The 71,796-nt window shown below is 39.0% G+C and overlaps 4 protein-coding genes across 11 annotated transcripts in view; 2 read left to right on the forward strand and 2 right to left on the reverse strand.

The window, feature by feature from the left end:
• Positions 1–1,095: 1,095 nt before the first annotated feature.
• LOC127180455 (EH domain-containing protein 2) lies at positions 1,096–28,640 on the reverse strand. 7 transcript variants are annotated; one of them, XM_051134491.1, is made up of 16 exons: positions 28,545–28,640; positions 26,980–27,025; positions 26,827–26,872; positions 26,232–26,297; positions 23,998–26,010; positions 23,656–23,841; positions 20,190–20,822; positions 19,808–20,012; positions 19,637–19,728; positions 19,414–19,539; positions 18,166–18,215; positions 17,780–17,928; positions 17,395–17,489; positions 17,196–17,301; positions 13,565–17,114; positions 12,331–12,604 (listed from the first exon to the last, which is right to left on the reverse strand). In XM_051134491.1, exons 2-15 carry the CDS (start codon positions 27,018–27,020, stop codon positions 15,406–15,408), a joined length of 5,517 nt encoding a protein of 1,838 aa, XP_050990448.1. In that variant the 5' UTR covers positions 27,021–27,025; positions 28,545–28,640; the 3' UTR covers positions 12,331–12,604; positions 13,565–15,405. The 7 variants fall into 7 exon arrangements, with proteins under 7 accessions (XP_050990454.1, XP_050990448.1, XP_050990450.1 ...); XM_051134493.1 differs by having other exon boundaries at positions 17,196–17,298; positions 28,545–28,632; XM_051134492.1 differs by lacking the exon at positions 28,545–28,640 and adding an exon at positions 28,429–28,529.
• Positions 28,641–32,048: 3,408 nt separating this feature from the next.
• On the forward strand, positions 32,049–36,423 carry psmd8 (proteasome 26S subunit, non-ATPase 8). Its single transcript, XM_051134498.1, has 7 exons — positions 32,049–32,207; positions 32,723–32,795; positions 32,896–32,998; positions 33,320–33,485; positions 33,572–33,672; positions 33,765–33,876; positions 35,973–36,423. Exons 1-7 carry the CDS (start codon positions 32,097–32,099, stop codon positions 36,108–36,110), a joined length of 804 nt encoding a protein of 267 aa, XP_050990455.1. The 5' UTR covers positions 32,049–32,096; the 3' UTR covers positions 36,111–36,423.
• A 7,154-nt stretch (positions 36,424–43,577) lies between these two features.
• On the forward strand, positions 43,578–57,424 carry spred3 (sprouty related EVH1 domain containing 3). Of its 2 annotated transcripts, XM_051135321.1 has the most exons (6): positions 43,578–43,875; positions 48,448–48,613; positions 48,767–48,935; positions 49,111–49,172; positions 49,598–49,759; positions 54,320–57,424. In XM_051135321.1, the coding sequence occupies exons 1-6, from the start codon at positions 43,865–43,867 to the stop codon at positions 55,289–55,291; spliced, it is 1,542 nt and encodes a 513-aa protein (XP_050991278.1). In that variant the 5' UTR covers positions 43,578–43,864; the 3' UTR covers positions 55,292–57,424. The 2 variants fall into 2 exon arrangements, with proteins under 2 accessions (XP_050991278.1, XP_050991279.1); XM_051135322.1 differs by lacking the exons at positions 43,578–43,875; positions 48,448–48,613 and having other exon boundaries at positions 48,797–48,935; positions 49,588–49,759.
• Positions 57,425–58,247: 823 nt separating this feature from the next.
• dhx34 (DEAH (Asp-Glu-Ala-His) box polypeptide 34) overlaps positions 58,248–71,796 on the reverse strand; it is an 18,848-nt gene continuing 5,299 nt past the window's right edge. The window contains exons 6-16 of the mRNA XM_051135320.1: positions 71,630–71,796; positions 71,345–71,538; positions 70,969–71,070; positions 70,619–70,885; positions 68,822–68,995; positions 68,609–68,714; positions 68,414–68,520; positions 62,282–62,563; positions 60,567–60,752; positions 60,326–60,467; positions 58,248–58,488 (exon numbers count right to left, since the gene is read on the reverse strand). The exon at positions 71,630–71,796 is cut by the window's right edge and continues 8 nt beyond it. Of these exons, the coding sequence (XP_050991277.1) occupies positions 58,358–58,488; positions 60,326–60,467; positions 60,567–60,752; positions 62,282–62,563; positions 68,414–68,520; positions 68,609–68,714; positions 68,822–68,995; positions 70,619–70,885; positions 70,969–71,070; positions 71,345–71,538; positions 71,630–71,796 (1,858 nt within the window). The 3' untranslated portion in view covers positions 58,248–58,357. The remainder of the gene's footprint in view (positions 58,489–60,325; positions 60,468–60,566; positions 60,753–62,281; positions 62,564–68,413; positions 68,521–68,608; positions 68,715–68,821; positions 68,996–70,618; positions 70,886–70,968; positions 71,071–71,344; positions 71,539–71,629) is intronic.

Raw genomic sequence — 71,796 nt, forward strand, 5'->3', positions numbered from 1 at the left:
TTATAGCTCAACCAAGTGGCCAAGCTCTGTGATTTTTTTTTACATGACCTCAGATTCAGCTCTTACATAGGCATTGTGAGTTTGGCAAAGGTATCTCATTCTGTTTAAAAGGTATAGCCAATTTGGTAAAGGTGCCCCACCCCTTTTGTACGTTTTGAAGAGTCAAAAGTTTTTTTTCAATAATTATTGCTATTTACTCTCAACAGAAACTTTCTGCAATGGTTTGGTTCTGATCAGGCTAGTTCACAAAAGTAGTTTTTTTTTTTTTTATTCTCAATCATTCAATCAATTGGCTTGATTGACAGCAGTGGTTCTAGAGGCAAAGTTGTTCAGAATGAGATCTATTTTATGACTTGAATGTCATGCGTATGTGTGAAAAAACATGCAATATACAATCATTTACACCCTTGAAAAATGTGGTGGCCAATTTCTTTCAAATTTCTCACAGACCTTTAGGGTCATGAGTCAAACAGGTCGACTGAGTTTCATTCCGATTCACAACCTCTGCTAAGCTTGTCTAATGGGTGCTCAAAGTTCATCGGCCTATAGCGTCACCAAGTGACCAAGCTCCACGACTTTTTCATGTGACCTCAAATTCAGTTCTTATATATGCATTGTGAGTTTGCCGACAATATCTGATTCCGTTCAAAAGTTATAGCTGTTTTAGGACAGGTGGCCCTGCCCCTTGCGAACGTTTTGGTGGCCCAAAAAATTATTGATATTTATTTGAGAATCTTCATGCACTAATTTGGTTCCAATCATGCAAAAAAAAAAGTAGGTTTTTCAAAAAATGCGAAATACCCAAAAATGTCATAAGACACTTCAGCCTGCAATGACCGGTTTAGGGGTTATTTGTACTTTTGAGCGCTGTAGCACCCCCGTCAATCCGATTGGGGCGGGCCTTGGTGACACTGTAGGCGGAGTGAGTACTACCATCCTTCCAATTTTCAAGTCTCTACGACTTATGGTTTGGTCTGCACAATCAGTTTTACATAGATATCTCTGATCCTTGGCCATTCTAACATTTACAACAGGGTTTCAGCGCTACACGCTTGAACCCCTAATAACGAAAAGGAAATAAAAACAAACTCAGTATGGGCTAGCTAGTTTGGTGTAAAATGTTGGTTTATAGTTTGTACAATTTGCTTGTTTTCTTCTTCAAAATGTTACATATCAGTGTTATGCTTTTACAGTGCAGTTCTTTTAGACACCAAAAAGGTACAAGTCAAAGGGTCTTTATTCAGCTCAATATATTTACTGTGAAAACATTGGTTAACTGAAGCGGTCAGTGGAACGGTTTACAGTAGTCAAGAAGAAATCTCCACTTTTTTTGCTTTAACCTGTATGACATAGACTTTATATATACTTTGTGAAAATCATTCATAGTATGCATAGAGCTCATTCAATAAAAAAGAAAACTGATCACATATAAAGCATTTTTGATTTTAAAAGCAAAGACAGCAACATACTAGTAAACCGATTTACATGTTCTCAGAAAGGTTTTCACTTGCCTTCTCAGGTCTGCTGTCAAAGGACTTTGAGAGTTTTAAGTGCTTGTCTTGACTTCACATTCTGATTTAGTTGACTACAATAAAAGCCACATGGAAAAGTGTGTAAAGCCAAGTCTATAGATTTCTACACTAAATAATGTAAATAAATGACTGTTATCTACAAGAGTTTGTTTTCTATTCCTTAGTTCAGGAGCCATTATAAGTCGTGTGTGTAGAATTTCTGGATGTGATGTCATATAATGTTACCATCAGGAAAAGAATGGCGACAGATGCAACATTCCTTTCAAATGACTAAAACCAGTCTTTGGTTTATCACAGTGCTCTTTGGCTTCCAGCTGGGAATCTTGTTGCATTTGAACCAAGAATACAAAGTTAGACATTAATTGTGTGTTACAAAATGGCACCAAAATACAGTGAATGAAGATGCACTGCAGCTGCTGTGGAGCTGGACAACATGCAGGAAGTGCGGACAAAAATCAGTGGAAGCCACATTGGCGTATTGTCTAAGCATCAGAGCCTTTTTGGCGGCGCTTGGATGGTGGAATGAGACGGGCAGGCAGTTCGGGGGGCAGCCCGTGACCATCTAGTTTCACTTCAATCAGGTGGCTGGCCAAGGCAAACTCCTCATCATCCAGCATGCCGTCGCGATCCACATCCGAGAGCTTCCAGATGCGTCCCAGCACGGAGTTGGGCAGCCGTGTGCTTACCATCCAATCTTTGGCTTTGGTGCCACTTAATTTGCCTTCGTTTGGTGCTAGGTTGTAGAAGATCTCATCATACTTGGGCTTGTCCTTTGTCACCACCCATTCCTCGTCTTCCTCACCCACCTCGCCATTTTCATCCATGGTTTCTCCAAAGGGGTCACCTTCCACGAAGGGTCCGGCACGGGTTCCCAAAAAGGCCCCACCTTGAACCCCAGGTTGGACCCCAGCCTCTATTTCTTCCTGCCTAAGCAGGGGCATGAGTTTGGCAATGTCGCCAGACAACAACTCATCCAGCATAGCCATCAGGTTAGGCTTCAGGGCTTTGAACTTGGTGAAGTCATGTGCCATTAGTTGCTCCTAAGGAAAATCAAGAAACTCTTTCAAGCAACAGCAATGGTATTTTAACTTCAAAACAAGGACCAGATGGTTCACTAACCTGCATCTTGGCACAATCAGGAAAGTCTCCAGGAGAGATATGATGCTGTAGCTGAATCTTGGAGAAAATGACTGGGAGCTGGTAGATCAGGTTTTTCTTTTTATTATCCTTCCTGAAGACAGACGGCATCTCTTGCTTCAAGTAACTTATGATATGGGCATGTACCTATGAGTGAAGCACACACAGATCCTATTGACATTCATTGTACTGACACAAAATACTAAAATATTATTCAAAATATCTTTTTTGTGTTCCACAGAAGAAAGAAAGCCACATAAGTTTGGAACGCCATGAAGGTACACTCTTAAAGGGGTCATCGGATGCCCGTTTTTCACAAGTTGATATAATTCTTTAGGGTCTTAATGAAAAGTCTATAATATACTTTGGTTAAAAATTCTCAATGGTAGTGTAAAACAACACCCTTTTTACCTTGCCAAAATCAGCTCTGCAAAAATCATCCTGTTCTGGTCGAGGTTGCTTTAAATGTTAATGAGATCTGCTCGCCCCGCCCCTCTCTTCTCTCTGTGGAGTGACGAGCCTGTTTACTTTAGCCGCTAAACTTGCTAACTAGCGTATTATTAGGAAAGGCGATTGAAAAGATTCATAAAAAAACCCTTATGCTCCAGCAACACAACACCTCAACCGCTCAATCTGAGATATTCTTGCCTAACTTACATCCCTGCTCCAGCATCGAAACAATGGAGGTCAGCCTGTTACAACTGATTTAAGGCGCGTCTAAGGTAAGACGCTCATGTCAATCAACTATTGTGGGAGCGGCCTCTGTGAATGGCTCGATTTGAAAAAGAGGATATTATTTTTACAGATTAATTAAAAACCACTGCATGGATTTTTATCATTATAGGGTAGATTTGTACATACACTGCCAACACACATTAATGTTCAAACAACATGTAAAAGTGAAGTTTGCATCCAATGATCCCTTTAAAAATAAAGGTGTTTTAAAAGGTGTTTCTTGCAGCGATGCTATAGAAGAACCATTTTTGGTTCCACAAAGAACCATTCAGTCAAAGGTTCTTTAAAGAACCATCTCTTTCTTACCTTTTTATAATCTGAAGAACCTTCTTTCTCCACAAAGAACCTTCTGAGGAAAGGTTCTTCAGATATTAATGGTTCTTTATGAAACCATTTAGACAGAAAAAGGTCTATCGTGAAGCACCTTAATTTTTAAGAGTGTAAGTAACAGTCATTACTAATATATTAACGTACCCTCACAAGACGAGCCCTTTTGACCAAGTCATTAAGTTTGCGTAGGGCTGCGTTGCGTGGCAGATTCTGGATGTCGGCAAACAGGTCTTCCTCCTCCAACTCAAAGAGCTTGCGGTTGTCGGTCACCATAAGAGGTTCAGACCAGAAGGACCCGATGTACACTCTCAGAACCTCTGGAGTTCCGAACACTTTCCCCAGAGACCACATTAAAGCTCCATACACTCGCATGAGCTGCTGGGTCTCGACCATATCAGCCTTGTTCAGCACAACACGGAGTTTGTCTTCATTGCCTTTGAGGGCCCCGATGGCCTCTGAGAATTCATCTGAGATCTCTAACTTGTGGGCATCAAAGAGAAGGATGATCCGGTCCACACGCTCAGCAAACCAGCGGAGAACTGCTGGGAAGTCATATCCTACAAAATGAAAGAATAGGTAGAACACAATCAATAACCTGAGCAAAATAGAAGACTAAACGCTCTGATTTAACCATCTCTGATTCGATTTGAAGCAAGGAAGTGTTTGAAAATCTGACTAAAAGGTAAACCTACATTCTACTTTAATTTTTTTAATCAGGGAATGAACTACAAGAAGCATTGCAAATAATAAAATCAAATTAAAACAGTACAATATACAATTATTTGCTACAATTTGAAGTTTCAAATACAAATATCTTAGTAGTTTGAGAATATGGGAAAACAGTTATGTCTTTCAGATTGTTTGGGAGTGGGCAGTAACTGTTCTTGTTTCCATTTTATCATTGACTTCTCTGATTGGTGGGGATCTTTTCAGTTTAAACTCACACTGGGATGTAGATTTTTGAGAAGCATACACTACTGCTGTAAACGAGGTTGTCTATCTTTGTTCCTGGAGAGCTGCTGTCCCACAGACAGGGCTGGGTAGTAACTGATTTCACATAATCTGGATTACATAATATGATTCCAAAAAAATGAAGTACTTGTAATAAGATTCAATTACATTTTTAAATACTCATAATCAGTGTTGGGGTTAACACATTACAAGTAACGCAAGTTATGTAATCAGATTACTTTTTTCAAGTAACTAGCTAAGTAACGCATTACTTTTTTATTTACAAGAAAATATCTGAGTTACTTTTTCAAAAATGTAACGCCAGTTACTTTTTGTTTCCTTTATGTATTTAATCCCATTTTATTAACCAGTGTCTTTGCTGCTGACCTTTGTTGATCCAATTCAACCATACTAATGAGCAAAACTTACTTTAGATTAACTAATATTTGTGCTTCATTTTGCTTATTGCTGAAGAGTGTTGAACTTCCGTCTCCTACAGTTTTACTGTACAGATGTGAATTTACTTTTCCTTTTTTTGAAAGAAAGGCCTTTTACATTTGCTAAAAATTTAAGTTTGTATATTAAAAACAAACAAGCAAGCCCTGCCCAGATTTAAAAAATAATGTAAAAGTAACGCAAAAGTAATGTAATGCATTACTTTCCATAAAAAGTAACTAGGTAACGTAATGATATGGGCATTACTTTGTTTTTAGGGAGTAACGCAATATTGTAATGCATTACTTTTACAAGTAACTTTCCCCAACACTGCTCATAATCAGACTACAGTTACTTTTCTATAGATTACAAGATTACATATTATTTACACAATAGCAGTAAATTCCAGTTTTGTGGTCATTCGTTCAAAGATCAGTCATTAGTCAGGCGGCGACACGTAAGTGTTTCAACATTGCATCAACTGATGAACACATTCATTTTTATTTGAATTATCACTATGTAGGTTAACCATGTATTTTTATGTTTTTACACAATAAAATATACAAATTCACAAACTTTTTTGTCATATTTTACACTATATATATTTACTTGAAAAGTGTCACATTTGCATGTTCATGGTTCTCTGACGTTGGTTAAGGTCACATGACATACGCGTAAACAAATAAAATATTTTCTTAGTAACTTTTTTTATTTTGATTGATGTTACAATCATTTATTTTAATTTAACATTTTTTTATGGTTTAATTAATTATTAGCTTTTCATTAACTCATAAACATAAACAGATCCTTCACAAACACCAGTTTGGTAAACCTTGATGTAATATAATTTTTAATACACTTCATGATGTTATTAACAACAAATTGAATATATTTTCTAACTCTTTATGTCAATATGGTACAAGATTATCCTATTTAAAATCAATGTGATAAACGAGTTAGGTCAAAATTAATCTAAAAGTGATCTGATTATACTACCAAAATGTGTAATGCAATGGATTACGTTACTAACTACAATTTTTGTCATGTAATTTGGAATCAGTAACGGATTACAATTTGTAAACAATCTATTTAGCTCTGCCCACAGAAAAGAGATGTCCGATTCTTGAACGAATCGTTCTATTGAGTCGGTTCTAAGGAAGTACCCGGTCGAGCCGGTTCAAAAAAAAATCGAACACTAGTTCCGGATGATGACGCAAGACGCACAGCCAATGTAGCACGTCCGACTCGAAAAGAACCAAATGAGTGGGTTCAGCCAACCATCGAAGTTTGCCGAAGATTACAGAGGACTCTAACGAGTGAGTTGTTGACATTAATGCAGACGCCTGTGTAACACTGAGGACTTAAACAAGACTCGTGCGCAATGTAAGTTTCTTTAATAATAAACAAAACGCACTGGAAATTTGCTTATGACTATTTGTATTAAATGGGCTTACATTTGTATTGAAATATGAACGAAAAAAAAAAAAAAATTACTATAGTTTATTGTGCATGCAGATTATATTTTAAGTTGTTAAGCCAAATCAATGATTTTAAGACTAGTTCTTTCTATAGGTCTTTACTTTAGACATGTAGAACATGATCTGTGTTTTTGCGCAGGCTACTCAATACTGGTCAGATTCGTATTTACATGAAGGATCAGTGAATAAAACTGACCACAAACATAATTTACTTAAATAACTTTATTTGAGCATTTCATTGATATAAAACGTCCCTGAGTTGTCAGAAAAGAAATGTATACAGATTTCACTGCGACATGAATTAAAGGAGAAGTTCACTTCCAGAACAAAAATTTACAGATAATTTACTCACCCCCTTGTCATCCAAGATATTCATGTCTTTCAGTCATAAAGAAATTATGTTTTTTAAGCTAACATTTAAAGGGGTCATCGGATGCCCATTTTCTACAAGTTGATATGATTCTTTAGGGTCTTAATAAAAACTCTATAATATACTTTGGTTAAAAATTCCCAATGGTTGTGTAAAACAACACCCTTTTTACCTTGCCAAAATCAGCTCTTCAAAAATCATCTCATTTTGGTTGAGGCTGCTTTAAATGCAAATGAGCTCTGCTCGCCCCGCCCCTCTCTTCTCTCTGTGGAGAGACGAGCCTGTTTACTTTAGCCGTATTTAGACGCGTTTAGCTGCTAAACTTGCTAACTAGCACATTATTAGGAAAGACTGGCTCGATTTGAAAAAGGGGATATTATTTTTACAGATTAATTAAAAACCACTGCATGGATTTTTATCATTATAGGGTAGATGTGTACATACACTGCCAACACACATTAACATGTAAAAGTGAACTTAGCATCCGATAACCCCTTTAAGGTTTTTTATCCATATAGTGGACTTAAATGGTGCCCGCGAGTTTGAACGTCCAAAATGTAGTTTAAATGCAGCTTCAAATAGCTCTAAACGATCCCAGCCGAGGAAAAAGGGTCTAGCGAAATGATTTGTTATTTTCTAAATAATTATTGTCTAAATAATGTGACTGTAGAAAGAAAGACATGAACATCTTGGATGACAAGGGGGTGAGAAAATTATCTGTAAATTTTTGTTCTGAAAGTGAACTGAATCAGACTTTGCATCACTACAACAGATTTCACGTCCAACTCCAGTCAAACACAACTGAACCTGCTAATCAAAGTGTTCAAGTTCACTTAATAATGTCAGGCAAGTGTATTGGGATAGGGCTGAAACTGAAGTTTGCAGGATGGTAGCTCTTCAGCCCATGGTAGTTCTGTCTTTTGCGTCAAGATAGCCAGCCCTACTCTTGGAAGGCTACCTTCCTGCACACGTCCATTCCAACCCTGCTCCAACACACCTGCCTGTAATTTTTAAGCAATCCTGAACACCTTAATTAGCTGCTTCAAGTATTTTGATTAGGATTGGAGCTAAACTCCCTCGAGCAATAGAGTTGGCTACTCCTATTCTCTGGACTATAATTCTGGAACCCAGCTGTTGTGCCCTACTGAAACTGTTTTCAAATTCTGAGGTCTTATTAGCTCTTTAAAAATCTTCTGCACGATTGTGTGAACAATATATGCTAAAATAGTTCTGACAATAGCTGAATCCTCCAGACTCTCCTACATCCCCTTAATACTTGTCATGCCTTTACATTCCTTCCCCTTCCTCTCCCAGTCACACCTTAATGGCTCGCTTTCCCATTTTGTGCGTCACTTCAATTGCTGGAAAATATGTAAGGAAAAGCAGACATCAGCCAGAGAGGTGTATCACTGATAAACTAAGATTACCTAATGCCATTATCTGTGGGAGAGCCTAGAGATTGATCATCTGGTTTTTACTGTGAAACATGACTCAGATCAGTGTTATCCTTTTTATTTACGTCAGTTAATATTAATTCAGCATTCAACACTTAATTAAAGAGACACTGCAGACCAGTTTAAATACATTTTAAGTGGGAAATGGATTGAAATTTGGCGTAAAATACTTTCAAACCCCTCTCTGTGCTTTTCCAGTCAACTTACCTCGACTCACTCTCTGTTTAGCACCGGAGAGGATGCCCGGGGTGTCAATGATGCTGATGCTCTCCAGCACCTGGTTGGGCATCTGAGCACACTGGAATCTGTCAAAGACAGAGAGTTTAAACAGATTTTGTATTTCCGTAAGTTTATTAAAATAAGTCAAGATTTTGTTAAGTACAGCATTGCATGGTTTATCAATGATTTTCCAGTATTATAGCAATAAAATGCTATAATACTGTAACTGTTTTTAATAATAATATGATGAATTTACAACATTGTAAGTGCCCAAAATTGTCTGAATACTCTTCAGAGCCTCTACTTTTATGCTGCAACATAATTCCTTAAAAGGACACAGCACTGTTATCAAACATTCAGGAGCTCTTTAGTAAAAAATCAGTTTCCCTTGAGAAAAGCTGAAAATTACTCCTATCACAGCTGCTGTGTGTGATCTAAGAAGCAGACTTTTAGCGTCACTCCTCCCAGGCCGATCCATTGTGTGGAAGAGGTGCTTGAAACACACAGGGCTTCCTGAGGGAAAATGACCAGCACTGCCAAAATCAAACAATACTTGCCTCTAATGATCTGCAGCATAGAAAAACATTGTCTCTTCCTGCTTTAAATGAGTTTAACGAGTGGACTGCTTCCCTGGGCAGGAAGTAGGAGAAAAGGAGTTCTCAAAACATGTTTGCGAAAATACACCCAGAGACTGGGGGAAAGCTCCATCTGATAAAGACTCCCCGGCTGCCCCCTCTGGTGTTGACAGATAACTACAAGCTAATTATGTTGAAACTCTCTTGGCAAGGTTAATGAGAAGACTGAGGTATTCAGATGACCTGGACTTGAACTAGAGTTTACTTTCCTCCTACTGTTCGGCTACTGCCTGGTATTTTAATTCCAGGCGTTGATCTATCTACCACTTCATTGATCAAATTAATACTGTTCATTCAGAGGATTAGAAGTTTGTTCTGAATATAAACGTCAAGATAAAACATATTCAGAAATATAATAAAAATGCAATTCGTACATGCAAAGACTTAAACCTCTTAGATGATTTGTCAAGAAAATGTCAGTGTGATATAAAAAAGAAAAAATATTTATTTTAATTCCTTAAAATATTTAGGGATTCAAGCGTGTAGCACTGAAACCCTATTGTAATTGTTAGAATGCCCAAGGATCAGCAAAATCCACATAAAACATAAATCCACAAAAAACACCAAGGCTCGCCCCAATTGGCCTGACAGGGGCGCTACAGCGAACAAAAGTATGAAATTACTCATAACTCCTAAACCGTCAGTCGCAGTGCATGCCGATTTGTCCGTCACCCTTCATTTTTCGGGTATTTTGCATTTTTTTGAAAAAAAAAAAAAAAAAATAGTTTTGTGTACTAGTCCTAGGTTTTTCACCAGATTCTCTGAAGAGTGAATATCCATAATTATAAAAAAAAGTTGAACTTTCGACTCTCCGGGACGCCAAAACGCTCTAAAGAGGCGGGTCAGTCTTTACTAAAATGGCTACAACTTTTGAACGGAATGAGATATCTTTGCCAACACATACATTCGATATTCGTATCATACGATGGACGTCCTCGTTTTGAACAACTTTGCCTCTAAAACCACTGCTGTCAATCAAACTGTTAGTAAAATCCTTGATAAGATGTGAAAAACCTACTTTTGCGGACGAGTCCTAGGTTTTTCGCTGGAAAAAAAAAAAAAACACTGCAGTGCAATTCTCTGGACTCTCTAGTCAATAATTATATTATATAGGTCAAAAAAACGTTGAAATTTAACTTTTGGGATGGAGTCGTTTAGAAAAGGGGCCTGTCCAAATATACCCAGAAGCCTATAAAGCCTAAATGAAAACTCTAAACTTCACAAAACCTTATTTTAAACAAGCATGCAGAGTTTTAGGGAGATCGGACCACAGCTGCCGCTATAACAGTCAAAAATGTAAAAAAAAAAAAAACATCGTACTTCTATGGTGAATGACTAGGATTTGCCAAAAATGCTTTTTAAAATTGGTAATTTAGGTGGTTAAAGGCTTGCTCAATAATATGTAATGTCTTTTTTCATATGTGCTTTTTTTATAAAACAGTTAAACCCCGGTAATCGCTGCTTGCAGCTAAATTTAATGTTTATTTTTGTATAAACTTTTTAATAAAACTGTTTCACTGCTTTTAAGTATTTGAAAAATGTTTGTCCACCAAATCAAAGCCATGTGTTGTGAGCAACATGCAGAAAATAAAACATATATCAGGAAATTATATCACAGAGACTCCCAACAGTCTCTCATTACTGTATAAAATATCAAATAATTTGACTTTTTTTAAGACAAGGTAGGAAATGTACTCAAGGTGTAAGGAAAATACTTTTTGTTTAGTTGTTACACCACATGACATTAAATTGAGATTTGTTAACTTTGGTGCACATCATTTGTGCAACATGAACGCTTCCTTAAATCATGACGTTTTTCTTCTGTATTAAAATTAGGAAGCAATAACACAAAACACCTTAGCAAAACCATAGGAATGCCTTGGGAACCACCCATTACACTCCAGCATAGTGTGAAGGCCCATTCACATTATCTTAAGAATATGCAAAAATCCGTCCGTATCCTTCATAAAATGTAAAACTCATAACTATTTGATTATGTAAAGACAAACGTAAGCTCTGGTGGACTCATCACACATGCAGTTCTGCTTCAGGCACATTAGCGCTCATTGCCCTCGCTTGTGATATCTCCCCCTTCCACTAGTTTTCCACAAATAAGGAAAGTCCCTCCTACCTTAGAAATTTGGCACGGACGCTTGAAATTCCATAGAGCGAAAACTAACACACTGTTTCTCTGTTATCTTCCCTGCGTGCCCAGAGTAAGCAGACGGATCAGTCGACACATTCTTTCACACAACCCAGCCTCATTTCTAAGTCGTGTCGTACATAGCGGCTCAGTGTAACATCTGCCCGCATGACTCTGTTTACCTGTTGAGGAAGGTGTTTCCGAAGGGGTTGAGCTTGCGGAAGGGTTTGTTGGGATCCACTATGAGGGCGTTTCCAGGAATGATCCCCTCCACGTCTCCATGCATGATAGCGGTGAAGCAGTCGGTGGTGGGCTCGGGCCCTATGCGACTCCCCGGGACGTCCTGTTCCAGCAGATACCTGTGTTGACAGAACAAAGCCATGGTTACCGTGTTGACATGATAGCCTTTTAATAACCTTGTGGTTTTCATTCTACGTCGTCTAGAACAAACAAAAGACCGTGGAACAGTTCGGTGTAAGTTCAGCGAAATGTATTTCCAGTCAGTAAGTGACCTAAAACCAGTCCTTGAGTTCAATCCAATGTTATATATACAGAAAATAAACAGACATAACACACAGTGAGCTAAACCTCGAGCGGGCTAATACTTCTATGCAGGGCCGTGACCACACAGACACCATAGTTTTAGCTTCTGTCAAACATATTGTCACTTCAAACCCCTAGATTTAGAAAAGCCCTAGTGAACTGGGTCTTACTTGATGAAGGTTGTCTTTCCTGTGGAGTACTGCCCAACCACTAGCACCATGGGTTTGTTGTCAAAGTCGGCATCCTCCAGACTCGGCGAGTGGAAGTCGTGGAAGCCGTAGTACTGCTCCAAGGGCAGGAGTTTCTTTCGATAGAGTGATTTGAGGCCCTCAGTCACTGTCCTGATCACCTCAGGGGCCTTCTTGACATTCTTGCGTCCCCAGCGTGACATCTTCGACTTGCGGGAGAATTCAGAGTTTCCTTTGCAGCTGATTTATGGCAGTGTTTTGCACTGTTTACGTGTCCTCTGGGATGCCTGTGAAGACTCTTCTCTCACTTACAGTTGCTTACAGTATGTACCCAAATATTCTGTCTTGAAGGTTTACCGTGATTAAGGGATATTTGCTGGAGTTCTAAAACAAACTATAGTATATTATGTTACGTAACGTTTAACCCCCGGGTTTCTTCTGTTGAATTGTTTTCCTGAAAAACAAAAAAAAAAAAAGGGTAGGATGGTTGCAGATTATACACTGTAGGTGTTTGAGCAGCACATTTAGGCTTTGCTTCTATTAAAATGCCTAGCTTTTCCATTTACCTTCACATAAAGAATTTAAAGAGACGTTTTCAGCCTACAGGGAAAGTAGAGGGCATTGTCCATGCATGTCCCTGGAAAAAGTTGGTGCTCATTTTGGAAACACTTAAAACACACACCCAAACTCTCGGTCCACAAACGCACATTCATAACTTATTTCCGTATATTGAAAGGAGTGAGGCATGTTTTCCAGCAGCGGCTGACAGTGGAAAGTTAAATGAGTGAAGGATTACGGTGTGTAAAGGGATGAATACACCAGTGATGCGTCAAACAAGCGTATTCAGTAGGTTTTGTTAAACCCTGACAGGCTTTCGCAGTAATTCCTTTAATGAGCATTTGGCTCACAGTAGATTCAAAACACTCCCTACTAATGCATCATACTTGTAAGGAGGACTTATTCTGAAACAAAATGGAGTTCATGCATTGAATGTATTTCAGGAAGGCATCAAGCTTTTATTAACAACTGAACAGTAACTGGTTATGTTGTAATAAAAGTTCAACTTTTGCACAGCTGCCTTGGCAAAAGGATTTGACTTTATGTAATAAGACTCACATGTTGCACAGAACATGGAAAACGCCTTGTGGCATCCTTCACCACAATTGCAACACAGACAGTTGACTTCTTTTGGAGAAGCCTTGAGCTTCAGTTAATTTCCAGAGGTATTACAGAACCAGAACAGTGTGCCAATAAACGGAGGAAAGGCCAGAGGCATTTGCTCCCTTGTTCTGTCCTTTTTTTCTGGTTCATCGATGCATGCATCAACCGCTCTGAACTTTGTTCAGAAGCAGGATTTAATCATAGATTTTAAAGTGCAACACAAAAAGCAAAGGTCCAAGATTTGTCCTCTTACCTGGAGAATGCTGGATCTCAGATTGAAGCGCTTCAAGAGATGATGAACCTTAACCACCAGCCCTGGAGGTGTTTAACACGTGAGGATGTACCTTAGAAGAACGATCTTCGTCCAAGGCACCCAAGTAGCACCAAGTCAAACGTTTTAAGTGATTTTGTATTTCAGCTGAGAGATCTTGATCTGATCTGCCTGTGCTTCTGACTCCTCCAGCAAAATCAGCTCTAAGGCATGCACACAAGTACTGCCTCTTTCCCTGCCTACGTTTCTCTTTTCTTCAAACACTGCCTGACGCAGAAGCAGGGAGAGAGCCCTGGACGGCTGGTGGGTTTTAGGCAAGTGATGACAGTGGGTTTAAACCAGGGTGGGGACGGGGACTGAGGGGGCGCATCAACATTAAGGGTGGAGCCAAGCGTTTTATAGAGAGGGAGGCATTCATTTACATAAAGTACTGGCTGCAAACGTGAGGGTGTGGCAGTGCTTGTCTTTCAGTGGACGGGGCACCATGGGGTAGCATATTCTATTATGATTTCTCTGGCTTTTGTTTGATCTAAGAGATCTGTTTGCAGAGCAAATGTTCACGTGACTCCATGCTGCATGACAGACCACCTTTGAGAGACTTGGCAGATCATTTATATTGTGCGCCGCTGGCCCTCTCTAACTCAGACCTGATTAAGCAACGCCCCCTACTGGCCAGTAAGATCATTACATAAACACAGATAAATCTTAATCTTAAAAACAACCAAGGCAAATGGCAAACAAGTGTGATTGTTTCATAAAAGAAGCAAGGTTTAATTTACAGTTTTACTAAATGTACAGTTTTTTTAAAAAGTGTCATTATACACAATAAATACAATACAAAATTAATCTGTAGTTCTATACTTCAAATTCTTACAGTTCTATTTTCTTTTTTCTTTACATTATTATTGTTCTTTTTTCCATGTCATTGCTTTTGCTGTGTTTGCTTCTAAACGGTTCGAAGATCTTTCAGTGATTCTATCTTGAATGTGTAAGTGTCTGAACATACATACGCCTACAAAAAAAAAAAAAAAAAAAAACGAATGGAGGGAGGCTTTGTGTCTGGGAACTGTTTGTCAGACTTTCAATATTCTTCCCAGAAAAAAAAAAAAAAATACATTTCTTTTATTAAAAGGATAACCACATTTGCTGTGCTGTTTAATGTTTACTTGTAAATGTGCTCTTGATGCTGGAATGCTTTAAAGGTCAAGAGATTTTCTTCAGTTCTGATGACGTTTGTTTGTGAATGCTTCATTGTTAATTTCTGTAGCCGGATAACCAAAACCAGATTTCATGTCTTCAAGACAGAAGACGTAGCACTAAACTATTATGCAGTAATGAGCCTCTACACAGTGACCACCAGTTCCCAAAAATATAATTACATGGTGGACCATTCTAACAAAGGGAGAGGTGAGCCATTAGTCTCTCCAAAATAAATTCTCCAAATTAACTACTATTTGATATGACAATTTCATGATATCACTTAAAAAGTTCCTGCAATCTGCATACGTCACAATAATTACAAACATTATTTATTAAACGAATGGTCATATTTGGGAAACTGATGTAGGAACCGTCCCGGATTCGAATCCAGGAAAAAACAGAGGGACAAAATTTTGAAAATCATATCAAAGTGCACTTTTTATACTTTAGAAAGTACACTTAAAGGGCCATATGTAAACCAAAAGAGAACACATTTCATCAGCACAAACCACAGACAAACAAAGCAAACACAGCTGAACATGGGAAAAGTGTCTCCGCTTGTTTCTCCGATCCATTGACATCCCGCTTTTCAGTCTTTCAGTCAACATCGGCTAAAGGGGCTGTTATCTACTGTGCGTCTGTGAAACCAAATTGCCATTTTGTCCTCGTCCCCCTACCTGTGGATGCTGGGACATGGGGGCGGACGAGGGTGGCGTGGTGAGAGGAGGCATGGACTGTCTGTAGGAAGGATGGGTTTGGTGCTGATTAGGCAGGTTTTCCCCATGAACCCTCCCTAAAGCCCCTTTCCCTGAGCCTCCGTGCCCAGGTGGGCCCTGCTGGAGGTTCAGTATACTGTCTATGGCACACTGCAGGTGCTCATTCAACGAGTCGTCGGGCGGCGGGCTGCCGCTGGAGAAACTTGCATTGTCCATATCCGGAGAGTCCGACTTACAGCGTTTGGCAGGAAGTGTGGAGTCTCTTGTGCAGGAAGACTCTCCAGGAGAAGGAGGGCCAGGGGCATGTTGATCCATCCTAAAGGTACCCCTTCCTCCCTCTCGGTTTTTGCTCCCTATGCCCTTCAACCGCCCCAAACCACCAGCTTCCTCTGCTTCGTCCTCATCCTCTTTGTCTGAGAACTCTCGGTGGTGTTGGTACGCATTTTTAATGCCACGATAGAGGACATCCTCCACTGCGGCAAGGCTCTGTGACTCCGCATGGGGGTGAGACCTCCCATGTCCGCCCTGCCTCTCTAACTTCACGCTGGCTATCACAGTCCGTTCAGGTTGAGGGGAGGAACCTTGAGGCTGGGGGGAAGAAGCAACAGGGGGTCCTGCAGGTACAATGGGCAACATATCTCCACCTCCTCCTGGAACTCCCGGCCTGTGACGTGGACTGATGTTCTCACGGTACGTCTTTCGAAGCGGGAGCCGGCAAGTGGTTAGCGGAGGAGTCGCTGTGGACGCTGGGTTCCGTTTAATCCCGCCTACCTCGTGGTGTTCCAGAGTCCCGTTCATCTGTGCCGTAGACGTGGAAGGGGACGATGAAGACCAGGAGGAAAATGAGGGCGGGGCTGCACTAGAGGACGTTGCGCTACTGGAGGCGGAGCCTGTGTGTGTGGTTACCGTAGTGACAGTGGAAGAGGGGGTGGGGTATGATGTTGGGGGAGGAGTTCTAATGACTGTGGTGGGCGGGGCTACATGAGTGGGCTTGACTTTTTGCGGCTGCTCGGGAGTCGGCGGTTGCGGAGTGAGTTGGGATTGGGAGTGGACCGGATCTAAAGCAGTGTTGTGAACCACCTTACTAAACCCCGCCTCCTGTTTGATCTTCAGCTTCAAACCTATTCGTTGCCGTGCCTCATAGGTCTTGATGGGCGGTTTGCTGGTCCGCTGGGGAAGCGCGACATCGTCGTCGTCATCAGCAGCGCGGGAGGACGGAGTGCGGCTGTAGGAGGCGCTTGGCGCCACTGGCTCTGCAGATGGCCGGACCGCGGGAGCAGGCGTAGGGGTGGAGCTGGTAGACCAGGATACCGACGCTCCCCCTCCACCTTGCTTGATCACTAGCTTGGTAGGAGGGAAGAGGGCAGGGGTAGAAGCAGGAGTGGGGGCAGCAGCTGGAGCAGGTGCAGGGGTTGGGGTTGGGATTGGAGCAGGGGCTGCAGATGGAGCTGGAGCAGGTGTGGCTACCACAGGTTGACTTGCACCTGCTGTTGCTGTTGCTGGTGCTGCTGCTGCTGCTGATGATGATGATGATGCGGTTCGTACAGAACTCAGCTCCACCTGTACAGGTCTTACTGCACTGCTGTCTAGCAAACAGGAATTGGCCACAAATTCTTCTGCAGAGAGTAAGAGATGAAGGTGGTTAAGTTTCAGTAATTTAATGGCAACTTTAACTTGTATTGAACTTTAGTCATTACCTGGTTTCTCCTTGGCCAGAACCCTGTCCTGACTCAGAGCAACCTTCTCCTCCTGAATGAACATCCGGTCAATCATAACCATCTCTGCGGAGGGACCCAGCCTCTGCTCAAGGTAACAAAAACACAAGATACCAATGATTTTAGGGCTCATAAGGTCCAAACAACAAGAGAGGTCAAGTGAGTGAGATTTAAATGATACCTTTGATTCCTCAAAAAGCAAATGACGATATTTATCCACCATTGCTTGTGTGCGCTTCAAGAGTTGGCATGAGACGTTCTCAAATTCATCATCCACTGGACAGAGTAACATAAAGCAAGAGTTACACAACAAGCTCCAAAGAGGGTGCACCACAACTACACTAAAGATTTTTGAGAGTTCTGATATATTTACGTAGGAAATTTACAAAATATCTTAATGGAACATTATCTTTGCTTAATATCCTAATGATTTCTGGCATTAAAGGAAAATAGATCATTTTGACCCATACAATGTATTGGCTATTGCTACAAAAATACACCCGTCCTACTTAAGACTGGTTTTGTGGTCCAGGGTCACATATGTTCACAAATGTATGAGCATCTACCTTTGCGGTAGTCTTCTGAGGATGAAGCCATGCCTTGGTACAGGTGGTACGGCAGCAGCCGATGAAGTGTGTCTTCAAATGAGCGGAAAGGAGAGCTGTAGTCTGGATGGAGAACTGAGCCTTGCTGTTTTCGCAGTTGTTCCAGCATTCTACAAACAGGTACATGAACATGTGAGTAAAAAGCCTAGTGCTAAACAACTAGGTCATCAGGTCATCAACAAATGGTTTCAAACATTGCATAATGTATACTTAATGATGTGTGTTCAATGACTGACAAGCAGTTTAACAGAACTAATCCTTCAAATGTCACTCTCTCATCATTTATGGGGTTATTGTTAGATTTTACAAATAACATTTGCAATTTATGCTCTGTACATGTATAGTACCTGGCTTCTTTGCTTGGCTCCATACTAAAAGGCCTTTTTAATGTTGAAGTCTGTGAAAAGACAAGCGATAACAAAAGATTATCACAAATACAACATCATCCAGTTCATTTTAATGGGGACCTATTATGGAAAAAATCACTTTTATAAAGTTGTGTGGCCTCAGTGTGTGAAAACCACTAGCCTATAATGGTAAAAATCCACCCACTCATTTTTTTTTAAATTTCCAATAAATCAACCAGTCTTTCTGAACAAGTGATTCTAGATTTCCCCACCCATTTGTGACGGTCTCTGCTCTATTAGCACAGACACAGCCCTGAGTGAGTAGCAGCAGTCCGCTGTAGCTGCTGGAAATATACAAAGTCAGCGCCAAAGAGGCATTACAAGTGTCGTATAGTGGGATGCACCAACAAAGACTCCCTTAACCTGAGCCACTGAGGACATTGTGGTTAAATTTAATTTTTGTCCCAGAAAAAAAGTAAACTCCCCTATATGTTTCATGGATCAATACCAACGCTTTGTGCGCAAATGTGAGCTACAGACAAAGTAGGTATCATACGTTTGTTTTCCAAATTGCCCTTCTGAAAGCACTTCTTGGCACTATGTAAGGCTAATGCTGCTGAAGCTACCATCATCTCTGCCTGTTTTCACTGATGCTGCCTTCACTTGCTACCAGAATGATCATAAATAGGAATGTGGTAGTTAAATATTGAGTATAAAAAGCAATGTGAAATTGAGCTCTTGAATTGTCAAGCTCATAATCACAAGTGGGACTTACTGCAAAGAAAGTTTGTGATAGCACACGATGGCACCATGAGACCACCTATGCCGTTATTATGACACTGTGCTCCCTGTCTGTGCATCATGCACAGTACAATCAGATGACTGACTTTTAAACCGATTCTGGTTTGAACATAAGGCTGAACACCGCTACTAAAAGTTTCTGACATTTTCAGTGTGTGAGATTGTTTTGTTTTGTTTCTGCTGGCTCTTGAGTCTCCACCCTCTTCTTAAAAGGGGTGGGGAGCACCAGCCCATTTGCATTTAAAGGTACAAACCCAGAAATGGTGTGTTTTGGTTCATACCTTAAAAGTGGCAATTTTAACAAGCTATAAAAATGATCTGCCGGGTATTTGGAGCTAAATCTTCACATAAACACTCTGGGGACATCAGAGACTTATTTGCCATTTTGAAAAAGGGACATAACAGGTCACCTATGATAGTCTTATGTACTGTGATTTTGAAGCTTACCTGTGTTTGAGGAGCAGGTGGTGGAGGTGCAGGCATTTGAGAGAGTGCAGTACCCAAAACCTGTATCTGCAAACCAGCTTTACTCAAAGTTAGCCCACCAACTGAACTTATGACTCCAGGCTTTGCCTGCAAACCAGAGTCAAGAGTGTTCAAAATGGAGTACAAATACTGATTAAAGGTTATTTTGTCACAAACTACAACAAAACAACTACATTTCTCTCACCTGAACAGCCTGCGCAAGGTTTGGAGTTGTGATTCCCTGGTTCACTGTAGCCCCAGCAGACACAGCAGAAAATACTTGAGTGTCATTTGCACCTGAGGTGAAGATGACACTTTGTAAACACTGGAATATTTTAAAGTAAACATCTGAAGGATAAACATATCTGATCCCAACCTGTAGTAGAGGACTTGACAAGCACAGACTTCTGCTGCAGAAGGGACTGGACTGGCGCTTGTATGGTGCCACTGGCCGATGAAGTTGCAACTTGGACTGAAGGCTGATCTGGCATTTTGTTGAACTGGTTTGTAGCCTGTTGCTGAGAGGCCTGGGCTTGTGCCTGAGCTTGCTGCTTAGCCTGGAGAAGAATGTTTTGCTGGACCTGTATACATCGCAAGCACACAATCATTTTATTAGAGCTGATATGAAAACAACAACAAACCCTCAGACCCTCATTAACCCTCAAAAATGTGCTAATGGCTGATTTTGTCACCTTGTGACTTTCAATGCAAACATTATCATCAGAAGCAATATAAAGGACAAGGTGATAATGCAATACCTGGTGAAGTTTTTCCAAAAGCTGCTTTTGCTGAGGAGAGGGCTGCGTGATGGATGACATGGTCTGCAGCTGCGCACTGACCAGCTGAAGGTGATGCTGCTGTTCTGCAGTCAGCCCCGGCACCACTGTCACCTGCTGTTTCACCACTGCAGCTGGAGGCGAGCTCACAGCAGGCTGGAACTGGAACTGTGCAGGAAGTGGCTGCGGAGGCTTTGGGGAGCAGGAGGAAGGAGGTATGTCTGGCTGTAGGGCGGCAGGCTGAGGCAAAGTCTGAGGAAGAACTTGAGGCTGGAGCTGCACTTGTATTTGCTGAGGCTGCTGCTGCTGCGGTTGCTGAGGTGGAGGAGCTGGCTGTGGTGGCTGTGGAGAACCTCCGATCTGATTGTGTATGATGAAGAGGGGCGTGCAGGAGCGCGAGGGAGTCTGTGCCTGAGACTGAGGCTGGGGCTGCGACGGAGGACGAGACTGCTGGTGCTGGTGAGGAGACTGGATCTGCTGCCCGAGGGTTATGGGAGAAACTTGGGCAGGTTGAGGACTGTCAGTCAGGGTGGGTGTTGGTGCAGGGGTGACCACAGGTTGAGATGGGGAGGCGCTTTGGATCTTTATAGTCTGTGAATGTGCTGCCGACGGAACCTAGACAGCATAAAAGAGGAGGAGGAAGAGAGAAAACAGTCAGTGGATGTTTGGTTAATCAGCCAGTTCGTATTTTTAATTCATTGTATTGGGAAAATGTATTTTTAGGGATGCACTGAAATTTTCAGAAACAGAGAATGACACACAATACAAAAATCTTATCAATAAATAATTTCAATAGCAATATACAAGTACAAGAGTGGTTCAAAGATTATCACACTAACATTTTGGAATCACTGACAATTTGCACAGAAAAAAAAAAAATCCAACATAAAATAAGAGGAATGATTTAAGGAAGATCTGGATTTTCATATCTATTTGTTTGAGACTTTTCCTCACTTCTCTTAAAGACTCTGCAGTTTTAGGAAGATGGGGAACCTAATCATAAACCACAAGAGTTTATAATCATTGTGTGAATTAGGGCAGAACTTCAGTGAAATGTATCAACTAATGAAGCCGAGACACTATACAACAAGAAGATGGGAACAGCAGAAAAGAAAAACAATGCCTAAAGAGATAGTTCATCTAAAAATGATTTACTCACACTCAAGCCATCCTAGGTGTACATGACTTTCTTATTTCAGATGAATACAATCAAAGTTATATTAAAAATGTCTTGGCTCTTTCAAGTTTTATAATGGTGAAAGGCTGTTGAGATTTTGAAGCCCAATAAAGTGCATCTATCCATCATAAAAAGTACTCCATGCAGGTCCAGGGGGGTTAATAAAGGCCTTCTGAAGCAAATCAATGTGTTTGTGTAGAAAAATATCCAAAACTTTATAAACTATATTCTCTAGCTTCCATTAACTGTCATATGCGTGCTCACTGGAGAGTGGCGTTCCAGCGGATGATGTAGGATGTAGGCATAGCGTAAAATCTGGTGAGAATACGCTAGTCTCGCGAGAATCAAGTTTTGTTTACAGAGCAAAGGAAGCAAAGTTTCCTTTGTTTACAGAAAAGGAAAACCAGCCGCCTCTTGTATCAAAATCCTCCAACATTTTTCTTTACAAAACCTTGTTTTGTACTTCTAATTAGGTAATTAAGCTACTCATACATCATCCGCTGGAACGTCACTCTCTTTGTAAACATGTGTACGACAGTTAGCAGAAGCTAGAGATTAAGCTTTAAAAAGTTTGAAATATGGATTTTTTTTTACGCAAATGCCTTGATTTACTTCAGAAGGCCTTTGTTAACCCCTCTGAGCCGTGTGGAGTACTTTTTATGATGGATGGACTTCAAAATCTCAACACCCATTTACTTCCATTATAAAGCTGGGCAGAGTCAGCACATTTTTTAATATAACTCCAATTGGATTTGTCTGAAAGAAGAAAGTTATATACACCTAGGATGGCTTGAGGGTGAGTAAATCATGGGGTAATTTTCATTTTTGGGTGAACTATCCCTTTAAATACATACACAAATCCACGTGCGTCTGAATATACACAACATTACATTTTTCAACAAGTCACATTAGGAAATTACACAACATCTAGATTGCGTCATATTTAAAGTTTTACGTTTAATTTTAAACAGTTTATACATTAATGCCCTACTGTTGAGAATATCATTAGTAGGAGGTTTTTTTTATATTACTGTTGAACAATTCAGTTTCACAATCATTTTTAACATATGCAAATGGTATAAAAGGCATGAGAAAAACAAAACTGTATCTGAGTTTCAGTTTCAACCAAGAATTTCATTTCAGTGCATCACTAAAACAATGACTAACTTGCAATCACACCTATGAAGTGCAAAACAAAACACCACAGCATCAAGCAACAATAAACAAATACAAGTAGGATCATATAAAAGCAAGAAGAAACAGAAAGGGAAAAAAAAAATCTCTTCGAAATCTCAAAAAGACAATTTTCATAAAGACTAAAACAGCTGGAGTATTAAAATGTACAAAACATCTAAAAGTGTACACAAGGTGGTACTCATCTAAAAGATTAGTGCTTTCTGGACAGACACTATTGGGGTTTTGAAGGGAGGTTAAGACAACGGACACGAGGACATAATTTTTGCAAAGAAAACAAAAATTGGTTCACAGAGAACAGACGAAATTTTTAAAAAGTAAAAATCTAAAACTAAAACAGATTTGCTGGTAGAGGGCAAAGGTAATTCAGGGCAGCGAGCAAGTGATCAAGATCAAATCTTTGAAAGTGATCTTGAAAGGAATTAATTTATTTCTCTTGGGGGGGCTGGGTGGTGGTGGTGGGGGGGTGATTGAGGTTAAAGAGAGCAGTTATTGAATGTGAGGATAGCAGAAGTAGTGAGTAGGCTGAATGTTAATATGAATGGACAGAATGAACGGCAAGGGAAACTAATAGGAAGAGTCATTGCTCCATCATGACATGCCCATGGGGGGATGCACGAAAATGATGCAAACACACAACCGAAAAGTAAAGTCCCTAGAGTTTCATTACTGCATGTGACACCATTTGAAGAGCAACAACTGCACTGTTATTTGCATCAACCCTTAACGCAATTAGTGTCAATGTACTTCGTAAAGCTTCCTACTCAAAAATGATCATGCAAATAAACAGCAGGAAAGAAATGAATATTGAGAAGGTATAGCATGCAAACATAGTACTGATTAGTGGACATTACACTATAAATATAGTCTCAATGACAGAAACGTAGAAAGACCTGATGAAAACATGAGTGAGAATGAGTGACAGAGCAATAAAAAGGCATCCAAGCCTGAGCAATGACAGTAGAAAGACAAGGGGACAGAGAAAGAAAGGGAGTTCTGCTGGGAGACAGTGGTCCAATACGCAGCAGTGGCAGCAACAAGTGGGTGGGGCTTAGTGCAGAGCATGAGCTCATCTACCTTGTTAACCACTGTTGCCATGTGGGCGGGGCCAAGGGAGGGGCTGGGACTCTGCCTCTGCCGAGTCTCAGCTAACAAGCTGTCATGGCCTGAAGGGGCGGGACCAGAACTGCTGCCGCTGACGATAACAGATGCAGGTACACCCACAGCGGCAGGTGGGTCTTTTCCTGCTTGCTGCTGTTGGTCCTAACATGGGCACATTTATGAGTTCAGGAATGGGAGAGGTAAAACAATCATCCAAACTGGTCAGAGGTCAGCTTGGGGATCAAATGTTATGTTAGCATATTAGCAAAGGCGCACAGTTTGCAAACAACAGATAAGGTTAAAAGAGAGCACACTGACCTGCTGAAGGAACATCTGAAGAGACTCCTGACTGAGGATCATGCTGGAACCAGGTGAGGTGAACAGCACCTTTCCTGGGCTGTGCTGGGCCTGAGGACCCAAGCCCACCATTGAGGATGTGGATGTGGCCAGAGTTGGGGATGGAGATGAAGAGGAAGAAACCGAAGCTGCTACTGAAACCGGTGGAGTCGTCTGAACCGTGAGTATTGAGGGCTGCGGTTGGGTCTGTGCTGCTTGAGCTGCAGGATCCGTAGAGCCGCCCAATACTGTCATACCCTCTCCTGGCTGGCACGGCGCCATGGCTGTCGATCCGCTGTTACCGTTATTAGGGATGCCACCAGATTGCTGCAACGTCTGTAAACTGACCGCTGGGCTAAGGCTCTCCACAGACAGGGAATTCTGTATGGGCATGCCCTGGATTACCGTTTGTACGTGGCCCGTTACCGGATGGGCTTGCGTCTGCGTTTGCGCCAAGGACACCGGCATCTGGAAGATCGTGGGCTGACCCATCTGACCGGACTGGAGCTGGATGTGTCCAGAAAGAATATGGGCGGCGCCAGGGTGACCCTGCGAGGCCAACACCTGACCCAGGTTGATGTTCTGATTGGCTGTCAAGATCTGATTAGCGATTATCTGCCCTCCAGGCCCTTGACTGGTAATGATGTGACCCCCGGGATGCTGAGTCAGGATCTGACTTCCTGCCTGAAGCCCCGGTAGCAGGAACTGGTGGTTTTGGCCTTGCAGGACAGTTTGCGATGGAATGACAATGCTGCCCTGTTGGTTTAGCAAGTGAACACTGAGCGGTTTGCCTGACGCTTGGGGGCCCTGCTGCTTAAAGAGCGCTTGAGAAAACTGCGTTCCCTGCGACGTGGCCTGTGTGCTCAACACTACGTTTGAGCCAGGCTTCCCGAGGAACGTTACATTCTGCCCAGCCGATACTGGGATTTGCTGCACCCCCAGAGCCTTATTAGCATCATTTGGCAAGGCATGTGGAGCAGGAAGCTGTTGCTGCTGCTTGAAGACTTTGGGTTGGATGGCACCCCCTTGCGGAGGTTTGGGCTGTATTGGCGTTGGCGTTCGCTGGATGATGACATTCTGCATAATTTGGCCTTGAGGCTGGCTTTGAGATCCAATTCCTGCACCCAAAGAGGCATTACCGAAACCCACAATGCCACCAGCGGTGGCCATCGTAGTGGCGCTGTTGTTGGTGTTTGTGTTGCTCAAGCAGACAGCCGGCCCATTTAAGGCAGGGGAACCTAGAGTGGCCTTTCCCCCTTGAATTAGAAGTCCTCCTCCTGAACTCAAAACAGAGCCTCCAAGCCCAGCCTGCGTTCCAGCGCTTGCTGCCTCAGGCCCAGGTTGATGCAGTTGGTAGCCGCCCATGGTTTTCGTCAAGATCTGCTGCCCAGATGGATTTATAGTCATTACAGTGGGTTGGCCCACAACTTGAATTTGTCCAATGCCCAATGGTCCAGACTGACTGCCATTCGGTAAGGCCTGAAGGCTCGAAATAGGTTGAAGCGTTACATTTCCAAGCCCCACTTGCTGTACGAATGGCTGGACGCTGATAGCTTTGTTCATGACCTGGGGTTGAAGCTGCAGGCCTGGATGTGCCAGGACTGAGCTGAGCATGTCTGGGGTGGCATTAGAGGGTGCAGCAGGGGCGCCTTGGTTTGGAAAAATCTGAGCTGCACCTCCAATGCCCACCCCAGACAGGCCAGCATCAGGCAGGGGCTGGACCACCTGCGTAAGGCCAGTTAGCCCAAATTGACTGAGGTCAAGCTCAGCGTCTGCCTCTTGAAGGCTCTGCTCTGTGATATTAGCCTCAGCCAAGCTCTGCTGCAAAATGTCACAAGGCTCATGATTTGTCCCAACACCATTGCTTCCGTTGTCTCCTCCAGGCGATCCCCCCAAGATGTCATCTTCCAGGAAGTCCAAATCAACGCTGACTCTTGGAAGGCCTGGCTCATTTGTCGACAGCTGAGCCGGTGGCTGGACCTCAGGAACGTGGCCCTGGAAGAGAGAGAGAGAGAGAGACCAACGTTAGGCCTTCAACCTAGCCACACATTCAGAATGATGAAGGAATAAAATGGCAGGGATGGAGGTAGGCCTCTGGGACTGTTTGCTGTAGATCTGGCGCGCAATGCATCTGATTTAGATGGCGGGGCTGAGGAAAACGTGCTACAAAAAAGGATGGAGACGGGTGGTCGGCGCATACGGGGGATATTACTCACCCCAGTGCTGGAGAAGAATGAGCTGGACGGGTCACTTGAGCCATCCAAAAGGTCATCAGTGTCCAGCTACAGACAGATATACCCAGGATAGGACAGGCAGAAATCACCACAGCACACAGACGGGCATGTGAAAGCGACAGGGGGCAGATGCGTAAAGAGCAAATAGGCAGACAAAGAGGGAAAGGCAAGGGAAGAGCAAAGTGAGGACAGTGCACCAATTAACCAGAACAAAATGCAGGCAAGTTAAAAGGCCAAGCAAACAGGAAAGAAAACAAGAGTCAAAAGATAGGAAAATTAGATTAGTATGTCGTATACGTGAATTAACCAAAGAGGAAAAAAATCAGGACTGAAATTAAGAGGAGCAATTGTGTTCTAAAGAAAAGATCAATAAGTTGGACAACCGGTTTAGGAGCAGAAATGTAAAAATAACCCAGAAAGGATTAGGAGATTCAGGGAATTCTTGTTGGGCGAGTGTGCTGTGTTTTTCTGTGATGTATCTGGGTTACACTAACATAGTGGGATTTCTGCCTTGCCCACTAGTGGAGCTTGCAAAACTCTCAATGCCCCCCCCCCACCCCCAACTTTCAGTACTCACTTGTGTTTCTGATCCATGAAGAAAATCATTGAGTGCTTGTGGGTCACTGTACAACAAGAAAGATGGTATTCAGCTGGGTTTTACGCACAACCAAAAACTTAAACTTTAAGTGATGTGCAAAGTTGAGTCATTTTTGATGCAGACTGAACTTACCAAATTACATCTAGCAAGCACCTGCCATCTTCATCATCCATGTCAACTGTAAAAAAAAGTGCACAAACATTAACCCTGTGAGCTTTTTTACAAATTGGCTAAACATTACACAGAACTCAAAAGCAAATACTTCCTCAGTAGTGAAATGTAGGTCATTTAATTCAGTCAATTTGATTTCTGAATTGGACCGTGCACACCAAAAGCAGAACAATTAGCAAGAAGGTTTTTCCTAAATTGCACTGACTGTTTGAGATACTATCAACTTCAATCTAAAGAAAATAAATCACACTGTTGACAAAAATGCAAATAATATTAAAAGCAGACTGCAAAGTAAAAAAGCAAGATAAAAGCAAAAGCTGCCAAATCGTTGTCATTTGTCAAAAAATGATCTATGTATGAAAAACATAACATTGAAAGCTTTTTGATTTTTATCTATCCATATAGAGAGAGAGATATAGATACATGCATGTCAGTAAAACACTAAATTTACACAGACTGATTTATGTTCGCCTACACATTGGTTGTTGCTAATACAAACGTATATTGAACTACAATGCATTTAGAAGGAACTACTACGACATCAAACGACTGATCGTTTTCGCATCCTTTGAAAGCAGCAGCTGAACTCTCGTGCACTGTTTGTACCGCCAGCGAAGTTGAGGCGAAAAGCGCGCGCATCACCTCACACTGTCTCACAGACAGAAAAACACCACCGAGTGCCAAACACCACGATTTACACCCTCACAAACACCAGTTTTCACGAATTACTCATACTTTGGTGAGTCGCTGTCCTGTTCGTGGTCACAGTCTCGATCTAAACAAATCAAAACCTCAAAATGAGGATGAGGTAGGCGGGGACGCCGCTAATGTTTGTTGTCTCTGCGAAGAGCACACAGACCATCCTTAACAAATATCTGCGAAAGCTTCTTCTGACAGAGATTAGTTTAGGTCATTTTCAGAGCATCTCTCATCAGAAGAGCAGCAGAGACATGAATGGACACTCTGGACCTGCAGGACGCGGCGGTTATTTTTCGCATTTGCAGAGCTGTAATAACTCGCTCGACATTCCCTCTAGTGCAAATGCTTTTATTTGTAACCATTTTACTAGTTTAACCGCACGGGACGCTTTTAATTCGCCTTTTTGCCGCTCGTTCTGCAGCAGATTCAGTTAGCTGTGGCTAGCTAGCTTCCTAGCTGTAATATGTGCGTTTACAGACGCAATACGAACAAATCTGACAATAACTGACTGTAAACACGTAGTATTTCTGCCGTAAGAGCGCGTTCGCTGGAGCCAATACGCATAACTGGTGAATATTTGGTGTTCGGGCTCCAATAGACGCAATTGCGTAGCCTATCTTTATCCCTGCTAAATATGAGTTTATGTTGGAATACTCTTGGATCAGGGGGGTATGCTTGGGAATTCGCTGTAAAATCAACCTATTCACCGACCTATGCAGCGGGCCGGCTATATGAAGCAGAAAGAGGTGAGCTCTGCATGCGAATGTTGCAGCGTTGCAATAGTTATTGAGAATTAAAGAGAAATTGCTACATTGTATCAAACTCACCCGAGACGATAGAGGTGCAGGCGGCGCGGGGTCTCCAGTACGGCCCTGCACGGGCTCCGCGTTAGGACCCAAGCACAGCGCTCACAAGCAGGAAACAGAGGCCCGCCGCGATCGCCTGATTAATAAACAACACCACACCGTTGTTGTTGTTGTTATTAATATTGCGGCTGACGACCGTACGCGTTTGCCCTCTTACACTGGCACGATATTGTGCTTTATATGGGTATCGGTTTCACTGTAAAAGTGGGGAAATATTATGCTGCGTTACACTGAATAACATCTTGTTTCGCGGTTGTAAACAAGACACAACGTTCAATGACAATAGTTTAACCTTGATATATGAACAACGTTAGACAAAATAGAACATTACCTAGACTTTCATATTTTAATAATTTTATACATAAGAAACGCTAGATTTCCTGTAATACATTTTAGATATTTTATGTTAATGCATTAATAATATATGCAAACAAGCTGTTGCACGACTAACTAAAAATCTCCCAATAATTTAAAAATCGGAAGTTTGTAGTTGTGAATGTATATTATTATCATTATTATTTTAAATCACATTTCGGTATCTGCTCTTGAGTTGTTTTTTTATACGATCAAAAAACATTTAAAAAAAAAATAAAAATAAAAAATGGAATACTGTGGGATTTAAAAGCTCAAATAAAAATTCAGATTTTTTTAGTCAATGTTTACTACAGTAAATTTTTCACTAATAAACATTGTGTGTGTGTATATATATATATATATATATATATATATATATATATATATATATATATATATATATATATATTTATTTATTTATTTATTTTTTTTAAACAATTTATGATCAAATGAATCACGTAAAATCGGTAATCATCCTCCCCAAGAACAGTGAAATATCAGTAAGTTGAGAGGATGAACTCTCTCCACAATAACAAACAGGCGGTTGTCTGTACAGCTTCACCTTGGGTCCGGATGTTTTTATGACAAAGGAGTCTGTTTTGATGAAACACTGGGGGCTGTGATTGGCCCTCTTTGTTAAACATCACAGATAAGGGGTGGTGCGACCTCAAGCATTACAGTGGAGGATTGGCTTCTTTGTAATAAAGGCTAAAATTAACCATTTGCCCCTTCACAAAAAGGCATTTTTACGAAGTATGTATAAGGGGCGTGGTCTTCCCTCTTGTTTACCGCCATTGATTGGCCGCATTTGAAGTTATGCTTGAATATTGCTTACAGTTAGGGTGTGGCTTGGACCTTCACGGTCGTGCCAGTGCTTTAAACCATCGCTGCCTGACGTGACAGAAATATTGCAATGAATAGATTTTCATCTGCCGCCACCACCACCCACTCCTTCCTCTTTGTCTCCTTTCAACTGCGCATGTCCTCCAGTCAATAAAGACGTCTTCCTTCAGCCATGTCATAATCAGTCGGAGCAGTATGCAACTCGATAATCACTTGATAATGTATCGATAGATTATTACAAACATTCACAGTCGAGACCAAGTCTATCCGCACCCCTTCATTATTCCAGGTTCTGGTAATAAACTACACCAATGATGTTGTCACTGCCAGCAGTCTCCAGCAGAGGGCGCTAATGCATCATTTTATGGCTCTTAAATGTGATCACGACTAAAAAGACAAATGACTTGTCAACATTTTTATGTTTTTTCTCAACTGGACATGCTTGTTGAGGTTGCTGTTCTTCCTCCAAAAAGCAGTTGTACATTAAAAAAAATTCTCAGTGCATTAAAATAGATTTCATGTCATAGATATAATTTTACCATACACATAAAATCGTTTATAAAATGAGTGCTGTCAATTAATCGCATCCAAAATAAAAGTTTGTGCTCATAATATATGTGTGTAGTGTGTATATTTATTATGTATACATAAATACACACACACACACACACACATATATATATATATATGTGCAATAACCTTTATTTGTTACCACCTACATCTCAGTACATCCCGACATCTCATTCTATTCTATTCTATTCTACTCTACTCTATTCTACTCTGTTCTTTTTCTATCATCTGTAGCACAACTGTATATACAATTTATTTATTTTCTTAAATCTTATATTGCAATTTTTGTCTATTTATATTTACATATGTGTATTTTTTTATTCTCAACTTATATTATTTTCTCTGTGTTGTTGGTGTGGTCTCTGTGCACTGGAAGCCTGTGACACCAAAACAAATTCCTTTGTATGCGTAAGCATACTTGGCAATAAAGCTGTTCTGATTCTGATTCTGATTCTATATATATTTCTCATATGTACATGTATGTTTGTGTGTGTGTGTAACATGCGATTAATCGTTCTGACAACACATTTTAAATTGTACTGCTATTTAATCAGAGATGTTTAATAATATCACACTACTATTCTTTCCGACACAATATTTTTCTACACAACAGTTACAACCAGTTCTGTTCTCATAAACAGAATTTGAATCGAAAACAAAATAAATAAACACATATATTATGAGAATTCATTAAGAGTCAGTTTTCCTTTGTCTTCTTTTTATATATATATAAAAAAGATCTACCCAAGACAGTTAAGAAATAAATTAAATATCATTTTTTCAACTTTGTTAAACCTTTTAAATACAAACAGGTGTCAACTTTTCACTGTTTAACACATCAACAATAAACCTGAGCTTAAACACAAGATAAATATTAATAAAATAAAAGTGAAAATAATATCAAATTTCAGGAGGGTTAATATTTATGTTGTTTTTAATTATTTTAAGGATTGTATTTAAAAATCATGTTTAAAAGTCCTAAAACATGGAGAAACAAATCTACATTTGTGTGACATAAAACTTGGCTACAATCCACATATGTGAGCCTGGACCACAAAACCAGTCATAAGGGTCAATTTTTCAAAACTGAGATTTATACATCATCTGAAAGCTGAATAATTAAGCCTTCCATTAACGTATGGTTTGTTAAGACAGGACAATATCTGGTCGAGATACAACTATTGATGGTGCAAAAAAATCTAAATATTGAGAAAATCGCCTTTAAAGTTGTCCAAATAAAGTTCTTAACAATGTATATTACTAATCAAAAATTAAGTTTTGATATATTTACAGTAGGAATTTTACAAAATATCTTAATGGAACATGATCTTTACTTAATTTCCTAATGATTTTTGCCATAAAATAAAAATCTATAATTTTGACCCATCCAATGTATTTTTGGCTATTGCTACAAATATACCCCAGCGACTTAAGACTGGTTTTGTGGTCCAGGGTCACATATTATTACCCAATGTCTTATTGTTTTGCATAAAGACACTAAATTTAACAAAAAAATGGATGAAATCTTCCTTTCGGTAGCCATCGATGTAACTACATTACTTAACAGTTAAGGACATCATATTTGAAAAAGAAAATGCACGTTAAATATATATTTCTGTAACTAGGGAAATATTAAATGTAGCGCTATGCCGCCTATCCTGGTTTCCATGGTAACACCAACATTCTTTACGACAGGCTACTGCCGTGTTCTGACAGACCGGTGTCGTACGATTTTGCAGAATCACCATGGCGTCTGTGTTGAAAGAGACTGCGGGGTTGTATGAAACGTTGAAAGCCGAGTGGAATAAGAAGAATCCAAATCTTAATAAATGTGGTGAGATCCTGAGCAAGTTAAAGGTAGGATCGATGATATCTAACAGCAATTATACTCCTAATCTATAGAAATAAGCCGTAATTGTAGCCTGATGAGCAGTTAGCAATGCTGCTATCTGGAACTGTCTTGTCCGATTGATTCCTGTTTACTAACAAACAATTTAATTTTGTGTTTGAGCTGATGTGTATCATAAAAACACAAATGATTTTTAGTGAATTGTGTGCATTTGGGTTCGTTCATCGCCAGAGTACCATGTTAACTCGCAGATATCGATTCGATACAGTAGAGATATAAAATAACGAGTGTGAATTGATTTTATTTATACTCATTCACAAGTACCCAGTTTTTGTCTTTTTCGATTTTCTAAATTATGTTATCTTGTACACTTATTAATTAATATGTTGGTTATTATGAATGAAAATACACAGGTCTCTAAATTGACAGCTCAGTATTAAATATCACATTTTATAAACCTGAATCTGAACATTTTATCAATTCGTCTCATTGTGTTTTTAACCTTTTTTTTTCTTTTGGGTAGATATCCCTGTTGGAGTTGAACTTTCTACCAACTACTGGGACCAAGCTAACCAAACAACAGCTTATCCTTGCCAGTGAGTATTTATGATATTGTTTTACATTTTTTTTTTCACCCTGAAAATATTAACTTTTTTATGTTTTAATTATTTATTATTAATAATTATTTTCTTGTAGGAGATGTTTTGGAGATTGGAGCACTATGGAGCATTCTGAAAAAAGACATCCCGTCCTTTGAACGCTACATGGCTCAGCTTAAGTGTTATTACTTTGATTACAAGTAATTTTTTTTCTTGCATTTTCTGTTTAGTCACTATCACTCAGAATTTACTTTATCTGGGGTAACAATAATCGTTATGGAATCACATTTTGCCTACTACACAATATACTAGATGTTGGTATCTGGCGTGTGATTAAATGCAGCATTCAAAAGGAAGACTGGAGACACATCGGATATATACAGGAAATATGCATTATTTTAAAAATGGGTTGGGATTCTGAACATAGTTCTAGTTGCCTTTTCAACACGTTATACGCCGAGTTGTTTTGCTGGCTTTTTCTTTGCTCCTGTTACAGTCTCATCTCTTGTTAAATGTCACAGGGAAGAGTTGCCAGAGTCAGCCTACAGGCACCAGTTGCTGGGTCTCAACTTGCTCTTCCTGCTCTCTCAGAACAGAGTTTCTGAGTTCCACACAGAGCTGGAAAGACTGAGCGCAAAAGACATCCAGACCAATGTCTACATCAGACATCCAGTGTCATTAGAGCAGGTGTGGGACACTTTTTTTCTCGTCACTTATATTAAACGCATACGGCGTTGTCTGTTTTTTCATACATTTTCATTTCTTTATTTTAGTATCTGATGGAAGGTAGTTACAACAAGGTCTTCCTTGCCAAAGGAAATATCCCTGCTGAGAGCTACACTTTCTTCATTGACATTCTTCTTGATACTATCCGGTAGGGGTTATTTATAGTTTTATTCACTAAATGTACACAGTTTGGTCTTCATTGCAGGGTCATTTAAATCTTGTTTTTTTTCTTTTTTGTAGAGATGAGATTGCTGGTTGTATAGAGAAAGCATATGAACAAATTCAGTTCAATGAAGCCACGCGGGTGCTTTTCTTTTCATCTCCGAAAAAGATGACAGAATATGCGAAGAAAGTAAGTATTTAATGTTTGTCAGGTATTATTACTAGGCTTTTTACAATAATGAATTTTGGGATTAACAGTCATACAAATAATTAATGATTTAACTGTGTATCGTTTATGGTACTTAAGTGTCAATTATTCCTTTTACGTGGAATCATATAATGTCATAATTTATATAATAATTCATATAATTTAATAATTTAAAAAAAAAATTGTTCACCCAAAGATTTGCTGAAAATGTACTGAGGTCATCCAAGATATAGGGCTGCACGATTCTTGCTAAAATGTGGATCACGATTTTTCTCCATGGGAATTGAGATCACGATTCTCTTACACGATTCTCATTTTTTCAACCAAAATTCACTGCACTCAAGTACAAAAAAAAACAAAAAAAAACAAAAACAGGACATGTAGTATAATAAAGTGCTGGAGTCTCTTTTCTTTATTTTAGACCCTTAAAGTGAATAAAAGTCATTTAAAAGTTTTTGAACATACGAGAACATTAACAAATAATAAATAAACCAATAATAGAATAACCAATAATAATAAATAAACCAATAATAAAATAAAGCAGACCATAGGTTTGTATTGTTTCAAATTAAGAAACAGGTTTGGGTTGTCTGATAGTGATAATAATAATATCACTTTTTTTTGTCTCTTGGAAATACACATTTGAATTTAGCTTGAGGATGCAGAGGTAAACTTTTGTACATTATCAATCAGTAACATTTGTAAAAGTTGTAGCAACCTCAGTTGTTTATGGTTAAATTTATTATTTTTTATTATTATTATTTCAAATTAAGCATTGGTCTCCCATAGTAGCAAGCATACACCTGTAGTGGGCTCGCACAGCGCAGCAGGTTGAACTTTGGTCCGAGCGGATAAATGGTCCGTGTGGCGCGTGTTTTTTCTGTACCAATATTGTTACAGAACATTCTCACTCTCACCGTCGCCACCAGGATTTTCCACACTGGAGTTAATTTTTTTCCCCCTCTTACCGCTACAAATCCACGAAGCAAACTGACTCCATTTAGGTCTGCGGCCTTGTCACACCTCATGTGAGTGACAGTGGAACGTGGCCAATGAGGGAGAGGAGAGACGTGATCGAGATTGATGATTGATTGGTGAATTAATATTGTTTTGTTATTGTGTGAGTGTGACCAATAACGTGTGAATGCAGCATGACCTAAATGCAGGAAATACACAGAAGTGATTTGCCATCATTTAGAAATGAGATCGCATTTATGTATGAATCAAGATCGTGATTTTTCGATTAATCGTGCAGCACTACCAAGATGTAGATGAGTTTGTTTCTTCATCAGAACAGATTTGGAGAAATTGAGCATTACATCACTGGCTCAGCAATGGATCCTCTGAAGTGAATGGGTGCCGTGAGAATGAGAGTCCAAACAGCTGATTGAAAACATTACAATAATCCACACCACTCCAGTACATCAATTAATGTCTTGTGAAATGAAAAGCTCCACGCTTGTAAGAAATAATCCATCATTAGTACGCTTTCGACTTCAAATCATTGCTTCTGGCTAAAATACATGCCATTTATCCGTAACTTTGCTTTCTCTAGCGAAAATGTCGTCCCTTATGATTCAGGAGAGAAATATGCACAAATCAAGCATTGTTTACAAGTAAAAAATGATCCAAAACAGACTGTTTAAACAAAAATGTTGGTGGATTTTGATGTTAGAGCACAACAGGGGATGAACTTTTTAACTGGTTATTTTAGAATTAGTGTTATTTTGGATATTTGCAAGAAGCGATGGTTACAGTTTAAAATGCCTTCGAGATGGATTTGTTTCTTACAACCAAGTAGCTTTTTATATATAAAGATGTTAACTGATGGACTGGAGTGGTGTGGATTACTTGTGGATTAATGTGATGTTTTTATCAGCTGTTTGGACTCTCATTCTGACGGCACACATTCGCTTCAGTGGTAAGCATGTAATGCTACATTTCTCCAAATCTGTTACTGTGAAGAAAAAACTCATCTACATCCCGGATGGGCTGAGAGTGAGTAAAATGTTAGGGTTAACTATTTCTTGTTTGGATAGATATTGATATTTTCATGGTTTGGCTTTTGTGCTTTGCAGAGAGGCTGGACCCAGAGTTCTGATGGATACTATTCATTCAGTACCCAACACCAAAAGACAGAGGAAGTGACCATCCCCTCCACAGAACTGGCCCAGCAGGTCATCGAGTATGCAAGGCAGCTGGAAATGATTGTGTAGTGTGGATATAGCAGTGTTTAGACACATGTATACATAAAGGTTCACGTTTGTTTATCCAAATATACAAATCAAACCATTGTACAGTGGCCATATATCTGTACTCAGTTTAGACACAGGATGACACGGCTGCAAATAATGACTCTCAGAGGACGAGACCGGAACTCTTTAGCCTACAAGTTATTAATATCTACCTGTATCAGGGTCTCTCTGTATGATTGTCTGCTGGGTGTGTCAACCCTTCTGCATTACTGATGAACATCTAATGACTGGGTTTCAATTTTTCTTTTTCTAAATAAACATTTAATATGTCTTATTTTGAATATTCACATGTTGTTCCTGTCAACAAGGATGGTTTTTATCAAGAGAGAGCTTGTGTAAATGTGAAGAAAACTGGCCTGGCTGGCGTTGTCACAAGACATGGACACTTCTGATAAATAAAATGCTTTTTTTTTCTTTTATAAAATGCCTTTTGAAACACTGTATAAATAACATGTTATTTAATGTTGAGTTAAATTCAGGAACTACTGTGAAAATGTCTTTTTGTCTCAAATGCAAAAAAGTCAGGTAGGTAGTTGATTTGTCTTCTAAACTGATAAAATGTCATCTGAACTTTTAACAAAATGAAGTCAGCATTTGTAATGGATGCTGTACAGTGGCTTGGACTTATAGTCTGCTTCATGTTCAGATTAGGTAACCAGTTGTGAGTCACATTTGTGCATGTTTGTTAGAGTATGGTGAGAGGTAGCTGATTATAGAATTCGACTCGGATGTTAAAAGGTTCTCAAGATGTCCATAGATTCATGGTGGTATCAAGCTGGGGTGTCACATTCCTCAAGTACACCACCTTCTAAAAGGAATCGTCACTGGTGTCTGTGAAGGAAAATTGGAGGAGTTGTTGGAGAAGAGGTCTTAAGCCCTGCTCCTGGAGACCCACTGCCCTGTAGAGCTCAACTCTGGCCCTCAAGATCCACTTTCCTGCAGAGTTTATGCTGCCTTCACACCATGTCGTAATTACCGTAATTCCGAGATGACAACACGTGACATTTTACTCATAGCTTTCCATGTTGTCGGACCCAGAGATAACGCCTAAGTAGCGCCAAAACGAACCTGACTGTGGTCACGTGGTGCGTCTGTAACTGGTTTAAGCCGTAATTCTAAAAACATTTCGAGTTTACAAGTTGTAATTACGAGTTCAGGAACACGTGAGGGCTTAATAGTGTTGCCATAGAAACATAATTCAGTAATAAAGGCATTTCATTGAAAATATTGGTAAACCATCCAGTGTGTTATGGTTTGCACTCTGGAGATGTGTTTTTGCAGCGTTGAGTAATGTAGCCAATCATAGACATATCTGTTGATTTCTTGAAGGGGTCACTGGATGCCCATTTTCCACAAGTTGATATGATTCTTTAGGGTCTTAATGAGAAGTCTGTAACATACTTTGGTTATAATTTCTCAGTGGTAGTGTAAAAAACACCCTTTTTACCTTGTCAAAATCAGCCCTTTTTAGAGCAAACCGTTCTGTTGCATGTTCCTTTAAATGCTAATGAGCTCTGCTCACCCCGCCCTTCTCTACTGTGGGGTGATGAGCCGTAATGTTTACTTTAGCCGCGAAACTTGCTAACTAGCACCTTAATAAAAGCGGTTGTCAGATGCTAAGTTCACTTTTACATGTTGTTTGAACATTAATGTGTGTTGGCAGTGTATGTACAAATCTACCCTATAATGATAAAAATCCATCCAGTGGTTTTTAATTAATCTGTAAAAATAATATCCCCTTTTTCAAATCGAGCCATTCTCAGATGCCTGTCGGTGTGCCGTCACACCCACAGAGGCCGCGCCCACAAGAGTTGATTGACATGAGCTCTTACCTCAGACCAGCTGTCACAGTCCAGTAACTTTCCTTGTTTCCATGTAAGTTATATCCGATTGAGCGATTGAGGTGTTGTGTTGCTGGATGTAATAATGAACATAGTGGTCGTCATTTACTCCCGACATCTGAGCCGCTGAAGATGCAGTAGATTACATTTGTTTGTGAATGGAATGCCCTCCCGATCTACATATATCCGTCTATGTTCGCGCGAATCATTCGTGATCCAGCTTCACCTATAGCAGAAGTGAGTATAACGTGGTAGTTAGGAAGTTTAGTAGCTAAACACGGCTAAAGTAAACAAGCGCGTTATTCCACAGAGAGAAGACAGGGGCGGGGTGAGCAGAGCTCATTTGCATTTAAAGGAACAACCCCTTTGAATGAGATGATTTTTGCAGAGCTCATTTTGACAAGGTTAAAAGGGTGTTGTTTTACAAAACCATTGAGAATTTTTAATCAAAGTATATTAGAGACTTTTCATTAAGACCCTAACTTGTGGAAAATGGGCATCCGATGACCCCTTTAAGAGAAGCGATTTGCAAAGATGCATAAAAAACCCTTATTCTCACTTCTGCTGTAGGTGAAGCTCGATCAGAATGATTTGTGTGAACATAGATGCATGTATGAGGCCGCCGAGCGCATCTTCTTAAAAAAAAGTAAGGTTAATCCTCTGCATCTTCAGCCGCTCAGATGTTGGGAGTAAATGATGACTGGTATGTCCATTACTACATCAAACAACAGAACACCTCAATCGCTGAATCTAAGTCGTTCTTGTCTTCCCCTGCACCAGGTCGGACTGTTCTCAACTCGCTCATTTAGGGCGGGTCTAAGGTAAGACGGTCATGTCAATCAGCTATCGTGGGAGTGGCCTTGGTCGGTGTGACGTCAAGAAGCTGAGAATGGCTTGATTTGAAAAAGTGGATTTTACTTATAAAGATTAAAAAAAATACCATTGGGTGGATTTTTATCATAATAGGGTTGTTGTGTATGTACACTGCCAACACACATTTATGTTCAAACAACATTTAAAAGTGAGTTTTGCAACCCATGACCCCTTTAAAAATGCAAGAGCCAATTAGAGGCATTTAAGTGGTGTGCAGTGGTGTTCTAAAATGAGGGGGCAAATTCCTCCATTTTCTTGTTTTTAATCAAATGTAAATTCATATCCCAGTCACATTTTCTTGGTTAAATAAACATTACTTACACTATCAGAACAAGAAAAAAAAAATTCTATTTTATATTTTTACATTAAAAATGTAATCAATATTCTATTTAATGCCATGTATGAATTAAGTTAGTGTTTTTAAACATTTTATATTCATTAAAACTATAACTCAAGGCAGAAACCATTTAGACAGTATATTATATTTGTGAACTTCTGTTCTGTAATTTTTTTTTATAACTAGGCCTAAAAAAAAATTTCCTGATCATCAGTCATCAAAGCTCGCTTACAGACACAGGGATTTCTTTTAAATTTCACCAAGCTGATTATTCACTAAAAACTCCCACAGATCACGTTTTCATGCAATTTTAACTCTTATTCTGATATAAAAGAGTGTGTAAGTTGTATACTTACTTTTTAAAATTACTGTTCTCATTAACGCTATTATATTGTTTATTCCGACTGATTCACAAACACCCATGAACACAAGAGGCGGGATTTATTGCATAAACCAATCACAGCCAAAACATAACCAGTCATATCCAATCATATCACGATGCATCCTCTCATGTGACTACACCCCGCCCCCCCACCCATTCATTCTTAATTACCCCCCAGCAAACTCACGCCATGCCACGTCCAGAACAAAAATGTACAGATAATGTACTCACCCTCTTGTCATCCAAGATGTTCATGTCTTTCTTCAGTCGATAATAATTTTTTTTTTTTTTTTGAGGAAAATATTTCAGGATTTCTCTCCATATAGTGAACTTCTATGGTGCCCGCGAGTTTGAACCTCCAAAATGCAGTTTAAATGCAGCTTCAAAGGGCTCTAAAGCCGAGGAAGAAGTGCTTATCTAGCGAAACAACTGGTTATTTTCTAAAAAAAAAAATTGACAGTTTATATACTTTTTAACCTCAAAGGCTCGTTTTGTCTAGCTCTGCGTAAACTCTGTGTATTCCGGTTCAATACAAAAAACTCCCATCTCATTTTCTTCTCCAACTTCAAAATCATCCTGCATCACTGCACAAATACCGACCCAGTGTTTACAAAGTGAACATGCAAAGAAGATCAAATGTCCTTTACAATAAAAAAGGTTAAACAGCAATGTAGGATGATTTTCAAATTCATTCTTTCTTGAAGTTGATGGTTTTTCTGACAATACAGATGAGCCTTTTTTTTTAAATATTCAATTCTATAAAATTAATCAAACAGAAGTTTAATGCAAAAACACTTAGGGTTGTGGCATTACTGTTACAACAGTTGGGCAAACTGAATACAATACAACTGAATACAACTTAACAAATTAACTTACACAAATTAATTTAAATTGTGCATTTTGCATTATATTTCATGCCACAAGCACACACTAGACAAACTAGAGTCCATTTGAGGAAAGTTTAGTTTTTTACCTTCTTTAATACTTTCTAGCATGCCCTTATTTTCACCTTCTTAAGTTTGCTGAGGCATGTCACATGTTTTCTTGCACTTCAGGATGTTGGCTTTAAGTGGAGCCGGTACCCATGCTGGTGTCTTTTCGGTTGTAGCTGCAATTTCCCTCAGCTCTTCAGATACAATGTGTGCTGTCTAATAAAAGATCTGCCCTTGTTAGCACAGACTTTAACCTTTCCGCTCGTGGAAATACAGCAGCTGACATGTTGAAAATACAGCAGTCGACATGTTAGTATGTTCACTATATATCTCATGCATATGAATCATACAGACAGATTTACGTATTATAGGAGAAAATGAGGCTTGTTGTCCCAGAAAATAAGGTTTTGAGTCAAAAGCCATTTTTCAAGCAGTGGTTATTAAGGAAAGGTTCAAACATCTAGATAAATATCAAACCATATTCTGTTTTAGATAAGTATGTCTATGCAGCTACAACATATTTGTTATAACACATTAATCTACGTGTTTGAAACCAACATACAAACCCAAAGCTAGAGAAAACAAATTTCTATAATTCAACCTTGTCATTACTGGGATATAGCTTTTGTGAGAAATAGGTTTTTGGAACCGGAACATTATCACATTATGTTATTATCTTTATTACTGTTACCTAAATTACTGTAACCTTATTTAGTATTTGTGAAAAATACAGTTTAAATAGTAAAGTAAAATAATTGTGGGAATATGTCCAGGTTTTATTTAGGTAGGCTATTCATTATGTCTTTGATTTTTGTTCAGGAGAAAAAATAATGTGAGTCATTCCACAAAATCCACTTGGAAAAATTAAAAAATAAAATAAGTTTATTTAATATTTTTTAAATATCCATAAAATGAAGACACCTTAAAATGACAAGAAATTGTATTGTGCCATCTCAGGCTATGTAATTTATTATTTTATGACTATTTTTCTACCTCATGTTTTGGTATTTTTCTCAATCCTGTTACCGACACAAGTGTTACTAGATACTATAGTTGAATTAGAACTCATATGCCACTGAATGATACAGGCATTAGCTTAAGAATATACAGAGGGTAACATTTAAAATGTTTACACATTCTCTAAAAACAGGGCCAAACCTAATCAATGTCATCCCTGTTACCCACTCTAAAAAGTAACAGGTTGACAGTAACAGGTCTGACAATTTCAAACAATTTGGCTAATTGCTAGCTAATACAATAGCTCAGTTTACAATAGCACATATTGTACACTTTGAAAGGATTTTACTTGTAGATATTGATTATATTAAACGTAAGAAATGATTGGTAAAAAAATGGTAACAGGATTGACATTACATCATGGCCCCCCTCAGTCAAGCCTCATAAATCATTAAAACTAGAACATTATAGAGGAGTAAGAGAAACATGTTTATGTTCTAAATATTTGAGAGATAATGTAGCCTCCTAGAAATGATGTCACTTAAATGTATATTATTTTACAAGGGATTTTTGAGGGTAACAGGGCTGACATGAAACCAGGGGACACCAATAAAATGAGTTATATTTTATAGAAAAAATGCATACTTATGCCAACATTGCTTAACAGTGAGATTATATTTAGACCAATATGCAAATGTGATTTTTATATAATTTTTCCTTCATTTTGATAATTAAAAGTCCTGCTGAAAAAGTGAGGGACAGGCCAAAAACCTTACCCTTATCAGCATAAATGCTATTTAAATTATTTAAAATAATATTGAACTGACTTTTTTATGTAATATTAATAAAAGCATACATAGTATTGTAATGTTAATTAAATTGCATATTTATTTGTTGTTATATTAAATCTGTTTGATTATTTCTTAGGGATACAAAAGGCACCGATTTCATGGAATGGCCCATATACTGTTTATCTTTTTGTAACTGTCCATACACAAAGTTTTTAGATATTAATACTATATTAATATATAATAATGAACATGTATATGTATCAATCCAATTAAAATAACAATAATTATTGTATTTTTCGTGGAAAAATTATACTTGAGACCAATGACTACAGCATCTGGAGAACATTATCAATAAAAAGCAAAGAGCAGAGCTTTTGATTAATAAATGTAATTTATGCGGCATTTTTGTGCATAGATTTATAATATGATTTATAATTATAACATAATAATTAAAAAATATATATAATAAAATAAAGTACATTTTGTCAGTAATATCAGTTTGCCGTTACCTTTGAACGAACGATGAAACAAAAACCACATCCAAACATATAAATTCTAAAAATGCACTATTTTGATTCCTCATATAATTTTCCGTTAGCGAACGTTATTTTTAAACAGTTACACATTTGAATTAAACCGCGCAATTCAATTCGCGCGCAAACATTCATTACACAACTAATAATATCAGACTATGTATTTTTAAAATAGCAAACATGTATTATTTAGGTACTACCGTGCTGTAACTTAACGTACTTTATCCAAACGGTTGAAAGGGAGCGAGACGGGCTGTTTATTTGAGTAATAAAGGCTCGACGCTGGCGTGGCTGTTTATCAATGGTGGGCTATCAGTGAACATGAATGGGGAGTTGGAGATGAATGGAGACTAGCTGCTGTGAATTCTGTCATGGCGTGTAGAGCTGTATGGGAGCTGTCCAAGGTACTGAGGTGTTATCCATCGCTGATCTTCACCAGATCAACCGAGTTTGTGCACTTATCACTTATGTTACTGTAGACTATTGATCATTACGTCTGAACATTTTAGTAGCCACTCTCAATTCAGATTTGACAGTGGTGGCTGCTTATGCACATGGCCATTTCTAGTAGCAAATCGCTCCAAATGTCCCGACAGCCACAAAACCGGACCGTTGCGGCTCCCACTCGGGGACACTGTGTCCATCCACGAGTGTGTTTAATACGAGTGTGTGAGAACTGCTGTAGACAGGTAGAAAGAGAGAGAGAGAGGAACAGGGAGGGAGTGATTGAGAGAGAGAGAGAGAGAGAGAGCGAGAGGAAGGGAGGGAGGGAGCGAGAGAGGGAGGACGATGATGATGCTGCCGGTGGAAAATGGCTGCTGCATCCTCAAGCCCATCCGAAACCATATGAAGGTGGACAGAGAAAGACAAGAAAATGAGAGCAGCGAGCGCAAGGACTGAGTGAAAGAGAGACTGTGTGCGCGCCTATGTGAGCGAGAGTGTGAGAACGCGCGCGCGCGTGTGTGTGTATGAGTGTGAGAACGCGAGTGTGTGTGTTCGGTAAGAAGGGGAATAAAAAAGACGAGAGACCGGGGGGCAGCCAGCTCGAAGCGGCGGGCAACACCGAGCCATGGAGGGCGAGTAAGTCCATGCATTTTTATTTGAGCACAACAGACTTGATTTGCAGCAGCTCTAATGGACTGTAGGATGCTCATAAACACTATTACGCAGCTATGGCTATCAACACTGTACACCGTATTCTCCACATACATCCAACATTTGATGAATAACGCCAGTGAATGGGCCTCAGCTGAGGTGCACTACATTAAACGCCTTCAATGCCGCGTGAAAGACGCACGGGGTGCAGTACGAGACGGCTTTTTGTCTCGAGGATGATGTGTGTGGAGCCTCCACGTATAACCAGCAAATACATCCGTGAATTATAAAACGTGTCGTTCCAAATCGACGGAATATGGCGAGCTTTCTGGCGTCGGGGGCGCATTGGCGGGATGGAGGCGGAGAGGGATGCTTTTATCAACGCGTCTCGAGTTTCATTATGATTTTTAAAGCCAAACTTTATGAATGAAATGTGATTTTTCTCTCACCCCCCTCCTCCTCTTCCTCTTCATGTCTCCCCCTCCCCCCAGCGCTTCTCTTCTTCTTCTTCTTCTTGTCCATATCCTCCTTTCACCCACTCATCTGCCCATTGAATTTGCCGTGCTCTAGCATATATGTGGTTTTACTCATTCATAAAACAGCGGGATGAACGAATGAGTGCGGCTGAACGCGTGTCGATCGGACGACGCGGCGGTGCGACGGCTTAGAACAACCGAGAGCGTTTAATAACACAAACGGGGCTCTGAATCAAAATGGATGTGATTTCATAGCGTTTATTGTAATGGAGCTTGTCGGACTGGAAAACCGCTATGAGGGCCTTGTATGGCGAATGGGCGCGTTCATTGATACATCTCAGGGAGGAATATAACTCTTCATCTCCCACCCTCTCCCTCATCATCTCCACACATTTCATTCCCCTCAGGCCATTCATTTATTTACGATTTCCTTCTTTGTGTGCTACTCCCTCATATTAACATATGGAGCCATTATGTGCCTTGTTATTTTATATCGGTTGCATTGTGAACGCACGACTATATGAAAGACTTCTCCACAGAAATGAGCGATGGCTGTAAACGCTTGTTCCGTGTGTGATTAGATTTTCCTCGCCCACGTGACCGTCCATTAAAAAAATCGCGCTGTTTCCTCTCATTGTTATAATCGCGCTTCGCTGTTTATCTATTCTAGACTGAACCTATTGTTTGGGGAACACACAAAACACACGTGACGTTGCGATTTAACATGATTCAACCCATTTAACACAATGAACCAGTCCTTGCAACCATGCCACACCATCTTGTCTCAAGGAATCAATCAAAATTCTCCTGTATTCCGGCATCTAGTTAAGATATAGCAGCCTACATATTATTAAACGACTGTTAACAAGCAGAAAATGTAAATGTTACCTGACAGATCGCTAAAATGGGCGTCTTGACAAATCACACCTGTCTCTGTCACAGCAAAACTAGTCGAGGGAACGGCCCGCCCTTTTTTAGCCAATCAGAAACGTTCTCAGCCTGTCGGTCTTTTGCAAGTTCCAAGTGTAGATTTACTGGGGGCGGGGTTTTGGCAAGGGGGCGTGTCAGATTTATCACAAAACCTGTGAAATCAATGTATTTAAATATAGTTGACACACTGATTCAAATTCCTTTGTGCTATTTTATACCATCTCTGAAATGACTCTTCATTTGGACTAACATCATCATCATGGCGTAGGCAGGGAAAAGAGCCAAACATGTTTCATCTACTCTCCTCCAGTCACGTGTCTGCTGCTAGCTGTGACCATCCCATCAACCATATTGTAGCAAAAGACTGTGAGGTGCGTCTCCCTCCCAAAACCCCAATCTCCAAACTAACCTGGTTGGAACTGATGTAAACTGGCTGGCTTTTTATAAACGTTTACAGAAGATTGTAGACTGTACTTAAGTACATCCAAAATTTCAGTCAATGTGAAATCATAACTGAACTTATTTAGTTTCTTAAGGTGTGTTCTTTGATGTATCATGGCCAATCCGTTAGTGCATGATATTCTGTTGTACTCTGCTAATTAATATTGTATTAATAAAATGTTTGCTTTTGTAATCTTTTTTTTTATATATGTGACCCTGGACCACAAAACCAGTCGTAAGGGTCAATTTTTCGAAATTGAGCTTTAAACACCATCTGAAAGCTGAATAAACAAGCTTTCCATTGATGCATGGTTTGTTAGGACGGGCCAATATTTGGCCGAGATACGACTATCTGAATATATGGAATCTGAGGGTGCAAAAAAATCAAAATATTGAGAAAATCACCTTTAAAGTTGTCCAAATGAAACTCTTACTAATGCATATTACTAATCAAAAATTAAGTTCTGATATATTTACAGTAGGAATTTTACTAAATATCTTCATGAAACATTACTTAATTTCCTTAATTTTTTTGGCATATAAGAAAAATCAATAATTTTGACCTATACAATGTATTTTTGGCTATTGCTACAAATACACCCCAGCGACTTAAGACTGGTTTTGTGGTCCAGGGTCACATATTTATAATGTAACTTGCTTATTGTCACTTACGTGATCAGATTACTTTTATTAAGCAACTAGTATAGTAACGCATTACTGTTTAATTCAAAGAAAATACTTTCTTAAATACGTAACGCCAGTTACTTTTTTTGCCATTTATTGATGGAAACCTCTCCTGTCCCCATGCTGAGAGAAATCGGGAGTAATATGTTACTTTAGTTCTAAAATAAATGTGAAAATGCATTGATTCATCTCAGGTATATCTTAAAATGAATAAAAACAGTGAAATGCAACTCAGAATAAGACACAAACCTGCAATAAGTAAATATGTTAAACAATATTAAAATGTCCTTTACAAATAAAATTATCCTTTATGTATTTAATCCTATTTTATTAACCAGCATCTTGGCTGCTGACCTTTGATGATCCAATTCAATGACACCAACAAGCAAAATTTACTCAAGAGAGTTGTTCTTGTTGTTCTTTTTTTTTTTTTTTTTAAATTGCTGAAGAGTGTTGAACTTTCTTCTCATGTGTTTTACTATATAGATGTAAATGTACTTTTCCTTCAGGCTTTTGGTGTGTGCATTTGCTAAAAATATAACTTTTTATATTGAAGGAGAAGTCCACTTCCAGAACAACAATTTACAAATAATGTACTCACCCCCTTGTCATCGACGATGTTTATGTCTTTCTTTCTTCAGTCGTAAAGAAATATGTTGTTTGAGGAAAACATTTCAGCATTTTTCTCCATATAATGGACTGATATGGTGCCCCGATTTTGAACTTCCAAAATACAGTTTAAATGCGGCTTCAAACGATCCCAAATGCTGTTGTAAACAATCCCAGTCGAGGAAGAAGGGTCTTATCTGGCAAAACGATTAGTTATTTACATAAAAAAATACTATTTAAATACTTTTTATTCTCAAACGCTCATCTTGCCTTGCAGTCTGTGAACTCTGTGTATTCTGGCTGAAGTTAGGGAATGTCGAAAAACTCTGACCGTATTTTCTCCCTCAACTTCAAAAATCATTTCAAAATCATTGCATCATTGCAGAAGTTCCGACCCAGTCTTTGCAAAGTGAACATGCAAAAAAGATCAAACACCCTCAACAAAAAAGGTAAAACAGCGATATAAGGCGATTTTGAAGTTGAGGGAGAACATGACATGGGAGTTTTTCAACATACCCTAACTGTCATGAACCGGAACAGAAACAGTCCAGGCAGAGTGAGACAAGACGAGCGTTTGGCATTAAAAAGTATATAAACTGTATTATTTTTATTAAATTAACCGATCGTAACACTAGATAAGACCCGTCTTCCTCGGCTGGGATCATTTACAACCGCATTTGGAAGTTCAAAATCGGGGCACCATATCAGTCCATTATATGGGGAAAATGCTGAGATGTTTTCCTCAAAAAACAAAATTTCTTAACGACTGAAGAAACAAAGAGATGAACATCTTGGATGTCAAGGGGGTGAGTAAATTATTTGTAAACTGTTGTTCTGGAAATGGAGTTCTCCTTTAAAAACAAACAAGCAAGCCATGCCCAGATTTAAAAAGTAACGCAAACGTAACGCATTACTTTCCATAAAAAGTAACAAAGTAACGTAATTAGTTACTTTTTTAGAGAGGGATCTTTTAAAAGTAACTTTCCCTAACACTGCTTATTGTCTGAAACATCCTTTCTTTTTCCAACCACTTTAACATCCACTTTTCATGATCCAGTACACTTCAAATGGCTATAATACAAAGTCCACTTTACCTTTTTTACTTACTAAATGTTCGGTTTCACTTTGAAATATGTCTAGAAAGATTACAGAAGCAAAATGGGTTATGAAAGTCATTTTAGTGGATATCGCAGGCCAGTAATAGTACATCTTCAGACTGCATCTCTCTAACACATTATTGTCCCTCTATTATTTGTCAGTTACCTTCATTTTGAGGCCATTTTTAAAATATTTTATACTGATGGTTGTATTTTCTTCTTTAATTGCCTTTGTCTCAAAGTCTGTGTTTGTGTGTGTGGGTGTGTGTGTGTTTGCGCTCAGCTGGCTAGTGCACTCACTGCTTTCACTTCCCTAACAGTGTGCGTGTCCGAGCGGTGGTGATGACACGTGACGATTCTAGCGGTGGCTGGGTGCCCCTTGGAGGTGGCGGCCTCAGTCATGTGATCATTTGTAAGGGGCGGAGCTCTGAAGGTCGTGGGCGGAGAGAGTACGTCATACGTGGAGAACGGCTACGCGATCGAGCAGTGAGTGTGTGCGTGTGTGTTCATGCCTGTCTTTGAGTGCACTGAAGTTCCCTCAGCCTGACAGTCCTGGTAGTTGTGGTAATGGTAGTCGCCCTCATGAGTGGCCCGCGAGTGACCCGCCTCTCTTTTTTTTCCTTTTTTTTTTTTGCATAGCCTGTGCTGGAATGTGCCATCCAAAAGGGTCTGGTCTACAACAAGGTGAATCCCATCTTCCATCACTGGCGTGTGGAGGAGAGGAAGTTTGGTCTGACCTTCCAGAGTCCAGCTGACGCCATCTCCTTTGAGAGGGGGCTTCAAAGTGTCCTTGAGAAGCTGGACAGAGGTACAGAAGCAGCAAAAGATAGTGAACAGGAAGCTGGAGTGAAAGAAATTAATGTAGTTTAGAGTTTGCCATGCAAGGATATTGCAACTGTGTCTAATGTGATCTAGATGTTCCTATTTTCTTTCATGAAATGCATTAATAATAAAACAGAATCGTTTTTAATATTTTCCTGCAGGATCTGACTCACCATCCTCCTCGACACCTGAAGAGGGCGACACGGAGGATGACGGTCAAGCAGTGAGTGTTTTTATCACATCGGTGCTTGAAATTATCTGGTTCATCTTTATGCCTAGATCCACATTTAAGTCAATAAGTCAAAATTTACCATATTTATTTTCTTAATATGCATTCATGGTCTTATTGTGCACAATTCAGCAGTGCATGTCATTCCAAAAGAACTGTTTTGTAATCAACAAAAACCTGCTTTGCCGTTTATGTCTAAAATCTTGACAATAATTCAGTTTCTTGTTTTTTTTTTTTTTTTTTTTTTTTTTGGAATGAATGAATGAATGAATGAATACTTTTCAAATGAAGTCAAAGCAGAATCAGTGAATGACTCATTCATAAAACAAGGCAATCCAAACTACACCTTTACACCTTCTTTCCTTGTTGCTTAAGCATCAGATGGTTCTGCATGTTTGATGACTTGCAGTCTGTCTCAGTCTCATACAGGGAGTGAGTCGTCATCCAACAGCAGAAAAGAGATGCTGCCCAAACCCATTACCATTGTGACCAGTGAGTCCTCCTCCACCTGTTTTGTGCGCTCCACAGAGGAGTTTGCGTATGGGACAGGGCACGCTGTCACGACACAGACCCCAGCCCAGGTAAAGGATTCATATTACTTGGAGGAAAATATATGGGTCATTCTATTATTAGGGGTACATTTAGAATTTGACAGTGTGAAGAAAAAGGTTTTCCTCTTTCCCAAAAACCCAAACATGACCTTACATAGCTGCTTTGATTGTATAAAGTGCTATATAAATAAAGGTGATCTGTAGGAATATGTACATAAAGTACCTTCTTTGTTTGCTAGTGTTCAACATTTTACCTTTACTGGGTAACACAGTTGACAGGTAACTTAGTTGACATTTTAAGTGTTTTGGGCCTGTACTCAACATGGAAGCCTAGAACTACTGATCATATGGTATGTTTAGAAATATATTTTCATAAACAAAACATAAGTTTTAGTAAATTGTCTTGTTAAAATTTGCAGCAATAATACTTGTATAATAATAATTGTTGACAGTCAATTAATCCACTCTTGACACAGGTTTGCTAGTTTAACCAATATTAGGGGAAAGAGAGAGAACAACTTCTGGTGTTTCATCCATGTACTGCTGGAGGAAATATCGTCATACTGTGCTAATTATGCGAGAATGGGACAGACCATTCCTTTTTGAGGGGGGGGTTTCTAGTGGGTAACTTAGTTGACAATGGTTTTTCGGATGCAAATAAAATGAAAAAAGTTATATCACAATAAACACTTATTATTTTTGAAGCGCACACCCAAATGTCTTGATAACCTAATCTAACTGAAGGCAAAACTATGAAAGTAATTTATATTTGAGGTAATTTTAATGCTTAAATGCAGAGTAGAATTAGCAACTTTAGTAGTGTGATTGGGAAAAATTTAATTGTGTACTAGAAAATTAAGCATTGGGGCTTTATATTGATGAAAATATATAAAAATTATGCATGGACATGAGATGTACCCACAATTACAGAATGACCCAAATATATATATAGTTTTTTAGTTTTTTTTTTTTAAACAATACAGTTATTGAAATACCATGAATAATTCTTTACTATTACATTCGTTGGGACCAAATGGCATTTCACAATTTAAACATCTCTGTGCTATTTAAGATTGTTGCTTGTTGATCGCAATATCAAACATTAATATGATGTGAAGCAGTTTTGTTAAAGGGGTCACTGGATGCAAAATTCACTTTTACATGTTGTTTGAACATTAATGTGTGTTGGCAGTGTGTGTACACATCCACCCTATAATGATAAAAAGCCACCCAGTGGTTTTTATTTAATCCCTAAAAATAATATCCCCTTTTTCAAGTCAGGCCATTCTCAGCTTCTTGTCTATGTGACGTCACACGGACCAAGGCCGCTCCCACGATAGTGGATTGACACGGCTCTCTTACCTTAGACCCGCCCTGTGTTGAGCTGTAACGACCGCCATTGTTTCGACGCCAGAGCAGGGACGTAGACAAGAATGTTTCCTAAGCGATTGAGGTGTTTTGTTGTTGGATGTAATAATGAACATAGCAGTCATCATTTATTCCCGACATCTGAGCCGCTGAAGACACAGTGGATTACTTTTGTTTGTGAAGGGAATGTGCCCGGCGATCTACCTAAATGCATCTATGTTTGCGCAAATCATTCGTGATCCAGCTTCACTTACAGCAGAAGTGAGTATAAGGGTTTTTTATAAATCTTTGCAATCTCCTTTCCTAATAACGTGCTAGTTAGCAAGTTTCGTGGGTCACCCCACAGAAGAGAGGTGTGGAGTGAGCAGAGCTCATTTGCATTTAAAGCAACATGCAACAGAACGGGTTGATGTCTGCAGAGCTGATTTTGACAATGTAAAAATGGTGCTACTACCACTGAGAAATTTTAACCAAAGTACGTTATAGACTTTTCATTGAGACCCTAAAGAATCATATCAAACTGTGGAAAATGGGCATCCATGACCCCTTTAAAAATGCAAGGTTTTCTTTTCAAGAATTTGATCTTTTTAATGTGGCTTTGCTTCATAATGATATCAAGGCAGTTGTAAGACTTTTTTGACCACCTGTCCAAAAAAATATCAAAATGAATTTTAATTCAGAAGTAAAAAAACATGTTCATCAGAGAAATGGTATAGTTGAGTCACTGTACACTCTCATTAAAAAAGGGTGGCATCCTTTCAAAAGCCTCTAATATGCACAATTTATGTACTAATATATCCCTTTGGGTTACTAATATGCACCTTCCTGTGGCTCAAGCATGTTTCTAGCAATGTCATAGGATTCAAGGGAAAGCAAGATCTTAAAGTGAACCCTGGGTATTAAAACTTGTATGGCTTAATATAACACAAATGATGTCTCTTACTGAAATATGTAATATAAAACACGTGAAAGATTTACTTTATTTAAAAAATCCACATCGTTATATACATATTTTCAACAATGGGGGTGTCATTATTTTGATTACGTAAAACAACTTGGAAAATAAAACACTGATACTATGACCACAGCTACTGAAAGAGCTTAGAGGTGGCAATGAATATAAGCGTAGGATTAAAACAAATGCCGTACCATCGATTTTCCCCACAATGTTGCATGAAATATGCGATATTACATTGTTTGTAGGCTCTTTCAGTAGCTGTGGTCGACTAAAACCCTCTAAGGCATCAGAACTAAAGTGGAGAGAACAAAGACACAAGTCTTTAGGAAGTTTAACTCGTTCATAGGCATCTTTCCATTGTTTTCTCCTCTTTTTATCACTAGGTAAGCAGCAAAGACTTGCATCACTTCCTGTTACCCTTCGACTGAAAATTACAACCAAAAGCCGCACAACGTGGCATCATATCAGTATTTTATTTTCCAAGTTGTTTATTCCGAGTTGTGTTGTGGTAAAAACATAATCAACATAATAGTGCCCCCTATAGTCCAAAACATGTATATAATGATGTGGATTTTTAAAATAAGGTATATCTTTCATGGGTTTTCTACTACATATGTGACCCTGGACCACAAAACCAGTCTTAAGTAGCATGGGTATATTTGTAGCAATAGCCAAAAATACCATTCTTTGGGTCATAATAACCGATTTTTCTTTCATGCCAAAAATCATTAGGTTATTAAGTAAAGATCATGTTCTATGAAGATATTTGGTAAATTTCCTACCATAAATATATCGAAACTTAATTTTTGATTAGTAATATGCGTTGCTAAGAACTTCATTTGGACAACTTTAAAGGGGTCATCGGATGCAAAGATCACTTTTTCATGTTGTCTAAACATTAATGTGTGTTGGCAGTGTATGTACAAATCTACCCTATAATGATAAAAATCCATGCAGTGGTTTTTAATTAATCTGTAAAAATAATATCCCCTTTTTCAGATAGAGCCATTCTCAGATGCCTGTCGGTGTGCCGTCACACAGACAGAGGCCGCTCACATGATAGTTGATTGACATGAGCATCTTACCTCAGATCAGCTGTCACAGTTCGACCTCAATTGTTTCGATGCCGGAGAAGGGATGTAAGTTAGACAAAAATACCTCTGATTGAGCGATTGAGGTGTTGTGTTGCTGGATGTAATAATGAACATAGTGGTCGTCTTTTATTTCCGACATCTGTGCCACTGAAGATGCAGTGAATTATTTTTGTTTGTGAAAGGAATGCGGCTCCCGATCTACATATATCCTTCTATGTTTGCACAAATCATTCGTGATCCAGCTTCACTTACAGCAGAAGTGAATATAAGGCAGGGGTGCTCAACCTTGTTCCTAAAGATCTACCTTCCTGCAGAGTTTAGTTCCAACCCTGATCAAACACACCTGAATCAACTAATTAGGATCTGAAGGAGCACTTGATAATTACAGACAGGTGTGTTTGATCAGGGTTGGAACCAAACTCTGCAGGAAGGTAAATCTCAAGGAACAGGGTTGGGCACCCCTGGTATAAGGGTTTTTTATGAATCTTTGCAATTGGCTTTTCTAATGTGCTAGTTAGCAAGTTTGCAGCTAAACGCGCTAAATGTGGCTAAAGTAAACTGGCTCGTCACTCCACAGAGAGAAGAGAGGGGCGGGGCGAGCAGAGCTCATTTGCATTTAAAGGAACAGTCGCTCAGAATGGGATGATTTTTGCAGAGCTGATTTTGGCAGGGTAAAAAGGGTGTTGTTTTACACAACCATTGAGAATTTTTAACCAAAGTATATTTTCATTAAGACCCTAAAGAATCATATCAACTTGTGGAAAATGGGCATCCGATGACCCCTTTAAAGGCGGTTTTCTCAATATTTTTTATTTATTTTTTTGCACCCTCAGATTCCTAATTTTCAAATAGTTATATCTCAGCCAAATATTGTCCATACATCAGTGGAAAGCTGTATACATCCCAGTTTTAAAAATTGACCCTTATGACAGATTTTGCGATCCAATGTTACTCTTATTTGAGTAAGAGACATCATTTACGTTATATTAAGCCATATAAGTCTTAATACCAAGTGTTCCCTTTAAATAAAATGCGTACCTTGGATTAAATCGTATGTCAAATGCATGTCAAATGATGTAGCTTTTTTCGGGTAGTGTATAACTGAAAAACGGGGGCCATGGCCATGCCTCTCCAGTGTTATATTCAACCCTCGCTCTTCTCTCACCGCAGATCCACACCCGACCTGCCCAGCACCAGCTCACCCAAGTTACCGCCGTTTTGAACCCTCCAGCGCCCCCACCGCCGCCTCCAGCTCCCCCGACTCCCCCCTTAGTGCCCCCTGCCTCCTCCCCCCTCTCTCCGCTCTCACCCACCATCTCCCTGCTGGAGGAAGGGGACCTGCGTAGCCTCGACCCCTGCAAGGACCTGTGGGGTACGCGCGGCTACGAGGATTACCGACGCGCCGGTGCTACACGGACCAAGGTGGGCGGGCTGACGGGGGGCGTGGTGGTGGGCAGCAGCCAGGACAAGTCGGAGCTTTGCGTGGTGCGCTTCGAGAAGGAGCTGGCTGGCGTGGGCACCACCGGCTGCGAGGTCACCGTCATGCTGGACACCAAAGGCTCTCAGCGCAACTCTTCGCCCACCTGCATGCCCAACGCCATGCCGGGGGTGCCGTCGGCCAGCGGCTCCCCTCAGGAGACGGGCAAAGGCTCGCCCTCTCCCTGCTGCATCCACACCTCGCTCGCCACGCCCCGCTCTCGGACTCGCAAGCGAGGGGGTGGCGGCGGAGGGGAAGCCATCTCGCCCGACGACGACAGCTCCTGCCCGCAGGGCTCCTCCTCCTGCTCGTCGCGCTGCGTGTACTGCCGCTCCGTCTTCAGCGCCTCCGAGAACGGACGGGGCCGCTGCCGGGACGCTCCCGACCCGGCGCTACACTGCCTGCGCCAGTGGACGTGTGTGTGGTGCGCGGAGAGCCTGCTCTACCACTGCATGTCGGACTCCGAGGGCGAGTTCTGGGAGCCGTGCTCGTGCGAGGACTCGATGGGCGGGCGGCCGCACCCGCTGTGCTGCGCCCGCTGGATGGCGCTGTTGGCGCTGTCTCTTTTCGTGCCCTGCATGTGCTGCTACCTGCCCCTGCGCGCATGCCTGCGCTGTGGGGAGAGATGCGGCTGCTGCGGAGGAAAGCACAAGGCCGTGCGATGAGGCCTGACCGGACCGGGGGGAGGGCGCGTGGGCGGCGGGACGGGAGCACAAAGACGTTGTCGCCGTTCGAGGAACAGCCGTAGAGCCAGATCTCCTACATAAACCTTCACGACAGTATCCCCTCGCCCCCTCCAAGGCCGTCTGCTGCATTCCGCTCTTTCTATTCTCTGCTCGGACCCTTCACGCTCGTACCGGCGGTGGGTGCATGGGTTCGGGGAGGTCGCTCTCTGATTTGCTGGTCGTTGGGGTCAGGGGTCGTCTCCGGGAGGTGGGGAGTGAATGGGGATCAGTGACGTGTAAACAATTGTTAGTTTGTTTGTTTTTTTCTCTTGGGTTTTGTTTCTTTTTTTTATTTTAGGGAGAAAATATGAGATGAAAATGTTTATAGTTATGGTTATCAGACCTTTTTTTGAGTATCTTATTTTACTTGAACTATCGAAAGCTATTTTTTGCAACTGATTTAACGAATACACTCCCCTCGTACCTCTAAGTTACTGAGTTTTACCTCAATGTCCAGAGGAGAGGAAGGCAGATAGAGAAAGAGACACTTTTTTTCGGGGACTGTGTGCTGTGGTGAGGTTTTGTATATGGTCTTTGCGGTAGGTTTTTCACGCACGTTCGGCCAGAACATATTTGTGAAGGAGAACATTTTGATGTCGTATCACTTTTAGTTGTTTGAGAACAGGGAACGTGAACGGTCTGATCGAGGGCAGTTTCACCAAAACCACCACTTTCACCACATACATGCTCATTCTTCAGTCAAGAGAGTATAGTTGTATTGAACTTGCCAACAACCGAGATTTGAAGTATAGACCAAAAAAGTGGAGAGATAATCTAGACGTGAATCTGCCGAGCATTTGCGCAGCAAATGCCAACCGAGGCCTTGAAATGTAGTTGTACACGCCACCAAAAATGCAGTGCAATTAGTTATTAGCAAGACGTAAGGAATAAAAGAGCAAAGGATCGTTGTGTGTGACACAACACTTTATCTGTCAATATGACAACCAAGAAGTACTCAATCATTAACTGTAATGAGTTCCACTGCACATCACATGTTCTAACAGAGCAACGAAGTGACGAGACATTTCGTCTGTGGAGTTGTGCAGGGTAGCCCCGCCCACAGTGAAATCCCATTGGTCCAGACACATCGGCCGTGTTCTGATTGGCTGTGTGCTTTCAATGTGGACTGACAAACGACTTGACGCCGAAAAGTTCGTCGTCTGGCTAAAGGACACACGAATTTAGACCAATCAGTTCAAACACTGCCTGGCATAACGGTTTGGACCTCAAAGTGTTAAGAAACATTGCTTTAAAAAATATCTCAAAGCTGCTATTTCAACTCCCCTAAACTTGTCTTACCTCGCTGCTAGATATGAGGAGTTAGGGAATCAGACACAGCCCTGTAGTCAATTTTTGAGTTAGGAAATCAACGGCTCTAAATTCTGATATCTATGACGGGGAAGCACTAACGTCCGAACTCCAAGAGGTTTCTCCATTAAAGTTGTATTAACTGCTCATTAGAGTCACTTTAAAAGAAAAGGGTTTTTACAGCAAGATGAACCACTGGATCATTCGATCTACACACATGCATTGTATTTCATTGTCCATCCGGGCTCATTTCAGTCCATTTTCGAAGATGTAAAACATTCTCTCTCTCTCTCACACACACACACACTCACTCTTTATGGGCAGAATATTAGACATGAGTAGAGAAACACAAAAAGACCCAAAAATAGCACTGGAAAAAAGAGAACTTTGCGAGACGAGACCACTCTTGAGGGCCCTAGTCATACATCCTATTAATAAATGTGCCTTTTGATTTATTTAACCAATAACCTATAATTTCTAAGTAACGACGTACCTAAATACTCATTTTCTTTTTCGGGTTGTTTATTTCTGCCAATGTGCATATTTTAATATGTATGTGTCTATTAGTTTGAAAAGTAATCAATGGAAAATATTACCTGTTTATATATTTATTGAGATATTTATTCTAATTCTTTATTTATTTTTGGAGACGGGTTTTTATTTTCTGTGCTGTCTTACTTCTCTGACTTTGTGCCAATTTGCTGCTTTGAGGTGTTACATATCGTGGGTTTGTATCATTAATTAAACCCTAACTCTATATTTTAATGAAAAGTTTGCACTCTGAATCGTGTTTACATGTGTTTATGTACACTAAAACTGGGACGGCATCATTCAACATTCACTCATAACCACGATATCAGTGTGGTGTATTACAGCACGAGACAACAACAGTGCACTGTGCTCCATTCAAATATCCAGGTGAATATTTCGCCCCATTTTCAAAGGAAACACATGAGAATTTACATTTAGCATTAAGAAAACTATATATTTTCATGACAATAAGTTTCCCTCCCAAAATACAATGCAATCTGTGTAAAAATCAAAACCAGCAAAAATCAAATAAAAATCAACCAAACACTACCATAAAAATTAATAGATAAAACAAATTATATAAAATAAATCATACATACGCACACATATATACATATACATACATATACATACATATATATATATATATATATATATATATATATATATATATATATGTTCACTGGGTCAAAACAACCTAATTGCAGGGTTTGTCCATATTTGAACCATATATATTTCATAATATAATATTTGTAATATAATACATTATATACTACTTAAACAATATACAATTGTTTTGTAGTACAGTGGTCCACATTACAAACTACAGAGAACTGGGAGGAGGATGTGCTTGATTGTCATGAAAATAATGTAAAAAAAAAATAAGAGCCAGGCAATTCCTGACATTTCCGTTTTGATATTCATTCAATAATCACTGTGACCACTAAGAGAAGTCAATTTTCACCACGCACATTCTTGATTGTCCACAAGGGGGCGCCCCAGTAATGCAAATTCCAGGACCCAAGCATGTCAATTAAAAGCAAGTAGAAGACTTACATCAAGAGAGTTTTCACATTTATTTAAAAAGGTAATGAAGATAATATAAATACACAGAAGCTGGATGGACAGAGAAGGTCTTAAAGTGTGGGCATGTACCCATGTGTGAGTTCAGGACATGTGCTGGCGCTTGTGTTTTAGGATCTCTGTTGAGGTGAGAGTCAGGTCTTTATTGCAGATGTCACAGTGGTAGACCCTAGTCAGACCTGATGAAGATGAGGCTGTTTGTATAGTCTCAGACTCTGTTGAAACAAAGAAAAAGTGATTAGTGATCTTGCAACTAAAATAAATGGTACAAATATTACTGCCAAGACAAGAGGAGTTATGAAAATGTCTATATGTGACCCTGGATCACAAAACCAGTCATAAGTAAAACAGGTATATTTGTAGCAATAGCCAAAAATATACTGTATGGGTCAAACATTCGATTTTTCTTTTATCCAAAAATCGTTAGGATATTAAGTAAAGATCATGAAGATATTTTGTAAATTTCCTACCAAAAATATATCAAAACTTAATTTTTGATTAGTAATATGCATTGCTAAGAATCTCATTTGGACAACTTAAAGGCGATTTCTCAATATTTTGCAGATTACAGATTTTCAAATAGTTGTATCACGGCCAAATAGTGTCCTATCCTAACAAACCATACATCAATGGAAAGCTTATTTAGACAGCGTTTAGATTATTTATACATCTTAATTAAAAAAAAAAAACTGACCCTTATGACTGGCTTTGTGGTCCAGGGTCACATATAGTTTTAGTTATTTTAGAACATGTAGTTCAGCTAAATGAGAATTTGCCTGGTAAGTAGCTGGAAAAATAAATAAATAAATAAATAAATAATATATATTGAAAATCTGCAATCTGAGGGTAAAAAAAAATCTAAATATTAAGAAAACTGCCTTTAAAGTTGTCCAAATGAAGTTCTTAGCAATGCATATTACTAATAAAAAATGAAGTTTTAATATATATTTTCATGGAACATTACTTAATTTCCTAATGAGTTTTGGCATTAAAAAAAAAAAAAAATCAATAATTTTGACCCATACAATGTATTGTTGGCTGTTGCATGTATCGATTTCAGTTAATGTTTATTTTATTTCAAGAAACTAAATATTTGGTTTTATTTGATATAAAGTTAGTTAGGCCAAATAAATGGTTTTTAGAGAATATCTTTGACAGCCAGCCCAGTTAATAAATAAAAAAATATGGAAAATGTTTTTACATTGTTGTGAATACGGAGCAAACATTTTGTTTTTACTTCTATTTCAGCTATTTGTGTATAATTTTCATAATTAAATTCCATTATATGTATATATATATATATATATTTTTTTTTTTTTTTTTTTTTTTCCAGTATTAAAACGTTTTTTTATGTAATCTGTTTTATTTTAGAAACTTTGTAAATTTGTTGAAATTGGCTTTATTCTTCACAAAATACAGTGCTGTAGTGATGAAGTATTTTTGTAAGCCAAAACATGGAAACAAATCAGCATTTAAGCACTTCTGATTCCATCATCCTTAAGTCACTGGGTTTTTTAAATGTGTTTTTGGTTAAATCCCTGAAATAAGGTCTGTGGTTAATACAAGCTCTAGATATTTTTACGTTCTATTTATTTTTTGAAGCATTTAATTGTCCTGGAAAAAGATGGTTGCTAACAAGTAGCTAAATGGGGCTACAGAGGTTGTCAGGATATTAAACGTCTACGCATCGAACAGGTAAACTCATCTACTCACAAATCCACTTTCACAGCCTCATTGTGTTTATACTCACACTCTTGCATACTATTCTAACTCAAACCTTTAGGAAAAATGGTTTTAAAAATAAATCCTTGCTTAATGGTGGTGACTTTAAAGTCGTGACCATGGTGTAGTTCATTTATAGCCTACGTTTAGCTTTTTACTTCTGCCGATTGTATTTAGGCTTCAAAATTCATAAACGTTGCACTCATTTGTGGACATAAGAATCATAATGTTCTTTTCTGCAGAGATAGTCAATTAAAAAAAAACCTTTTGGGTTTGGATGAACCACTGGTTTATAAAATAAAAAGATTCATCCTGCTTCCTTCCACTCACCTTCCTCAGGCTGTTGTTCCTCCGGCGGCCTGCAGGTGGCCTCGTGTTGCATGCGCTCCAAGGGCGTCAGGGGCATATAAAGGTCACAGTGAGGGCAGCTCCAAAACGTGCGTAAACATTCACTGTACAGGTCCTTAGAGTCCTACAAGACACATTAAAAACATCGGAAGTGGGGCTATTAGAGAACTTCTGAGAAAGAAAAGGCTTTTGAGCACATCCTGTCAGAGGAAAGAGCACTTACACACAGACAGTTGTAGGTGAAGTAGCTGCACAAACGCAGGCCTCCTTTAATGGGATCCGGTTCAGCCTTCATGCCAGGAAACAGAGAGCCGATAGCCGAAGCGGAAGACAGATCCGGATCCAGCTGTGGTCCGATGTACAAGTTCTGAGACTCCAGTGCTGCCAGACGCCTCAGACTGTAACTAACCTATGAGAGAAAGTCAGTATCAGTGGTGGACGAAGTACACAATTTGAGTACTCGAGTAAAAGTACAGATACGTATAATAAAATATTACTCCAGTAAAAGTAAAAGTGCTCCTCTTTCAATTTTACTCGAGTGAAAGTACAAAAGTACCCGATTTTTTATGTACTTAAGTAAAAAAGTACTGATAGATTTATTTTGCAATTTTATATAGGCAGCACATTTTTTTATAATCCTACTGTTGTTGATATGGACTATGTTGACGAGAGTGATGTAGTAATATTCAATGTGAAGCTTACACAGCAATGTACCTGAGAGAAAACAGATTTGACCATCATATTTTCAACAGTAAGAAAAAAGTGTGAACAAGTAAAGCTTGTTTTGCATAACATCACAGTTATATATGACTTGAGAATAAGGACTGAAGTTAACAAGAACATTTTAAGGAAAATATAATTATATTATCATAATGATTTTTTCCTTTCAAATATTGTCCATGTAAAAACACCCCTGGCCAAATGCCCCCAGAGGGCATCACTTCCCACTTCAATAATTACTGTAGTTACCATGTTCTGAACATCACATCCTTTCTTTTTCCCTCGGATGTAATCTATCTAGGTGGTTGAATAAAAATATGTGGACTTTATATCTAAAAAATTATCTCAACTTAGCACCAGCAAGCAGCTACACAGTTAGCATCAGCTAACAATATTTACTTATTTTCAGTATGGTTGAATAAACATTCATATCTGTCTACTTCAGCTGATCCAAACAATATAAAAATGTATACTGTTGCTAAACAATATAAAAACAGACGTCACGTAGCGCTACATGCGTAGCATTTTAATAAAACTGCTAACGTTACATCAGGGAGGAATATGAACGTGCATGAGTTATTTTATTTAAGCCGTCTTTGAATTCAAGCATTTCAGTACGCTTAAACAGATCACCTTAAACAACGGACAGCTTTGACCTAAATATGATTTTCAGTTATAATAATTAATCCTAAAATTCGACATTAGTAACTTACTTTTCGCAGCATCAGTCGCGCGCGCGCACGAGATCTCCCGATTCTTACTTGTGAATTCAGTTCACTGGAGACTCGCTCTAAACGGATCATTTGAATCAGTGAGTTGTCGACTCGAGAACAGCTGCAATCGGATCATTCCAATTCGTGAATGAATCCTTTGGTGCGATTGGCGAATCAGATTAACAGGTTCATTGAAAAGAATCAGTTTGTTCATGAATCAGACACCGCTTGTGCGTCTCAGAGCATGTGATATATTATAAGAGGTAACGATATGTTTATGAAATGTAGTGAAGTAAAAAGTACGATCTTACGCTTTGGAATGTAATGAAGTAAAAGTGAAAGTTACTCAAAATAAAAGTACTCCAGTAAAGTACAGATACTTGAAAAATGTACTTAAGTACAGTAACGAATTACAACCACTTCGTTACTGCCCACCACTGGTCAGTATTGTGTGTGTTTGATCCCGATTAATAATACAGATGCATTATGATGTTTGCCTCATTACCTCGGTGTAGAGCAGAAACCGCACGAGTCCCTCACAGAGCTTATCCAGTTCTCTGCGGGACACTTTGGGCCCACCGGACCCGAGTCCAGCGGAGGAACCCGTTCCGGCCTGTCCGAGCTGAGCCTGAAGCAGCCTCTCCCATTCACCCCGCAGACTGAGGGCCGACGAGAGCACCTTCAGGGCAGAGTCCGCGTCAGTCAAGCCCAGCTCCAGCCAGCCATCCACCACCACCCGCGTACAGTCAGCATTACTGTCCACCGAGTTGGCCACCAGCAGCAGCGCCTGCGACAAAAAAAGAGTGTTTAAGATAAAGAAAAAGGACTTTACATTTCCTTAGCAACATACTTCAAAAGTTCAAATATTTTTTAAAGAACTCTCTTATGATTAAAAGGGCTACATTTAATGGTCGAAAATAAGGCATAACATATATAAAATGTATTTTTATAAATTTTAATATATTTTAAAATGTAATTTATTGCAGTTAACTAAACCTAACTAAGCCATAAAAGTTCATTTTTATTGCTTGAAATAAAATAAGCTTGAGTTATTATTTTATTTTATTTCAGCTAGTTTTCATTTTTGTTTTCATTAAGTTTAACTTGTACTAAGAAAAAAATGAATAAACTACACTGCCGTTTGGGATCAGTAAGACTTGTAATGTTTTTTAAAGAAGTCTCTTTTATGCTCATCAAAAATACAAAACAACAACAACAACTACAACAAAAAACAATGATATTCGAAACGTTATTACAATAACATGTTTTCTATTTTAATATACTTTAAATTATAATTTATTCCTGTGATGCAAATGGTTTTCATCAGCCATTACTCGAATCTTAAATGTCACCTGATCCTTCATAAATCATTCTAATATGCTGATTTATTAAATGATTAAAATTATCTATGTTGGAAATAGTTGTGCTGCCAAATATTTTTCAGGATTCTTTGATAAATAAAAGGTTAAAAAGAACAGCATTTATTCAGAATAGAAATCTTTTCTAACTAAAGTCTTTGCTATCACTTTTTTATCAATTTAAAGGAGAAGTCCACTTCTAGAACAACAATTCACAAATAATTTATTCACCCCCTTGTCATCCAAGATGCTCATGTCTTTCTGTCTTCAGTAGTTAAGAAATTATGGTTTTTGAGGAAAAACATTTCAGGATTTTTCTCCATATAATGGACTTCATTGGTGCTCCAATTTTGAACTTCCAAAATGCAGTTTAAATGCGGCTTCAAAGGGCTCTAAACGATCCCAGCCGAGGAAGAAGGGGCTTATCTAGCGAAACGATCCGTCATTTTTTTCGAAAAATAAAAATGTGTATACTTTTTAAGCACAAAAGCTTGTGTAGCACAGGCTCCGGGATGAACGTCCATGACGCTACGAATTAGTGATGGGTGATTCTTGAACGATTCTTTCATTTTGAACAAATCTTTAATGTGACTCGGGAAGAACGAGTCATGTCGGGGAGGGATTCATTCAGTTGTGCATGCGCAACATCCTATTAGGTTCTGTTCTGGAATTAGTTCACCTGTTTCAAGTCTTCATGTTTTCGAGTCGTTCATTCATCTTATGGGGCTGTCAAGTGATGAACGAACAACTCAAACCTGAAAACTTGTCAGATGAGAGGTGAGGTGAGCTAATCATAGACTAAAGACCCAGGTAAACAATGAATTAATCTTTTCTGTTTCTTATAGCATTATAGTTTTGTTTTGTTTGTAGTGTGATGAATGTTTGTGTAAGCAGTAGATGTGTAACATTTTAATTATATTTTGCTAAAATGAACGAAATGACTCGAAAAAAGACCCGTTCATTTTGCTGAACAAGACTCAAAGGTCCCAGGTAAAATGATCTGAATTTCCCATCACTACTACGAATCACGTGTAAGTTCATTGTCTGTGTGCTGAGTATGGTGAAAAACTCCATCTTATTTTCTCCTACAACTTGAGAGGAGGACATTGTTGTACCTTTTTGTTTGTAAACAGCATTTGACTTACTTGCACTTCCTTAGTCTTTGCACATGCACATCCCAGAGCCTGTGCTACACAAGCTTTTGTGCTTAAAAAGTATAAAAAAAAATTATTTTCCGAAAACATGACCGATCGTTTCGCTAGATAAGACCCCTTCTTCCTCGGCTGGGATCATTTAGAGCCTTTGAAGCTGCATTTAAACTGCATTTTGGAAGTTCAAAATCGGGGCACCAATGAAGTCCATTATATGGAGAAAAATCCTAAAATGTTTTCCTTAAAAACCATAATTTCTTCACGACTGAAGACAGAAAGACATGAACATCTTGGATGACAAGGGGGTGAGTAAATTATTTGTGAATTGTTGTTCTGGAAGTGGACTTCTCCTTTAACACATCCTTGGTGAATAAAAGTATAAATTTCTTTCAATAAAAGAAAGAAAAAAATGTACTGACCCCAAACCTTTGAACAGTAGTGTATATTGCCAGAAAATATTTCTACTTTAAATAAATTCTGTTCTATTTGTATTCATCAAAGAGTCCTGAAAGAAAGAATCACAGGTTCCAAAAAATAAAAATAAATTAAGCAGCACAACTTTTTTTTTAACATATCAGAATGATTTCTGAAGGCTCATGTGACACTGGAGACTGGAGTAATCATGCTGAAAATTCATCTTTGGTCACAGGAATAAATCATATTTTAATGTATATTAAAATAGAAAAATGTTATTTTACATTGTAATAATATTTCACTTTTTTATCAAATAAATGCAGCCTTGATAAACAAAAGAAACATCTTTAAAAAAAATGTTTTTAAAAATCCCAAACTTTTGAACCATAGTGTACATACAGTATACAGCTTCATATTTTTGTGGAAACCACAATACATTTTTTCAAGATTCTTTGATGAATAGTAAGTTGAAAATAAAAGCATTTACTTGAAATAGAAAACTTTTTTATTACTAGAAATGCCTTCTTACTGTCAATTCTGATCATTTGAATGCATGTTTGCTGAATAAAAGTATTACTTAATCCTACGTACCCCAAACATTTACAGCTAAAAATGGTTTTAAGTCAGTTCTTTCTATCTTTTGCTGGCGTGTTAGTAGGAAATATCAGTTTACATTTCCAAACATTCATTTTGCCATTAATCGTAATAGTCCAGTGAGATTTTAGTTTGCACAAGCAGTCTGACAACAGCCAGTGCTCCACACAGAGATCTGATCTCACCATCATCCAGTCTGTCTGGAATGACATGAAAAAAGAGAAAAACTGAGACAGACTAAATCCAGAAGAACTGTGGCAACATCTCCAAGATGCTTCAAGAAACCTACCTGCAAAGCTACAGTCCTGTTAAAAGTCTTAAGCACCTGTGTAAAAATGTCGTAAAATGAGGATGATATCAAAAATAATGTCATAAATAGATTTCCTTTTTCAATTAATTTCTGTTAACGATATTAAATCATCATTTGGTGTGACCAACCTTTGTGTTTCATCCTAGGTGCACTTGCGCATAGTTTTTCTTGTAGCTTTGCAGGTAGATCTCTTAAAGCATCTTAAAAAAACATTGTCACAGTTCCTCATTCCAGACAGACTGGATGATGGTGAGATCAGATCTCTGTGTGGAGCACTGGCTGTTGTCAGACTCCTTGTGCAAACTAAAATCTCACTGGATTATTACAGTTAATGGCAAAATGAATGTTTGGAAACGTAAACTGATATTTCCTACTGACACACTACAGCAAAAGATAGAAAGAACTGACTTAAAACCATTTTTTATCTGCTGAAAATACTAGTGTTCTAATAATTTTGGCCACCACTATATAAGTGTACACATTTTATTAATTTTAAAAATGTTTTAAATACATTTCTCAAAGTTAATATATGTATATATATATATATATATATATATATATATATATATATATATATATATATATAGCAGTGGCGATTTCTTTAAGACTGCAAGGGAAGCTCAGCTTCCCCTATAATGTCACAAAATTAATGGTCAAATTATGTACTATTGTATTAACATTTTATTGACTAAAAATGCGTTAGAAAACGTTCATCTCAAAGACGAGTTCGTTCAGAATCAGTTAGATATAGCAGGTCGGCTGACTTGATTTTCTTCTCATACATTCCCGTAGCGTCACAGTGCATTTCCCCGTTGAAGCCCAGCGTCCATTGACTTCAATGGGGCTGCTTTGAACGTTTTTTTTCAGTGCTTTGAAACTAGACGGTCATTGGATAAACGCTGCGATTATGTCCCGCCCACGGACGCTCAGCGTCTCTGGGGGTGAATGAGGAGCAAATGAGGAGTGGGCTGGCCTGGACTCCGAGCTTCTGCGTGATGATTGGAGGGTCTGTCGAAAGATTGCATCTCCTTTTGACTGACAGCGATTTTGTACTATAAGGAATCGCTGAAGCTATTCGCGCTCAGTCCCATCGTGGATTTCTCAAGTTCAGTCGAAATAAAACTGCTGCAACCTATTTCTTTATATTTGCTTGGCGAAATTGCTTGATTTTCATCATACATTTCACACAATTATACACCACATTCCTTGTTTCACTTTTACAGAGTTTAATATTTTTTTTAGATCGTTCATTCATTCATTCATGTTAATATTTAATGTAGTAATCAATATATATATATAGATTACTACATTAAATATTAACATGGAGGATGACTATAAATTAATATAAATATATATATATATATATATATATATATATATATATAGTAATCTTGAAAAATTTTAACATAACATAATGAAACCTTATATTTCTATTAAAATACTTTAGAAATAAATAAATAAATAAATCTCCATAATAACCTTATTTAAATTGCAAAATATTTATACTATATAGTAGCATCTGACTAAAAGAAAAAATACATCATATTTTGCATAATAAAACTAAAGCTTTTTTTTTTACGATTGTTTGCATTGTGACTTATGACAATAAGGCACATTCTTGTGAATAAATAAATAGACAATTTTACGATGTAGGCCGAAAATGAGCTTCCCCTATTTGACAGACCAGTAGCCGCCACTGATAGATAGATAGATAGATATATGTATGTATATACATATACAGTGCTGTGCAAAAGTTTTAGGCCACTAGTATTTTCACCAGCTAAAAAATGGTTTAAAGTAAGTTATTTCTATCTTTTGCTGTAGTATGTCAGTAAAAAATATCGGTTTACATTTCCAAACATTCTGTTTGCCACTAATTGTAATAATCTAGTGAGATTTTTGTTTGCACAAGGAGTCTGACAACAGACTAAATCCACAAGAACTGTGACAAAGTCTCCTGGATGCTTCAAGAAACCTACCTGCAAAGCTGCAGCACTGTTAAAAGTTTTAGGCACTTGTGTAAAAATGCTGTAAAACGAGGATGCTGTCATAAATAGATTTTCTTTATCAATTACCTTCTATTAACTAAATGAAATCAACATTTGGTGCGACCATGCTTTGCGTTTATAGCAGCTTTTGCCCTAGGTTCACTTGCGCAAAATTTTTCAGGTAGCTTTGCAGGTAGGTCTCTTGAAGCATCTTGGAGACATTGCCACAGTTCTTCTGGATTTAGTCTGTCTCAGTTTTTCTGTTTCTTCATGTCATTCCAGAGACAGACTGGATGATGATGAGATCAGATCTCTGTGTGGATCAATGGCTGTTGTCAGATTCCTTGTGCAAACAAAAATCTCACTGGATTATTACAATTAATGGCAAACAGAATGTTTGGAAATGTAAACTGATGTTTCCTACTGACACACTACAGCAAAAGATAGAAATAACTTACTTTAAACCATTTTTTTTAGCTGGTGAAAATACTAGTCGCCTAAAACTTTTGCACAGTACTGCAAGTATATATGTATATATATATATATATATATATATATATATATATATATATATAATTTGTTTGGTTGTTTATTTAACACACTATGAATTATTTCAGAAATATAGCATTTTTTTTTGTGGACATTTTATAATGTGAACTAACCTTGTCTTCATAAGGTCATTATCTGATATTTTATATTCCTATTTTATATATTCCTAATTTTCTGAAGAATAAAATGTTGGGAAAGTAAGAATTCAGTGTGTTTCTTGGTTCAAATGGCAAATGAGGAAAAAAAATCTATATGGTTACTATTGCCACGGACCTGTAGTGCTGGAACCCGCAAAGAGTTCGAGATGTAAGGCTTGTTTGTTTCTAGCAGAGTAACGAAAGCCAGTAACTGATGCCTGTTGCTCTGGCCTTTATCAGCACCTTCAGAGAGAGAATGTAAGAGTACAAGAGTGAGACAAAGGACAGAGTCCGTCATGAATCCTATCTTATTGCAAAAAGGAGCGTGTACCAAACTCGCTGGTCTCGTGCTCAGGAACATGCAGAACTTCAGGGTCACTGGCAAACACGCTGGTTGGGTGGATGACAACACCTTGTTTATTACGTGTGTGGAACACCTAATTCATAAACATGAAAAAATGTTAGTTGTCCAAAGTTGCCTGAAATTACTGTGCATACATGTGAACGTGTAACTTTGATTTGTTTGTTTGTATTTAGCCGTTACCTGCTCTGAGTCTTTGCGGGTGGCGTTGTGCTCATCCGGCATGGCGAGCTGTGGGTAAAGACCGCGGCACAGCACCAGTTTGAGCAGAGACTGTTGCCGTGATGACAAATCTGCACTGGCATATGCAGCTTCCTGCAGCTCATTCACATTGTGACGCAGTTTGAACTTAACTTCCTATAAGAGACAGACAAGAATAAAGTAAAAGTGTACAGTATATATAATGTTTATATTTATATTTTTAAATTAATTTAATTTAATAATGGATTTATTTATCATTCAAATGTTTTAGATTAGTGTTTTCTTATTCTCACCAAGGGTGCATTATTTGGTCAAAAAAAAAAAAAGTGTAATTTTGCTAAATAATATTATAAGTTTCAATAACTATTTTCTCATTTAATATATTTTAAAATGTAATTTGGTCCTGTGATCAAAGCTGAATTTTTCAGCATCATTACTCGAGTCTTCAGTGTCACACAATCCTTAACAAAATCATTCTAATATGATGATTTGCTGCTCAAGAAACATTTCTAATTATTATCAATGTTGAAAACAGTTGTGCTGCTTAATTTTTTATGTGGAAACGATATATGTTTTACAGTATTTTTAACAGAAAGTTTAAATTAGAAATATTTTGTAGTATTATAACTTTACTGTCATTTTTGACCAATTTAATGCATCCTTGTTGAATGAAATTATTAATTTCTTCTTCAAAAAAAAACAACAACCCCTAACCGCTACAAAATTTCAACATTATTGTAAATGAACATGTATGCATTTCTTTCTTCTGCTGGTTTTGGTTTCCATTGACTGACATTTTATTCTTTATCCATACAATGGTAGTCAATAACAACCAAAATTGTAATTATAATATGAGTAAAATGCTTTAAAAAAATCTCAAAAGTCAAAGTAATTCAAATTCAAAATGACTGAAGGTATAAGACCAGTAGACTATAATTAACGATAAATGTCTTTAAAACAAAGAACAGCAGCTTTCAGCTTGTCACCATGATGCAAACACAAAATACCAGACTTACAGTAGTAGTTCACAGGTTTATTATTCGATTATGCTGCTTTTCCATTGTTTTTTCTATGTAAACATGGATGCGTTTGACTGTTGCACTGGCATCTCTTGCAGTGTATCATGCATGAAATGGTGTTTAAAAATGCGGCGCTCAATTTAAAATAAGTTGGCTGTTGGTGGCGATAGCTTTGTGGGCAGTGTGCCGACATACAGCGCTGTTGCGCTCCGGGCGTCCCGTGTTCAAATCCTGACTCGAGGACCTTTCCCGATCCCACCTCCCCTCTCTCTCCCTTCCTGTCAATTCTGATCTGTCTTGTCTCAATAAAGGCAAAAATGCCAAAAAATAGATCTTTAAAAAATAATAATAATAAGCTCACTCCCATCTTCTTGCATTTTTTCCTACTCCACTGCCCACATCGCATGACTCGCATCTTTGTCAACACGAAAGCGCATTCTGTGTGAACGGCGCCTAGCAATATGAGCATATCACACGTGAGTGTTTAACCACCTGTGCCAACACGCCGCTGGATCGTTCTTTTCTCTTTACTATTATCAGTGGCATATTGTCAAAGTGTCTAATTCTAACATTTGGTAATATTTCTATTTAAAATCACGATTCCTTGATTTCTAAAAAATAAAATCGTGTCAAAACATTCAAATCGAATATATTAATAAAATCAGAAAAATCGCCCAGCCCTAAAGTGAACTGTTGAATCTAGCTTAGCTCTCTCTTTTCTTTTCCCCTCATGATGTAAAATCAAAATCAACTGAGGCACCTGTATGTCCACAGTCTGTCCGCCATCATCTTTTCTCTTCTTGCTTGATCCTGCTCCCTCATCATCAGACCCAGAGAGGGCGTCTCCCTCCAGTCCTTCCTCCAGGCGCAGAACTTTCCTCTTGGTGTTCTCCTGGAGCTCATGGTCTCGTTTCAGCTGGTGGAGCTTCTGTCTCTCCGTAAGTCTCTCTCTGCGCCGGGCTCGGTCCTGCGGTTCTGTCCTCCTGCCTGTATCTACCTCCAGCAGACCATGAGTCCGCAGCAGCTCCTGTAAGGAACCAGATGACACTGTCAAGGTCAGTCACATGGGCTAACGCAGCTAAAGCTGTTATTTGATCAAAAGCTGCTGACTTTGAACTGTCGTCTGAGGTTGACCATCTCGTAAAGCCTCTGTTCTTCCAGCCCTCTCCTTCTGCACCACTTTCTGGAGCCACTTCCTCTGTCTGCTTTCACCTGTTGATATTGGATAGAAAATATAGTTATTTTTCCCAATTTTTACATTTAGGTTACCTTTGATGTCATCTAATGCTCACTTAAAGTTAAACTTTAACTGTACACTGTGAATTTATGGCTTTATTTCTCGCTGTTCTAAATTTTTATCTCACAATTCTGGGTTTTAGATTTCTCTAATATTTTTTTTGTTGTCAGAATTGAAAGTTATAGCTCTTATAGTTATGACACTGTTTCTGATGCACAATTAAATAGACAAACAGGTCAAAAAACTGACCTGCACCCAGGCATTAAAGGTGTTCATTAAAGTGAAGGGGTCGCCCTGGTTGCTGTTCAGGGGCTGGCGCGCGGTAAAGCAGTCGGGGTTGTTCTGAGCGCTGCGCAGAAATGGAGACTGGACACTCAGTGCAGCGGCAACCGTCAACACTGGCTCCACCAGGTTGAAGACTGAACCCAAAACCAACATTTTTCCTGGACAAACACAAGTAGGAGCATTAACAATGACCTTGACACATTAACAAGCTCAACTAACTACACAAAACAGCAGCTATGGGCTCTTTACCAATTACCACATCCACAGGCAGCTGAGCCAGCAGCCTGCCAATGGAGGTGAGCTCCCCGTGTTCATCTAGCGCCCCCTGTTCTTTCAGATACGTCACCGCAGTCTGAATACTAGAAGCGGGAGGAGGGTCTATGAAAACAAAAGTGCGAGGGTCACCCAGACCCATG

Source organism: Labeo rohita, chromosome 18 (assembly GCF_022985175.1).
Source record: "Labeo rohita strain BAU-BD-2019 chromosome 18, IGBB_LRoh.1.0, whole genome shotgun sequence".
Lineage (NCBI taxonomy): Eukaryota > Metazoa > Chordata > Actinopteri > Cypriniformes > Cyprinidae > Labeo > Labeo rohita.

Excerpts from the sequence above, each read along its gene's own strand:
- psmd8 (XM_051134498.1), top strand. The coding sequence starts at position 32,097 with ATGGCGTCTGTGTTGAAAGAGACTGCGGGGTTGTATGAAACGTTGAAA. Across the intron at positions 32,208-32,722 it reads AGATCCTGAGCAAGTTAAAG|ATATCCCTGTTGGAGTTGAA; the intron begins GTAGGATCGATG and ends TCTTTTGGGTAG. Across the intron at positions 32,796-32,895 it reads ACAACAGCTTATCCTTGCCA|GAGATGTTTTGGAGATTGGA; the intron begins GTGAGTATTTAT and ends ATTTTCTTGTAG.
- LOC127180455 (XM_051134491.1), bottom strand. The coding sequence starts at position 27,020 with ATGGATGATGAAGATGGCAGGTGCTTGCTAGATGTAATTTG. Across the intron at positions 26,011-26,231 it reads CATTCTTCTCCAGCACTGGG|GGCCACGTTCCTGAGGTCCA; the intron begins GTGAGTAATATC and ends TCTCTCTTCCAG. Across the intron at positions 17,490-17,779 it reads CTCAGAAGACTACCGCAAAG|TGGATGATGAATTTGAGAAC; the intron begins GTAGATGCTCAT and ends TACTCTGTCCAG.
- spred3 (XM_051135321.1), top strand. Across the intron at positions 48,936-49,110 it reads CCTTGAGAAGCTGGACAGAG|GATCTGACTCACCATCCTCC; the intron begins GTACAGAAGCAG and ends ATTTTCCTGCAG. Across the intron at positions 49,173-49,597 it reads CGGAGGATGACGGTCAAGCA|TCTCATACAGGGAGTGAGTC; the intron begins GTGAGTGTTTTT and ends AGTCTGTCTCAG.